The sequence below is a fragment of the Phocoena phocoena genome, chromosome 5 (assembly GCF_963924675.1).
Source record: "Phocoena phocoena chromosome 5, mPhoPho1.1, whole genome shotgun sequence".
Taxonomy (NCBI): Eukaryota; Metazoa; Chordata; class Mammalia; order Artiodactyla; family Phocoenidae; genus Phocoena; species Phocoena phocoena.
The window spans coordinates 35,896,825-35,968,913 of NC_089223.1; the positions used below are offsets into that span (position 1 = coordinate 35,896,825).

The window sequence follows — 72,089 nt, forward strand, 5'->3', positions numbered from 1 at the left end:
CTGAATAACAGTGGTGAGAGTGGACATCTTGTTCCTGATCTTAGTGGAAATGCTTTCTGTTTTTCACCATTGAGAATAATGTTTGCTGTGGGTTGGACATATGTGGTCTTTATTATGTTGCAGTAGGTTCCCTCTTTGCCCATTTTCTGGAGAGTTTTATCATAAATAGTTGTTGAATTTTGTCAAAAGCTTATTCTGCACCTATTGAGATGATCATATGGATTTATTCTTTAATTTGTTGATATGGTATATCACATTGATTTGATTTGCATATTTTGAAGAATCCTTGTATTCCTGGGACAAATACCACTTGATCATGGTGTATGATCCTTTTGATGTGTTGTTGGAGTCTGTTTGCTAATATTTTGTTGAGAATTTTGTGTCTATGTTCATCAATGATATTGGTCTGTAATTTTCTTTTTTTGTGATATCTTTGTCTCATTTTCATATCAGGGTCATGGTGGCCTCATAGAACAAATTTGGGAGTGTTCCTTCCTCTGCAATTTTTTACAAGAGTTTTAGAAGGATAGGTTTTAGCTCTTCTCTAAATTCTTGATAGACTTCGCCTGTGAAGGCATCTGGTCCTGGAATTTTGTTTTTTGGAAGATCTTTAATTACAGCTTCAATTTCATTACTTGTGATTGGTCTGTTTACATTTTCTAATTCTTCCTGGTTCACTCTTGAAAAATTGTACCTTTCCAAGAATTTGTCCTTTTCTTACAGGTTGTCCATTTTATCATCATATAGTTGCTTATAGTAGACTCTTACAATTCTTTGCATTTCTGCAGTGTCAGTTGTCATTTCTCTTTTTTCATTTCTAATTTTATTGATTTGCTTCCTCTCTGTTTTTTTCTTGATGCGTCTAGCTAAAGGTTTATCAATTTTGTTTATCTTCTCAAAGAACCAACTTTTAGGTTTATTTATCTTTATTGTTTTTCATTTCTATTTCATTTATTTCTGCTCAGATCTTTATGATTTCTTTCCTTCTACTGACTTTGGGTTTTCTTTATTCTCTTTCTATAGTTGCTTTAGGTGTAGGGTTAGATTGTTTATTTGAGATTTTTCTTGTCTCGAGGTGAGATTGAATTGCTTTAAACTTCACTCTTAGAACTGCTTTTGCTGCATCCCATAGGATTTGGGTTGCCGTGTTTTCATTGTCATATGTTTCTATGTATTTTTTTAATTTCCTCTTAGATTTCTTCAGTAATATCTTGGTTATTTAGTAGCACACTGTTTAGCCTCCATGTGTTTGTGTTTTTTATAGTTTTTTTTTTTTCCTGTAATTGATTTCTAATCTCATAGCGTTTTGGTCGGAAAAGATCCTTGATATGACTTCAATTTTCTTACATTTTCTGAGGCTTGATTTGTGACCCAAGGTGTGATCTATCCTGGAGAATGTTCTGTGTGCACTTGAGAAGAAAGTGTATTCTTCCACTTTTGGGTGGGATGTCCTATAAATATCAATTAAATCTATCTAGTCTATTTTGTCATTTAAAGCTTGTATTTTCTTATTTATTTTCTGTTTGGATGATCTGTCCATTGGTGTAAGTGGGGTGTTAGTGCCCCCTACAATTACTGTGTTACTGTTGATCTCCCCTTATATGGTTGTTAGCATTTGTGTTATGTGTTGAGGTGCTCCTATGTTAGGGGCATAAATATTTATAATTGTTATATCTTTTTCTTGCACTGATCCCTTGATCATTATGTAGTGTCCTGCCTTGTCTCTTGTAACATTCTTTATTTTAAAGTGTATTTTATCTGATATGAGAATTGCTACTCCAGCTTTCTTTTGATTTCCATTTGCATGGAATATCTTTGTCCATTCCCCCACTTTCAGTCTGTATGTGTCCCTAGGTCTGAAGTGGGTCTCTTGTAGACAGCATATATATGGGTCTTGTTTTTGAATCCATTCAGCCAGTCTTTGTCTTTCGGTTGGGACATTTAGTCCATTTACACTTAAGGTAATTATGGATAGGTATGTTCCTATTACCATTTTCTTAATTATTTTAGGTTTGTTTTTGTAGGTCCTTTACTTCTTTTGTGTTTCCTGCCTAGAGAAATTCCTTTAGCATTCATTGTAAAGCTGGTTTGGTGGTGCTGAATTCTCTTAGCTTTTACTTATCTGTAAAGCTTTTGATTTCTCTGTCGAATCTGAATGAGATCTTTGTTGGGTAAAGTAATCTTTTTTGTTTTGTTTTTGTTTTCATTTTGTTTTTTGAAGTACGCGGGCCTCTCACTGTTGTGGCCTCTCCCGTTGTGGAGCACAGGCTCTGGACGTGCAGGCTCAGTGGCCATGGCTCATGGGCCCAGCCGCTCCACGGCATGTGAGATCTTCCCGGACTGGGGCACGAACCCGTGTCCCTTGCATCAGCAGGCGGACTCTCAACCACTGCGCCACCAGGGAAGCCCAGGGTAAAGTAATCTTGGTTGTAGGTTTTTCTCTTTCATCACTTTAAGTATATCCTGCCACTCCCTTCTGACCTGCAGAGTTTCTGCTGAAAAATCAGCTGATAACCTTATGGGGATTCCCTCGTATGTTATTTTTGCTTTTCCCTTGCTGCTTTTAATTTTTTTTCTTTGAATTTAATTTTTGTTAGTTTGAGTAATATGTGTCTTGGTGTTTTTTTCCTAGGGTTTATCCTGTGTGGACTCTCTGGGCTTCCTGGACTTGGGGGGCTATTTCGTTTCCCATGGTAGGGAAGTTTTCGACTATAATCTCTTCGAATATTTTCCCAGACCCTTTTTTTTTTCTCTTCTTCTTTGGGACGCCTATAATTTGAATGTTGGTGCCTTTAGTGTTGTCCCCAAGGTCTCTGGGATTGCCTTCAATTCTTTTGATTCTTTTTTCTTTGTTCTGCTCCTCAGCATGTTTTCCCACCATTCTGTCTTCTAGCTCACTTATTCATTCTTCTGCCTCAGTTATTCTCTTATTGATTCCTTCTAGTGTATTTTTCATTTCAGTTATTGTGTTGTGTATCTCTGTTTGTTTGTTCTTTAGTTCTTCTTTGTTAAACATTTTTGTATTTTCTCGATCTGTGCTTCCATGCTATTTCCGAGATTTTGGATTGTCTTTACTATCATTACTCTGAATTCTTTTTCAGGTAGCTTGCCTATTTCCTCTTCATTTATTTGGTCTTGTAGGTTTTTACCTTGCTCCTTCATCTGTAGCTTATTTTTTTGTTGTTTCATTTTTTTTTTTTTGATGGGTAGACTGTGTTCTTGTCTTACTGGTTGTTTGGTCTGAGGCTTCCAGCATGGAGTTTGTAGGCTGTTGGATATAGCCGGGTCTTGGTGCCAAGATGAGAATCTCCAGGAGACCTCACTCTAATTAATATTCCTTGGTATCTGAGGTTATCTGTTAGTCCATTAGTTCGGACTCGGAGCTCACCACAGGAGCACGGGCCTTATGCCCTGCCTGTGAACCAAGATCCCACAACCCATGTGGGGCAGCAAAAAAAAACAAAGGAAAAAAAAAGGAGCAGAACAATAACAAACAGTAAAAATTAAAATAAGATTAGAAAACTAACAAATATGTTAGAAAAAATAAAAATATAGATGAAGTATGACCAGAAGGTAAAACAGAACCACAAGAGCAAAAATGAGGAAAAAAAAAAAAGCTGCAAAAGGACTTGGCCATGGGCGATGGGGCTTATGTGGGGGGCAGGGCTTTGGCACAGGCAGGGTGTAGGTGGTGGCCTATGCTTAGGACCTAGCCAGAAAAGACCCTGAGGGTGGGGGACGGGGCTTAGGGTCATCTGGAGGGGCCCTTGAGTGCCTCAGGCCTTGGAATGTGGATGATCAGGCCCAGGAACCCAGCAGGCTCCAGTGGGTGGGGAAAACGCCATTCATGCCTTCCCTCCCCACCATCCTCAGATCCCAGAGGGTCCCTCCCCATCTGCCCCTCCTCTGTTTTTCCCCCTCCCTCCTATGCCCCTAGGATCTCTGCAGCCAGAGGGGGCCCCAGAGGGTTGATGACACCCCCATACCCCAGCAGGCTTCCCCAAACCTGATTGGGCAGGGGAAATGCCAGCGGCATTCCCCCTGATCATCTAAACCCCCAAGGGTCCCTTCAGCTGTGGGAAGCCCTCCCTCTCCCAGCCACCCCTTAACGGCGCTGGTTCCATCTGGCCTCCACCCCTCTTTCTCACTTACTACCCACCATGTCCTACCTGGTCACTCGGGAGTTCCTCCTATCCCCTTGGGTGTCAAGATCCCCCCCCAGCATCTGGTAGGTGCCCTAGTTGTGGGGAGACACAAACTCTGCATCCTTCTACTCCGCCATCTTCTTTAGTCATACTTGTAATGTACTACCTGTATAGCCTTGGGCAGTATTCTTAAAACCTTATATATTTAATCAGCCAAAATGCATTTGTAAAATATGGAACTTTAAACAAGGATTAGGAATCCATGACATGACAGTGTTATTTATGAACATTAGATTGGAAGGTCAGAAGAGTTGGAAGACACATTTTCATTACTTTATACATTTCTTTTTATACTGTAGAGGAGGAAAAATATTTTTCCCTCTACTCTGCTAGGTTCTTGGCTGAGACACCCCTCTCCCCTTCCATAATTAAAGATTAACAGGAGAAAAAACAAAACAACTTTAAATACATATGGTCGTGTAGGAGCCCCACAAAGGAATGAGACTCAAAAGGCAGCCCGGCAACTGAGGCTTATATACCAGACTGAGAAGAGCAAAGGGATAGGGGCTGGGTTTCAAATGGGAGGAAGGCAATTCACTGGAAGGTGAGTAGAGGAAATTGTTGGTAAAGTTTGCTCTGCCATGCAAATAAGTCAGGTAGATGAGTGATCTCTGGAATTAGAGCACTTCCAGGTACAGTCTCCCTTTCTAATATAAATTTCCCTAAATTCTACTCTGTTTTCTGAGCTTCTGTGTCTACAGTTTCTCAAAATAGTCTGCTCAAAATCATCCTTATGCCAAATGGGCATATTTTGGGGTGGCATATTCTGTTATCCTTTAATTACAATATAACAAAAAAGAATTTTAATGCACTAATACCTTACAGCTCCTTCAAAACTAGATGCATGCAAACTTTCTTTGCCAAACTACTGCCATGAGCAGTTAACACCTTTTCTTCTCACTAAAGATTTAGCAGTACCAAAATTTATAGTAGCTTTTAGACTGAAATAGTGCTATCGTATATACTTTAATACAATGTTACATGATATAATAAAAATCTAGGCAGTTGAGATAGATTTCTAAGAGCTTTTTTCACTTTGAAAATGTATAAGATCTTGTGTCTAGGAGTTCCCGAGACCTAGGTACAGCTATTACTAGGGGGACTCAGAAATCTCAGGGTAAAGGATATTCAGACCTGTGATTGATTATAGTGAATGGATACAGCAAAATCAACAAAGGGAAGAGATGCATGAGATGAAGTCTCAGGAAACCAAGGCAAACTTCCAAGAATCCTCTCCCAGGGGAGTCACACAGACCCACTTAACACCTTCAGCAACAAGTTGTGACAACATGTGTGAAATGTTGTTACCAGGGAAGCTCTTTAGAGGCTTGTTGCCCCCAAATCTGGGGGGAACAGGTCATGTAGCCAGCCTCTGCCTAGAATGTATCAGATCTCCAGATTCCCAGAAGGAATACTGGTGGTTAGCATAAACCACATCATTTGTACCTACACTTTAGCACAGTGAGCCATTATCAGGGAATGGTGGTAACCCTTACAAAATCCAAGTTCCCAGACAGGACCCAAGGGCCAGCCTTTTAAGCAGGCCTTTCTAAGGACAGCAGTCTTAAGCCTGCTCTTTTAACTCTTTTTTGTACAGTGCCACTTATTGAGCATCTATTCTGGGTTAGGTACTGCATGTCATCCCCAAAGCACCATGGTGTATTCATCAGAACCCAGAAGTTCTCTGAACCCTAACATTCAGGGGGGGTTTTTTGGTGTTTTTTTTTTTAATGGAGGTTTCATTATGTTGACATGGTTTATTAAGTCATTGGTCATTGGTGATTACCTCAATCTCCAGTGCCTCTCCCCAGGAAGTCACAGATTAGGACTGAAAGTTCCAACCCTCTAATCGTACCTTGATCTTTCTGGTGACTTGCCTCCATTCTGGTGCTGTCTATGGGTCCTTGGCCATCACTCATCTCATTAGCATACAAAAGACCCTCTTAACACTAGGGAGATTTCAAGGTTGTTAAGAGTCCTGTGTCAGGAACCTGGGATAAAAACTAAATATATATTTATTAGGTACAGAAGTAACAAGAAATACAGTGTGCTTAATGGTTTAGAGTTTTACGCTACTGGGAAGTTAATAAGTTAGCCTGTTAATGTTTCATAGTTGGTGCCAGATGACACAAACTCCTAGGGTCAGAGACAGAAGACTCTTACTATTGGCACAGCCAGAAGCATGAGCATCGTGATGTGTCAGTTCCCCGTACCTCCCAAGTCCCACAGAGGTGATGTGGAGGGGCCACGTGGATGCTGTGCACACTGCGGGTTTGCAACACACTCAGAGATCCCTGAGTTTGGGGGATCCCCTTTCATAGCAAGCCTGTTTCTGGTCCCACAGGGAGACTTTAGCTCCCCTTTCAAGGATGCTTTCTGCAAACACAACCCTGAGAAATGGCCCTAATGGTATAGGTATATTAGCATAAACTGGGTACAATAAAGTTTTATAATAAAAAAGGAGACTGTCCATATTCTCAAGAAATATTAGTTTAAGTATTTAAGGGAAAACTGACATGATGTCTGTAATTTAAACTGTTCGAAATAATATATTCTACACACGTATATATTCATACACACTCTTGCCCTCACATGTAGTGAGAAATACTGGTCAGCCCAAATCTTAAAAACTGGACACTCTAAGCAAGGGAATAAGGGGGTTGACTACATTATTGTTTCAATATCGTTGTAGTGTTGAAGACTTTCAAAAGGAAAAGTTAGAGAAACCTCTGGTGGCTGGTTTATTCTGTCCTGTCATTCCTAATTTCCAGGCAGAGTTATTCTCTCAAATAGTGGCTACTCAACCATCAGTACACTATTCCTTTTCCTTCTCACATTATCAGGCACCATTTTTTAACTTTTTCTGCTGTTCACATTTCACATAAAATGATGCTTGAACATAGTAAAATTGTCATGATTTCACATTTAATGCTGGATTTGTGCTTATAACCAAGGGGAAATTACCCCATTCTGACTCATCACTTCTACGCTATCTTATTTCAGAATTATTAAAATGTGAAAAAAATATGCATCTTAGAATTAATAAAATATGGTTGTATATACTAGTCATGCATTTTATCGTCCCTCCTTGCCCATTATAATCCAGCTCACTTTAGGAGAACATTGGGCGTAGAGTCCTGAAGGAACTTAAGCCAATTGGACTGTGTATGGCCTGCCTTCCTGAATATACATGCAGGTAATCCTCTTCCACAGGTAAATCACACTCCCCACCCCACCCTAGCTAACACTTACCTTGAGTAGGAATTACTTGCCAGATATTCTGGCCACTGTTATCTGCATGTGTGTGTTTGGACAGCAGCGTTTGTATGGTGTGTGTGAATGGTAGGAAGGTGGGTTTTCAAACACAGACTGACTCACAGCTCATGTCTCCTTTTCCTCTGATCTAGCAGGGCTCAGTATTTCTGAAACCCTTCTATGTTAGTGTCTCATCTGTATCAATATTATTCCCTTTGACTAGGTGACCCTTTCCTTACTTTTCCCTGGGTTGAATTGAGACTTTGTGGAAGGAGCTTGAGTCCCCTTCTCTGGTAAGGTTTGCTGTGCGTCAGGCACTGTGGTAAGTGCCTTCCACACAGTCACTGATTCTCAATTAAACCCTCACACCAACTATGAAATTAGTGCTGGGAGAGGAATTTCAACATAGGCCTTTGAAGTCTTTTATGTATGCCAAGAATGCAGGGCCCTGACGGCCCTTCAACCAGGCCATCTAATACCAGTTCATGTATAAATATTCTCAGTTGCACCTACAATGTCCTTTATAACTTTTTCTCTATATTCCCAGAGAAATTCAGATTAGATTTGGTTGTCTCTTCTCTTTAATTTTTTGTAATTGAACAGTCTCCCCACTTCTGTCTTTTATATAACATTGACATTTTTAATATTAATGTTTTTTAGGGTTTATTCATTTTGTATTCATTATTATTATTTATTTTTTAATAAAAAGCCCTTCTTGAATATCTTCTACAGGCCAATGAGCAAGGTAGACTAAGAACCTACTTATCTTACTATTGATGGACAAAAGAGAAAATAACCAACAAACACACACATGAAGTAGACAATTTTAGATTATGATTGCATTCTATGAAAGAAAATAGAGGGGATAGCAAGAGAGTGCAGGGAGAGGAAGACAGTCAAACTATGTGAGTAGAAACTGTTTCCATGAGGAGATAGCATTTGAGAGAGGAGACCTGAAAGAAAACGCAGAGGTGTACAAAGATTCCTGTGGAGAATGCTTAACTCCATAGCAATGACCTCAGCATCGATGAAATAAAATTTATATTTTAAGGCAGGACAAGAAAATTTAAACATAAAATCCTCTTTCTGTGTTTGTTTGGGCCACCTCTCTCCCTCCCCAATGTGCAGGGTGCTTCTGCATTACACATAAACCAGAGCTCCTCAAAGATGGGACTGCCTGCTCAACCTTAAAGATCAATTGTTTTCCCGTTCATCTGACCCTAGCAACTTAACTTCTTAAAAGAATAGCATTCTTTCCCAACTCTGTAGGAGGTCATAGTGACTCGCTGCTCACTTTGGACATGCTTACCTGGACTATGTATCCTTCATGAACTTTATGTAAAGTATCAGTATGTCATTTCGATATATGATCCTTCTGTCTTGAAAATGTATATGACTTTGCTCTCCAACTTCTAACAGGTGGAACAATTCTTTCTGAGAGTCTGTCTCCCAGGTTATAATCCTCAGTTTGGCTCGAATAAAATTTCCCCTTTTTTCTTCTTAACTTGATTGTTAATTAAATTTTGTAATCACCATATTCAACCAAAAATAGTTAATTTTTGCTGCAGTGTACCAAGGAAGAAAGAAAGATAGGACTCAACCTCAAAGTGACTAGTCAGGATCAGTACTTAAGATTTTGTATATCATGTTGAGGAGTTGAGGTTTTAAAGTGCATTCAGACACTGGAAAAATTTAATCACTGGGAAGAGAGGATGTAAGTTGTCTATTCAATGGAAAATTTTGATTACTGAGTGGGAATGGATGCAAGGGAGCAAGAGTGGAAGCAGGCTGACCAGGTAGAAGGGTGGTACCATAACCAAGTGGAGAGCTGTTGGTGGCTTGGTCTAGGTTAGGCTTCTGTACTGCACTCATATATCTCACAAGGTAGCAGACTGCCCCCAAAATGTACAGAACAATAAATGAGTAGAAAAAGCAAGGAATATAGTGATTTATATCCCAGTGTACTACAAAATGAATGAAACCACTTCCATTTAAGTTAACCATTTGGATGAGCCTGCAGGTGATTTTTCTAAAACTTTAATACTTTGAAATAATGATAGATCCAAGGAACTTTTAAAGATAGTACAGAGGGGTCCCATGGGCCCACTGTCTACGTTCCCATGTTTCTTAACAATATTATATGAAAACCAAGAATTTGATATTGGTCAAATGAGTACGTATAGTTCTGTGACACTTATCACATGCAGATTCATGTAGCCACCACCAAATAGAGAACTATTCCATCTCTATGAAGTCTTATAGTCACAGCCATCACACTCCCACATCATACCAAAACCATGACACCCGCTTTTTGTAAAGTAGTATTTCAGAATAACATTCAAAGTTCATGACCCCTGATCTATAAGTATTTCATCATGTCTTTCCTAAGAATTGAATACTTTCTTATGTAGCTAAAGTGTAATTTTAGAATTCAAGAAGGTTAACTATGATACCCTTATCTAATAAATAGTGCATATTTCAGTTTTCCCCGTTGTCCCATACTATCCACTTTACAGCAGTTTTCCTGCCTATCTAGAATCAAAGCTTAAGATCATGAATTTCTCTTAGTTGTTTCTTTAGTCTCTTTTAATGTAGAACACTCCCCCATATTTTTTTCAGTGTCATTCTTGTTTATGCAGTGTTTAAGACCATTGAATGTTCCATGGTTTCAATTTTGGTGATTATTTCCCTGTGATTAGATTTGGGTAATGGTGGGGGGGCAGAACTGTTCCATATGTGCTGTTTTTCTTCCCATCGCAGGCCATCAATTTATCCATTCATTGGTCAGGAGGGGTTCTCTAGTCTCTACATTGTAAAGGCACCTATTTTGTCTCTCTACACATGAACTATAATTCTTAGAATAATATTTTGAGATTGTGTGAATGTATTATTTCCCATGAAATTTTACCTTACAGTATTTGCAGTCATTGATGATTCTTGCCTGAATTAATTATTATATTGTGATTGCCAGTCTAGGAAATTTTGAATTTAAAAGCTTTTCTCCCCCATAGGAATGATTGCTTTCTTGAACCTGTGGCTACTTACTTGTAGAAGAAACTCATTAATGTTAAATTTCGGTGGGCTAATTTGCAATAGCACTACAAGCAGTGAATCTCTCTTGCCCTTCAAGTTGAGGTAGGTGCAGGGGACTCAGAAAGACTTCTGTGGCTGTCATCAGCATGCCGGTCCAGTGCAACGTAAAGCTGGTCAATCTATGTTCTCTGGAGGAGGATATCCACTTCTCGCTGGGTCTTGAGCTTGAGCAGGCCTTGCCAGAGGGAGCATTCTTATCCACCACTTTTGTTCTCAACTCAGTGGAGTTCGTGAGAGCCCTGGTACAGGCACAAGAGGTGTCTAGCTACCCCATCTGTGTGGATAACTCGAAAGATCCAGTAACCATCAACTGTGGGCACAGCTTCTGTTGCTCATGCATCAGTATGACTTGGAAGGACCTAGGTGATACCTTCCCCTGTCCCGTCTGCCATTTTTGGTTTGGAGACAAGAACATCAGGAGCAAACCCAGCTCAGTCATTTGACTGAAGTTGCTAATTTACTCCAGATCAGAAGGAGCACGTGGAAGGGGCAGGAAGAGAATTCTGTGTGTGAGAAGCACAATCAGTTTCTGACCCTTTTTTGTGGGAAGGACCTAGAGGTTTTATGTACACAGTGCTGTTTCTCCATTCAACACCAGAAACACTACAATTGCCCCATCATGAAAGCTGCCTCTCATCACAGGAAAATTCTAGAATGTACCATTGAGCCCTTGAAGAGTGATATGGAACAAGTTGAAAAAGTGATAACTCTGCAAGCCAGCCAATCAGTTGAACGTGAGAAACCAGGTTAAATGTAGGAGAGAAGAAATAAATTTTGAATGTGAGCAATTTAGACTGTTTCTACGGAATCAGCAAGAGGATATTCTTAGGCAGATGGAAGATGAAGAGATGGACATTTTAACAAAACTCTGTGAAAACTTTGTAACATTTACAGATCATGCTTTCATACTGAAACATCTGCTGAGGGAGGTAGGGGAATCTTGCCATGACATAAGAACAACCACTCTGCAGATGTGGTTAGACTATCCTTGCAAACTTTTTTGTTCTTTTTATTCATCTATAAACTCTGGCTAATGTTTTTTGTCAACTCAGCCAATTTATAAGCATGAAAGTTACCAGTATGGGAAGACATGGCAAAACTGAGTCCTGATCATTAACTTGTAATGAAATGTTATCTAAAAGAATAATTTGGAATGAGAAATATTAATTCAGATTATTGACAGTAAGAAGAAATTTGGTGTAAAGTCACAAAGTGAAGAAAAAAATACACTCACTGTTAGCTTTCATATATATGTCTAAAAACAAATTCACTCTGAAATTCAAAAATATAAAATTCCTTTAACACACTCAAGATCATTAACTATGAGTTTCAATATATCCCTGCACTTCTGGTTCACTTAAGAAAAATCAGAAAATACAGTTTAGTAAAAGAAAAAAAAGAATATTTACTGATAGTCTCACCACACAGAAATAACCATGATAAGCATTTGTTATCATTTTTTGGGACATTTTAAATGTAGATATATAGTCATGCATTGAAAAAAATTGCATACATAAATTTGCTTTTTTTTAATTTAAAATGAACATATTGCTTGTTAATAAATATATATGTGCAACATCATTTTCAATTCTTGCATGGTATATATGTGCCACTGTTTATTCCGTTTATCCATTATTGTTGGATAATTTGTTTTTCAGGACTCTTTCAGTTGCAAGGAACACAAAACTTAAACTGCCCCAGACCAAAAGATGAAAAGTCTTAGGCAGGCTGTCCTGTGTTGGCAAGATAGCTACCAGCAGTTCTGGAATAATATCCTTTCAACTCCAAGTTCAGCAGGTAGGGGGGAAAGCCATGCTTTCAAATGTTCTAGTTCTAGAGTTCACTCTAACTAGACCAATTTGGATTCAATCACTGTATGGAGAGGAGGAGCTGGGTGTAACCCGACAAAATCAGAGCGATCTTACCAGAATGAGGGAATATGAATGCTGATGGGCAAAAACAGCATCTGTCCACTCCAGACATTTTCAGTGTTTGCAACTATTTGCCTTCATGGACTATATACCCCAGGGACTATCCTTGAACATAAATCTTTAGAAACATGATTGATTATTTCCTTGGGATATATACTTAAAAGAGAAATTACCAGATCTAAGAGCATGGTATATTTTTAATGAATTTTATACCTTTTGCCAAATTGCCTTTCAGAAAATGCTGCCAATTAACCTGTGCTTTAGAAAATAGGAAGTTCTGTGGAAATTTCTCTCTCACTTTTTTTTCTTAAAGCTTAGACATATATTTATGGCTTTAAAATATTGCCAGCTCAATTATATAGAATGAAAGTATTCTGTACATTGAAAAACAACTCAAACAAGTAAAAAGTTTCCTCATATCCTTACTATTACTGCTAGGCAAAAATTTTATCTTTTTTTACTTTGTATTTATATTAATTACTCCTAAAAAAATTTATATACATATATCTATTGGTATTTTTATTCTGTAAATTTTCTGCTAATGTCCTTAGGCATTTATCTATTAGAGTATTGTCTTATTCATTTATAAAAGTTGTCATGTATTCACCCTTAATCTTTGCCCTATATGTTGCATTTACCTCTTAACTTGGTTAGGAGCTAATAAAGTTTAGAGTATATAATATAGAGGCCTGGTTTGTTGCCCACGTTTAAAGCCTGTTTCCACCACTTTGTTTTGTGTCTTTGGGCAAGTTCTATAACCCCGCCTCTGCCTAAGTTTCCTTTTTGGGAAATGGAGATCATAAATAGTATTTATTTCACAGAATTGCTGTGAGGATTAAATGAAATAATGCATCTGAATAACTGAGGACAGTGTCTGGTATATAGTGATCAATTTTAGATATTATTTTTGTTTGTGTTGTTTTTCAGTGTATAGAAGATTTACATTTTATGTAATTGAATCTAGCAATCTTTCTTTTAAGCCTTCAATGTGTCTAAGCTTTAAAAAAAAAAAAGATAATTATCCAAAGCACAGATTAATTGGCAAGAATTTACTTTGTATAATTGCTAATCTGGGGACTTCTCTGGTGGCGCAGTGGTTAAGAATCTGCCTGCCAATGCAGGGGACACGGGTTAGATCCCTTGTCTGGGAAGGCCCCACTTGCCGTGGAGCAACTAAGCCCATGCACCACAACTACTGAGCCTGCACTCTAGAGCCCGTGAGCTGCAACTACTCAGCCTGTGTGCCACAACTACTGAGGCCCGTGCGCCTAGAGCCCACGCTCCGCAGCAAGAGAAGCCACCGCAACGAGAAGCCCATGCACCACAGCGAAGAGTAGCCCCTGCTCGCTGCAACTAGAGAAAGACCACGCACAGCAACAAAGACCCAACGCAGCCAAAAATAAATAATTTTTTTAAAATTCATTAAAAAAAATTGGTAATCTGTACAGGCTTAGAGAAAAACAATCTATCTGGTAATTAATACCACTGAATTATACACTTAAAAATAGTTAAAATAGTAAATTTTATATTATAAATACTTTTGTATAATTTTTAAAAATTAATAATGTAATATTCCAAAACCCATTGAATTGTACACCTAAGTGAGTGAATTATATGGTATGTGAATTTATATCTCAATAATGCTGCTTTCTTTAAAAGCCTAGCTGGAAAAGTAATGTCCACTTAGAATATGACAAATTTCCCTTCTCTTTCCAAATGAAGGCACTATGACAATAAGAATTGCTTTGCATTTTGATTCATTCATTTGACAAATATTTACTGAGTACCTATTTTAGGCCAAGCACTGTGCCAGCCCCTGGGGATTCATTGGAGACCAAAACAGTCATGGAGATTATTATAGTAAAGGTATGGGGGCCAGACATTAAAAAATTCACCCAAATGAATATTTAATTACAAGTCCAAGATGTGCTTCTTGGAAAACTGAAGATTACCGTATAATGGGACAATAATTTAGACTAGGGGTCAGGAAAGCCCTCTTTGAGGCAATCAAGCTAAGGCTTAAGGGAAGACTAGGACTTATGCTGGAGAATTTCCCAATGAATTCCATGAACATACTATAGTAAATAACAAACAGCCTATAGCAACATTAAATTTTAGGGGAACAGCTACAACAAAAACAAACACCCTACCAATTTTCCTAACAAGACATTTAAACCTACTCAGTTCTTACACTGATAAATGATGCTGGGATGCAGTAAATGTTCTATGCCAGCACTTCTTAGACTTTGCTGTGTCTATAAATTTTCCTGAGGATCATCTAGAATGCAGATTCTGATTCAGTAGGTCTGGGCCAGGCCCTGAGATCCAGATGTGGCCGTGCTGCCTGGCAGAGCACCACATTTAACTAAGGAAAACAGACATTGCAATTAAATAGATGCAGCAGCTTTCCTGAATTATCTTGTGAACTCTCTCTTGAACTGTTTATTTTCAGTTCAAGCAAGTTTGCTGCTGTTGGATTTCGTAAAGCTTTGACTGAAGAACTGGCTGCCTTAGAAAAAACTGGAGTCAAAACATGTCTCTGCCCTAATTTCATAAATACTGGCTTCATCAAAAACCCAAGAACCAGGTAAGTTGAGACAGAAATGGACAAAAAAAGATTGGGGATTGCTATGAATATCAACAATTCTGTGGGGTTTCCTAAGTATTTTAATCATTGAAACACCTGATATTCGAGGCCTTTACCTCATCTCAGTTTCAGCTTCTGTAGACTGGGAAAATAGGTGGAGAGACAGAGAGAGGGAGAGAATGTATATAATTATAGATATGAATGACACAGTGAAGTTGCTAATCCTTCATTTAGTTCTGGTGATTCTCAGACTTAAGTGTACATACATTTCTCCGGGAGCGCTTGGGAACCATGTAGGGGTCCCACCCCACAGAGATGTTGATTTATTCGCTTTGGTTGGGATTCAGTAGTGGTGGGGAAGGGAGCCTGGAACTCTGTATGTTTAACAAGCCTCATAGGTAATTCTGATAGAGGTGACCCAGGACCACAATGTAAAAAAAGGCCTTTCCTTTGGTAATCTAGAGATTATCCTCCAAAATAAGTAGCAGACCATAGTCTGTCCTTGGTTAAAAAATAAAATTACAAAGGATCGGTGCTGAGGTTTATTTTTAATGTTTCCTCTGGGAATAGCTTTAACATTTTTGTAAACATGATGCATACTTTTAAAAAAGAATTCCAACATACACAAAAATACAAATAAAGTTTCTTTTTAAACTTCCTTAAAACCCTCTATCCAGTGGAAACTACTTTCAACATTTTGAAGAACATTGATTTGGTCATCTCTTTATGTACAGATTAAATGTATAATTTCATATAATTAGCATATATTACATATGGGATTCTGGAAGCAGTAAGTAAACTGCTTGCTTCACTAAGCATTATGATTATAGATAACAATACTGTATTAAAAAGTTCAAAGTTGCTAAGAAGATAGATCTTTTTCTTTTTTAACATCTTTCTTGCAGTATAATTGCTTTACAAGGTTGTGTTAGTTTCTGCTGTATAACAAAGTGAATCACCTATATGTATACATATATCCCCATATCCCCTCCCTCTTGCATCTCCCTCCCACCCTCCCTCTCTCACCCCTCTAGGTGGTCACAAAGCACGGAGCTGATCTCCCTGTACTATGCGGTTGCTTCCTACTAGCTATCTATTTTACATTTGGTAGTGTATATATGTCAATGCTACTCTCTCACTTTGTCCTAGCTTACCCTTCCCCCTCCCCGTGTCCTCAAGTCCATTCTCTACGTCTTTATTCCTGTCCTGCTCCTAGGTTCATCAGAACCATTTTTTTTTTTAGAGTCCACATATATGTGTTAGCATATGTTATTTGTTTTTCTCTTTCTGACTTTACTCTGTATGACAGACTCTAGGTCCATCCACCTCACTACAAATAACTCAATTTCGTTTCTTTTTATGGCTGAGAAATATTCCATTGTATGTGTGTGCCATATCTTCTTTATCCATTCATCTGTCGATGGACACTTAGGTTGCTTCCATGTCCTGGTTATTGTAAATAGTGCTGCAATGAACACTGTGGTACCTGACTCTTTTTGAATATGGTTTTCTCAGGTATATGCCCAGTAGTGGGATTCCTGGGTCGTATGGTAGTTCTATGTTTACTTTTGTTTGTTTGTTTGTTTTTTGCAGTACGTGGGCCTCTCGCTGTTGTGGCCTCTCCCGTTGCGGAGCACAGGCTCCGGACGCACAGGCTTAGCAGCCATGGCTCACGGGCCTAGCCACTCCGTGTCATGTGGGACCTTCCCGGACGGGGGCACGAACTTGTGTCCCCCGCATCAGCAGGCGGACTCTCAACCACTGCGCCACCAGGGAAGCCCCTATGTTTAGATTTTTAAGGAACCTCCATACTGTTCTCCATAGTGGCTTTATCAATTTACATTCCCACCAATAGTACAAGAGGGTTCCCTCTTCTCCACACCTTCTCCAGCATTTATTGTTTGTTTATTTTTTAATGATGGCCATTCTGACTGGTGTGAGATGATACCTCATTGTAGTTTTGATTTGCATTTCTCTAATGATTAGTGATGTTGAGAATCCTTTCATGCGTTTGTTGGCCATCTGTATATCTTCCTTGGAGAAATGTCTGTTTAGGTCTTCTGCCCATTTTTTGATTGGGTTGTTTGTTTTTTTGAGATTGAGCTGCATGAGCTGCTTGTATATTTTGCAGATTAATCCTTTCTGAGTTGCTTCATTTGCAAATATTTTCTCCCATTCTGAGGGTTGTCCTTTCATCTTATTTATGGTTTCCTTTGCTGTGCAAAAGCTTTTAAGTTTCATTAGATCCCATTTGTTTATTTTTGTTTTTATTTCCATTTTTGTAGGAGGTGGGTCAAAAAGGATCTTGCTGTGAGTTATGTCACAGAGTATTCTGCCTATGTTTTCCTCTAAGAGTTTTATAGTGTCTGGCCCTACATTTAGGTCTTTAATCCATTTTGAGTTTATTTTTGTGTATGGTGTTAAGGAGTGTTCTAATTTCATTCCTTTGCATGTAGCTGTCCAGTTTTTCCAGCACCACTTATTGCAGAAGCTGTCTTTTCTCCATTCTATACTCTTGCCTCCTTTATCAATGGTAAGGTGACCATATGTGCATGGGTTTATCTCTGGGCTTTATATCCTGTTCCATTGATCTATATTTCTGTTTTGGTGCCAGTACCCTGCTGTCTTGATTACTGTAGCTTTGTAGTATAGTCTGAAGTCAGGGAGCCTGATTTCTCCAGCTCCGTTTTTCTTTCACAAGATTGCTTTGGCTATTTGGGGTCTTTTGTGTTTCCATACAAATTGTGAAATTTTTGTTCTAGTTCTGTGAAAAATGCCATTGGTACTTTGATAGGGATTGCATTGAATCTGTAGATTGCTTTGGGTAGTATAGTCATTTTCACAATTTTGATTCTCCCAATCCAAGAACGTGGTATATCTCTCCATCTGTTTGTATTGTCTTTAATTTCTTTCATCAGTGTCTCATAGTTTTCTGCATACAGGTCTTTTGTCTCCTTAGGTAACTTTATTCCTAGGTATTTTATTCTTTTTGTTGCAGTGGTAAATGGGAATGTTTCCTTAATTTCTCATTCAGATTTTTCATCATTAGTGAATAGGAATGCAAGAGATTACTGCATTAATTTTATATCCTGCTACTTTACCAAATTCGTTGATTAGCTCTAGTAGTTTTCTGGTAGCATCTTTAGGATTCTCTATGTATAGTATCATGTCATCTGCAAACAGTGACAGTTTTACTTCTTTTCTGATTTGGATTCCTTTTACTTCTTTTTCTTCTCTGATTGCTGTGGCTAAAACTTCCAAAACTATGTTGAATAATAGTGGTGAGAGTGGGCAACCTTGTCTTTTTCTTGATCTTAGAGGAAATGGTTTCAGTTTTTCACCATTGAGAACAATGTTGGCTGTGCATTTGTCATATATGGCCTTTATTATATTGAGGTAAGTTCCCTCTATGCCTACTTTCTGGAGAGTTTTTATCATAAATGGGTGTTGAATTTTGTCAAAAGCTTTTTCTGCATCTATTGAGATGATCATATGGTTTTTATCCTTCAATTTGTTAATATAGTGTATCGCATTGATTGATTTGCGTATATTGAAGACTGCTTGCATTCCTGGGATAAACCCCACTTAGTCATGGTGTATGATCCTTTTAATGTGCTGTTGGATTCTTTTTGCTAGTATTTTGTTGAGGATTTTTGCATCTATGTTCATCAGAGATATTCACCCATAGTGTTGTTTTTTTGTGTGTGACATCTTTGTCTGGTTTTGGTATCAGGGTGATGGTGGCCTCATAGAATGAGTTTGGGAGCGTTCCTCCCTCTGCTATATTTTGGAAGAGTTTGAGACGGATAGGTGTTAGCTCTTCTCTAAATGTTTGATAGAATTCCCCTGTGAAGCCATCTGGTCCTGGGCTTTTGTTTGTTGGAAGATTTTTAATGACAGTTTCGATTTCAGTGCTTTTGATTGGTCTGTTTATACTTTCTGTTTCTTCCTAGTTCAGTCTCGGAAGGTTGTGCTTTTCTAAGAACTTGTCCATTTCTTCCAGGTTGTCCATTTTATTGGCATATAGTTACTTGTAGTAATCTCTTATGATCGTTTGTATGTCTGCAGTGTCAGTTGTTATTTCTCCTTTTTCATTTCTAATTCTATTGATTTGAGTCTTTTCCCTTTTTTTCTTGATGAGTCTGGCTAATGATTATTCAATTTGTTTATCTTCTCAAAGAACCAGCTTTTAGTTTTATATATCTTTGCTATTGTGCCCTTCATTTTTTTTCTTTTAACAGACCCATCTCCTTTTTATTTACTTATTTATTTATAAGTTATTTATTTATTTATTTTTGACTGCGTTGGGTCTTCGTTGCCGTGCGCAGGCTTTCTCTAGTTGTAGCAAGCAGGGGCTACTCTTTGTTGTGGTATGCAGGGTTCTCATTGTGTTGGCTTTTCTTGTTGCAGAGCACGGGCTCTAGGTGCATGGGTTTTAATAGTTGTGGCACACAGGCTCAGTAGTTGTGGCTTGTAGGCTGTAGATCGCAGGCTCAGTAGTTGTGGTGCACAGGCTTAGTTACTCCACGGCATGTGGTATATTCCCAGACCAGGGCTTGAACCCATGTCCCTAGCCTTGGCAGGTGGATTATTAACCACTAGGCCACCGGGGAAGTCCTGTGTCCTTTACTTTTTCATTTATTTCTGATCTGATTTTTATGATTTCAATCCTCTGCTAACTTTGGGGTTTTTTGTTCTTCTTTCTCTAATTGCTTTAGGTATAAGGTTAGATTGTTTATTTGAGATTTTTCTTGTTTCTTGAAGTAGGATTGCATTGCTATAAACTTCCTCTTAGAACTGCTTTTGCTGCATCCCATAGGTTTTGGGTCCTCATGTTTTCATTGTCATTTGTTTCTAGGTATTTATTGATTTCCTCTTAGATTTCTTCAGTGATCTCTTGGTTATTTAGTATTGTATTGTTTAGCCTCCATGTGTTTGTATTTTTTACAGATTTGTTCCTGTAATTAATATCTAGTCTCATAGCATTGTGATTGGAAAAGATACTTGATATGATTTCAGTTTTCTTAAATTTACCAAGGCTTGATTTGTGACCCAAGATATGATCTCTCCTGGAGAATGTTCCATGAGCACTTGAAAAGAAAATGTATTCTGTTATTTTTGGATGGAACATCCTATAAATATCAATTAACTCCATCTTGTTTAATGTATCACTTAAAGCTTGTGTTTCCTTATTTATTTGCATTTTGGATGATTTGTCCATTGGTGAAAGTGGGGTGTTAAAGTCCCCTACTATGATTGTGTTACTGTCGAGGTCCCCTTTTATGGCTGTTATCATTTGTCTTATGTATTGAGGTGCTCCTATGTTGGGTGCAGTTTACAATTGTTGTATCTTCTTCTTGGATTGATTCCTTGATCATTATGTGGTGTCCTTCCTTGTCTCTTGTAACATTCTTTTAAAGTCTATTTTGTCAATATGAGAATTGCTACTCCAGCTTTCTTTTGATTTCCATTTGCATGGCATATCTTTTCATCCTCTCACTTTCAGTCTGTATGTGTTCCTAGGTCTGAAGTTGGTCTCTTGTAGGCAGCATATATAAAGGTCTTGCTTTTTATCCATTCAGCTAGTCTGTGTCTTTTGGTTGGAGCATTTAATCCATTTACATTTAAGGTAATTTTCAATATGTATGTTTCTATTACCATTTTCTTAATTGTTTTGGGTTTGTTATTGTAGGTCTTTTCCTTCTCTTGTGTTTCCTGCCTAGAAAAGTTCCTTTAGCATTTTTTGTAAAGCTTGTTTGTGGTGCTGAATTCTCTTAGCTTTTGCTTGTCTGTAAAGATTTTAATTTCTCCATCATATCTGAATGACATCCTTGCTGGGTAGAGTAATCTTGATTGTAGGTTTTTCCCTTTCATCACTTTATGCCACTTCCCTCTGGCTTGCAGAGTTTCTGCTGAAAGATCAGCTGTTAACCTTATGGGGATTCCCTTGTGTGTTATTTGTTGTTTTTCCCTTGCTGCTTTTAGTATTGTTTCTTTGTATTTAATTTTTGACAGTTTGATTAATATGTGTCTTGGCGTGTTTCTCCTTGGATTTATCCTGTATGGGACTCTCTGTTCTTCCTGGACTTGATCGACTATTTCCTTTCCCATATTAGGGAAGTTTTCAACTATAATCTCTTCAAATATTTTCTCAGTCCCTTTCTTTTTCTCTTCTTCCTCTGGGACCCCTATAATTCGAATGTTGGTGCATTGAATGTTTCCCAGAGGTCCCTAAGACTGTTCTCAATTCTTTTTCTTTAAGATGCTCTGTGGTTGTTATTTCCACTATTTTATCTTCCAGGTCACTTATCTGTTCTTCTGCCTCAGTTATTCTGCTATTGATTCCTTCTAGAGAATTTTTCATCGCATTTGTTTTGTTGTTAATCATTTTTTGTTTGCTCTTTAGTCCTTCTAGGTCCTTGTTAAATGTTTCTTGTATTTTTTCCATTCTATTTCCAAGATTTTGGATCATCTTTACTATCATTACTCTGAATTCTTTTTCAGGTAGCCTGACTATTTCCCCTTCATTTGTTTGGTCTGTTGGGTTTTAACCTTGCTCCTTCATCTGCTATGTGTTTCTCTGTCTTCCCATTTTGCTTAACTTACTGTGTTTGGGGTCTCCTTTTTGCAGGCTGCAGGTTCATAATTCCCATTTTTTTTGGTGTCTGCCCCCAGTGGCTAAGGTTGATTGGTTCAGTGGGTTGTGTAGGCTTCCTTGTGGAGGGGACTGGTGCCTGAGGCTAGATTTGTCTTTCTGGTGAGTAGGACTGTGTCTGTTGGTGTGTTTTGGGGTGTCTGTGAACTTCTTATGATTTTAGGCAGCCTCTCTGCTAATGGGTGAGGTTGTGTTCCTGTCTTGCTAGTTGTTTGACATGGGGTGTCCAGCACTGGAGCTTGCTGGTTATTGTGTGGAGCTTGGTCTTAGCGTTGAGATGGAGATCTCTGGGAGAGCTCTCACCAATTGATATTACATGGGGCCAGCAGGTCTCTGGTGGTCCAATGTCCTGAACTCAGCTCTCCCACTTTGGAGGCTCAGGCCTGTCAGCCACATGGCTCAGAAGGGAGAAAAAAAAGAAAGAAGAAAAATAAATAAATAAAATAAAGTTATTAAAATAAAAAATTTTTTAAATATTATTAAAATAAAAAAATTTAGGCGGGGTTCCCTGGTGGCGCAGTGGTTGAGAGTCCGCCTGCCGATGCAGGGAACACGGGTTCATGCCCCGGTACAGGAGGATCCCGTATGCCACAGAGCAGCTGGGCCTGTGAGCCATGGCTGCTGAGCCTGCGCGTCCGGAGCCTGTGCTCCACAACGGGAGAGGCCACAACAGTGAGAAGCCTGCGTACCACAAAAAAAAAAAAAAAAAATTTTTTAAAGTAAAAAAATAATAAAAGAGAGCAACGAAACCAATAAACAAATCCAACAATGATGACAGGTGCTAAAAACTATACTAAGATACACATAAAAATCAGAAACTAGTCAGTCGCATACAGCAAACCCCAAGTCTACAGTTGCTCCCAAAGTCTACCACCTCAATTTTGGGATGATTCATTGTTCAGGTATTCCACCGATGCAGGGTACATCAAGATGATTGTGGGTATTTAATCCACTGCTCTGGAGGCTGCACAGAGAAATTTTCCTTTTTATTGTTTGTTCGCGCAGCTCCTGGGTGTCAGCTTTAGATTTGGCCCCGCCTCTGTGTGTAGGTCACCCTCTGGCGTCTGTTCTTCACCCAGACAGGACTTGGTTAAAGGAGCGGCTGATTAGGGCGCTCTGGATCACTCAGGACGGGGCGGGGGAAGGAGGGGTACAGAATGCGGGGCAAGCCTGCGGCGGCAGAGGCCCGCGTGACACTGCAACAGCCTGAGGCGCACCATGTGTTCTCCAAGGGAAGTTCTCCCTGGATCACGGGACCCTGGCAGTGGCGGACTGCACAGGCTCCCAGGGGGGTGTGGATAGTGACCTGTGCTCGCACACAGGCTTCTTGGTGACTGCAGCAGCAGCCTTAGTGTTTCATGCCCATCTCTTGTGTTTGCCCTGATAGCCACGGCTCACGCCCTTCCCTGGAGCTTGTTTAGGTGGTGCTCTGAATCCCCTCTCCTCAGGCAACCTGAAACAATGGTCTCTTGCCTCTTAGGCAGTTCCACACTTTTTCCCCCCCCCCCCGGACTCCCTCCCTGCTAGCTGTGATGCACTAGCCCCTTCAGGCTGTGTTCACACAGCCAACCCCAGTCCTCTCCCTGGGATCTGACCTCTGAAGCCCAAGCCTGAGCTCCCAGCCCCGCCTGCCCCGGCAGGTGAACAGACAAGCCTCTCAGGCTGGTGAGTGCTGGTCGGCACCGATCCTCTGTGCGGGAATGTCTCCGCTTTGCCTTCTGCACCCCTGTTGCTGTGCTCTCCTCCGAGGCTCCGAAGCTTCCCACCCACCCACCCCCCATCTCCACCAGTGAAGGGGCTGCCTAGTGTGTGGAAACTTTTCCTCCTTCACAGCTCCCTCCCAGAGGTGCAGGTCCCATCCTTATTCTTTTCCCTCTGTTTTTTCTTTTTTCTTTTGCCCTACCCTAGGTACATGGGGAGTATCTTGACGTCTGAGGTCTTCTGCAAGCATTCAGTAGGTGTTCTGTAGGAACTGTTCCACACGTAGATGTATTTTTGATGTATTGGTGGGGAGGAAGGTGATCTCCACATCTTACTCCTCCGCCATCTTGAAGGTCCCCCAAGAAGATAGATCTTAATTGTTCCCATCACAAAACAGAAATAACCATGTAATGTGATAGAGGTGTTAGCTAATGCTAAGGTGGCAATCATATTGCAATATATAAATGTATCAAATCAACTGGTTGTACACCTTAAACTTATATCATATGATATGTCAGTTGTATCTCAATAAGTATTATTTAATTAGTTAATTAATTTTAAAAAGAGTTCACTAAAACTGAAAGATGTTATCTAAGGAGGAAGAGAGTACCATCCCCAAGGATAAAATTTGCCAATATTTAGACACTAAAATAATATATTTGAGTCAAATTTTTCACTAAGACTGTCTTGCAGCAGTTAAAAACACATTATATTGAATATGTTTTTTAATTATAATCGAATTTTTTACCCTTGCCCCCAGAAGAATCCGGCACAAAGCTAACCTTCATGTGGGCAAGGGTGCCCTCTCCTGGCAAAGCTTTACTAGTGCAATTAAAAAATCATTGGGACGCTTGCTGTGGGGGGTGGGGAGGGGAAGTATAAATAGAAGTTGGCCTGATTCTAGCCTAATCACAGGAATATAACCTGGCTAAGAACGGGTCTGGGGCTTGTCCTGCCACACGAAGCCCTTTGAAGATAAGCTGATATTAGAGTGGATGCCAAAGGTGAAGTTAGTTTTAATATAGAAACTTAGTTTTAATTAGAGAACAGAAAAATTCTTACTTTAGTTTATATTTTGGACCCTATATAAAATCTGTAATTTTCTTAAACCTCACAACAATACTTTGCTTAGAGAGATAAAGTAACTTGACTTAAATTGGCAGAACTGAGATTCAGACTAAACTTTCCTTTTACACAGAGGGATAGCCTTTGAGGAAAAAGGAAACAACCTCTAGATGACCAATTCAAAATAATTTGTATTATATTAATGTTGGAACTTAAATTCTCTTTTAAAGCACCTCAAAGATGTAGTTCATTGGTTATATTTACACATCTAACCAACTGCAAAGAAATTGGTTTACTGTGTTATAATGCAGCATAATTATATAATGAGTTTATTGGAGTTAAGTATAATCAGGTACTCCAAGTAATTTGTTTGACAGCTAAAAGTTATTTTTGTTAAATAAACTTGGATATCAAGAAATCATCTTATTAAAAGCATTTATTAAAAGCCTACTAGATACCAGGTACCCTACTAGGGTACCTAACATAAATTACCTCTAATCTTTAAAACAAGAGGTCCAGATTTGGACCCACACCATAGTTTGCCTACCCCAGCTCTAATCCTTATAACAATCTGCAAGATAAGTTTTACTATGCTCATTTTATGGAGAAAGAAACTGAAACTTGGAGAAATTAAGAAAATTGCCCAAGGTCACACAGTCCCAGAGCTGCAGACTAGAATTCTTACCTAGGTCCCTGACTCCAAAAGCCTCATTATTCCTAGCTTTATTTTATTTTAGTTAGTTAGTTAGTTAGTTAGTTATAGCTGCTTTGGGTCTTCGTTGCTGCACGTAGGCTTTCTCTAGTTGCGGCAAACGGGGGCTACTCTTCATTGCGGTGCGTGGGCTTCTCATTGCGGTGGCTTCTCTTGTTGTGGAGCATGGAGTCTGGGCGCATGGGCTTCAGTAGTTGTGGCACGCAGGTTCAGTAGTTGTGGTGCATGGGCTTAGTTGCACCGCAGCATGTGGGATCTTACTGGCCCAGGGTTCGAACCCACGTCCCCTGCATTGGCAGGTGTATTCATAACCACTGCACCACCAAGGAAGTCCCTTCTAGTTTTATTTTTTTAACATAATTTTTTAAAATAAATTTACTTTTTTATTTTTGGCAGGGTTGGGTCTTTGTTGCTGCACATGGGCTTTCTCTAGTTGTGGTGAGCGGGGGCTACTCTTCCTTGCAGTGTGTGGGCTTCTCATTGCAGTGGCTTCTCTTTGTTGTGGAGCACGGGCTCTAGGCATGTGGGCTTCAGTAGTTGTAGCACACGGGCTCAGTAGTTGTGGCTCGCAGGCTCTAGAGTGCAGGCTTAATAGTTGTGGCACACGGGCTTAGTTGCTCCGCAGCACGTGGGATCTTCCCAGACCAGGGCTCAAACCCGTGTCCCCTGCATTGGCAGGCGGATTCTTAACCACTGCACCACCAGGGAAGTCCTTAATTTCTTTTTTTAATTGAAATGTAGCTGATGAACAATATTATGTTAGTTTCAGGTGTACTATATTGTGATTTGACATTTACATACATTATGAAATGATCATCATGATAAGTCTAGTAACCATTTGTCACTATACAAAGGGTATAGGGATCATATTCCTTATGCTGTATATTACATCGGTATGTCTTATTTATTTTATAACTGGAGGTTTGTCCAGTTCACCTATTTTGTCCCCACTCCTTCCCCCTCCCCTCTGGCAACCACTTATTTGTTCTCTGTATCTATGAGTCTGTTTTCATTTTATTTAGTTTATTTGTTTGTTTTTAAGATTCCACATATAAGTGAAATAATATGGGATTTGTCTTTCTTTGTCTGACTTATTTCACTTAGCATAATACTCTCTAGATCCATTCATGCTGTTGCAAATAGCAAGATTTTTTTAAGGGCTGAGTAATATTCTGTTGTGTATATATATATATACCACATTTTCTTTATCCCCTCATCTATTGATGGACACTTAGATTACTTCCATATCTTGGCTATTGTAAATAATGCTGCAATGAACATTGGTGTGTACTGTTATTGATTTCTAATTTCATCCCACTGTGGTCGAAGAACATACTTCTTATGATTTCAATATTTTTAAATTTAATGAGATTTGTTTTGTGGCCTAATATATGGTCTGTCCTGGAGAATGTTTCTTGTGCCCTTAAGAAGAATACATATTCTACTGTTGTTGGATTAAGTGTTCTATAGATGCTCTTAGGTCCAGTTGATTTATGCTGTTGTTCAAGTTTTATATTTCCTTGCTGATCTTCTGTCTAGCTGTTCAGTCCATTGTTGAAAGTGGGATTAATGTCTCCAGCTCTTACTTTTAAACTGTCCATATTTCCCTTCAATTTGGTTATTTTTTGCTTCATCTGTTTTGGGGCTTCATTATTAGATATACCAACAATTTTTAATTAAGTGCTTTTCCCTTAAATAAGTTATTTTTTTCTTTTCTGTTAGTGTATAAATAATGTAGCATAAGCTGGATTTATTAAATAACAAAAATTGTATGTTCTGATTCATCCTCTTAAAACGCCTACTCTCCTATATGTAATATACATAACAAAATTTATTTTCTCTAAAAATTTAGCTTTTGTGTGTGTGCTACAGAAAGATATTAGTTTTCATTGGCTAGTACCGTAAAAAAAGATGTTATATAAGAAGGTGACAAGTAACATTTGTATAGTATAACTGTATAAGTATTTATATGTACATTTCCCATTTAACCATCATGTTACCCACAGAGTGCTAAAGCTGGCTTATATTCATTCAGTGACACCATGTTGGTAGCTTGAAATTGGCTATTTTGGTTGGAGTATTTATACCATAGAAACTGGAAAATGCTACAAAACTGGTAATTCTGTCCCCAGGAGAGCCAGTTGTTACACATTTACCAGCATACCACTGCATTATCTCCATTTTTCATATTAAACATAAAAACAAAAACCTGAGCTTTAAAGAGTAGAGATGTCATCCCCAAAATTATTCAGCTACTTAAGTGGTAAAATTAGATAATCAAACACAGTTCTTCTACCTGAAAGTACTCTTTCTCCCTAAGTATTCTTATGATCCTACATGGATTCTTCTTCTCAACCCCAGCAGATTGGCCTGAAGTGATTTTGTATAGTTTCTACAAAATCCGTTACCTACATTTATTTAATAGGATTTACAACTCTTGTTAAAATTAGACTATCAGGGAATAAAATATTTCCATGTACTGATATTTTAATGATTAAGATTTTAGTCTGCCAAGAAATTGAATTTTTTCTGGAAGACTTTTCTTTTGATCTTTTTAATATCGTGATATTGGACAGCCTTTAAGTTTAATGAAAATTCTTCTGACAGAGGCTAAGACCTTAGGTAAAGAGATCAAGTAACTAAGGAAAGTTCAGTAAATGCAACACCATTTGATTGGTAGGTTAGCAAGGCCACAGTGTGAATTCGAGAGAGTATGCTATACTGTTTACACAGGCGTTTGTGAGCTTTGATGGAGCTTGGGAATATTGAAGTCTGGTAGTGGTATGCTTGAAAGTGAATTTCCCTCTGAACACTTTTCAAGGCACAAGCATCCTTCAGCTTCTAGAGTCACCCTCCTCAACACCCATTACCTTCTTATCCCACAGGCTAAAGGACTGCTTAGTCTTCTTCAAGTTTCCATTGCCTTTCATTTTTGCCTCTATTGAGCCAAAAGCCATCGCTTTCATTATTATATTTCCTCTGCAGTGACATCTCCAAGCTTTTCATATGTAATACTGTTGCGTCGGGGTGCTGGGGTGAACACAGTGTTCTAATAAGTGACTGACCTATGCTGAGAATGAAAGATTATATCATGTATGTTTTAAGCTCTGCTCTCCTTCATGTATCCAATTATCATGCTCACTTTTAAGTACAATACTACACTTTCCAATTGTCCCAGTTTTACTTTACTACATGTTCTTTCTGAATGAACTATTCTGTATTTGTTCCTAAAGAATCTCATCCAATTTTTTTTGCCTTACTTCTCTCAACTAGTGGCACACATTTAAAATCTGCCTCCCCAAAATGTTAGTCACCCAGTTTGGTGACATTAGCAAATTTCATGAATAAATTTGATTATGTATCTTTTTTCTAAGTCATTAAAAAAATGTTAGGGACTTCCCTGGTGGCGCAGTGGTTGAGTCCACCTGCCAATGCAGGGGACACGGTGAGCCCTGGTCCGCAAAGATCCCACATGCCACGGAGCAGCTGAGCCCATGCGCCATGGCTGCTGAGCCTGTGCTCTAGAGTCCGCGAGCCACAACTGCTGAGGCCTGCGTGCCTGGGGCCCGTGCTCCGCAACAAAGAGTGGCCCCCACTCACCACAACTGGAGAAAGGCCCGCGTGCAGCAACAAGGACCCAACGCAGCCAAAAGTAAATAAATAAAATAAATAAATTTTTTTTAAATGTTAAAAACTCAGGACCAACTCTTGTGCAACTCCTCCTAAGTGCCCTTATTCTAACACCCAGATAACAGAGGCCACTTTTTAGGGACTACTTGCTACTCAGTAGTACATATACCAGGATGATTACACAGTAAAGATGTAACATGGAACTAAGTAAGAAAGCTGAAAATTAAATCAAGACCTAAGAAATATAAGGGTTACATACGGAGATCAAGGACTTAGAGCTAAGCATATTCCTATATTTTAATTCCTCTGATACTCTAGAAATTGTTCATTAAATAGTCTTAATAGGATAATAAAACTTGTATAATGGCATCTGACTTCTTTCCCAAGACTTCTAGAGATTTAAAAGTGAAATTTGTCAGTCCTAATCTAGCTAAATTATTTTCGAGTCCTAGTTACTCCTATAGTTCTCATATGCAAAATAGGGACTATAGTATCTCCTTCATAGGGTTGTTGGAAAACTTTAGTGAGATAACTTACGTAGATTGTTTAACACAGTGTGCAGTACATGATAAGCACTAAATGGGTTTTTTTTGTTATTTTTATATATATACTGCAATTTTATTTCAATCGCACAAACGAAGTTGGCATGTAGGAAATTTAAATGAAACAGTACGGTAAAAATAGCAGAGAACCAAAAATTCTAATAAGGAAGTACACCTAAAGCATGAGAATTCAACATTCATTAGTTTTTCATCTTCAGTTTTGATTGACACTTGATGCTTGCTAATTTTGAGACAAACTTTGAGATCATGATGAGTATTCTGAAGAGATTTCATCACCAGCACTAAGATTTGTACATTCAGTTGTTTTGCAGTTGACCTGTTAGCCATTTACATAGTGTATAGTACAGATTTGTCACAGGTCAGATCACAGTGTTGAAGGAAAGAAGTACCTTCCTGTAATTAGAAAGGATCCCTTAAACTGCACTCAGCTTAAGACAAAAGCACAAAAACCATCATAATATTGTGGCTCCAAGGAACATAGTTTTAATAAGGAAAATAACCTAAGCTTCTGTTTCCCATTTTAATTACTGAAATCTCTAACAATGACAAAACTGTCACATAGGACAGTAAATGTATACAGTACTTCAATCAAACTTCTTGGAAAGAACACATTTAGCAATCTGGGATAACGCAGAACGACAGGAAATAAAACGTGATTCAACACTGGTTCTTTTTGTCATTTTACACAGACATCATGTTAATATTAGACCAAGGCACAAAACGTTTAGGGCATAAACCAGTTTCTTTTTTAAGATCTAGCATTTTTACCGTAGTCTTTTACCTTACTTTGGAACACTTGTACCCAGTACTCTATCCTACTATAGACTGTTTAACTTAATCAACAAAATCAAAAGTGATTTCTGACCAGATTTATGGGGGACATAAACATTTGTATCATCAAAGTGTTTGCGTAACCAAAAGTACAATAATAAAGATGAAAATGCCTCCTATTTCTTTTAGAAAGTAGTACTTCATAAGCTTGCCTGCATCTTTAATGTCTTCACTATTGGATGACAATGAATAGTTGATAGAAAAAAAAGAACTGTATACTTGAATTATGATAGCTCATCCATCACAGATCTAAAAATGAAGTTTCTACGTAAACAGGAACTATTTTAACAAGGGGGAAAAAATCCCTCATTCAAACTCTTTGAGTGGTAATGGCTGCAAACTTGCAGCACTTAGAATTCTAACTACGCTATCAACAAGTTCTGTCTTATGAACTTAGATTAAGAAATCTACAAAGCAAATGAAAGTGGATTATTTCTTCAAAATTTTAGTAAAACTACTGATAAAGGTTTCAAAGCAAATATGGCACATAACAACTCAAGCATAAATCAAGATGGAGAGCCTGGAGAATTTTGATTTCCTAAAATTTCAAAAAATTCTATCATTGCAACATACAGGATTTCTCCCTTATTTTAATCTTAGAAGTTTCAAAGAAAAGAGAGTGGATAACATACACACACGTGAGTGCCCACACAAACACGCACGCACACACACACACACGGTGGTAAGTAGAGTATCTAGTTCCTTCTTCCCACCACCTAAGTCTCACTTTATTAAAAGAAAATTATGCGGGACACCCCCTTGTTGTTTTCCCTTTATCTAATGATTTCTGTGACCTTAATTGCTGTCATCATTGTTACTTTTCTAGTATTTCAACATAACAAGATTCAAAAGCAGCTTTGTAGTCAGGAACGTGTACCTGAACACCTGTATAACTGCAGGGCACCAGGGTAATAACAACTGCCAAATTCAGGGATGGAACTTTTGAGTTCCACAGTAAGATGTAACTCATGTGAAGCTCAGAATCATGTTTCAGACCATTGAACTTACTCAAGTTAAAATACAAATAGGTGAAGACATGATGTAAAAGATTAAGTACTTGGTGCTGTTAACATATTTACCAATAAAAGTCACAAAATATTCCTCATTATTATTCATGCAGGTAACTGAGAACGAAGATAGTGCAGAAATTAACTTTAAATAAAAAATTATTCCTTCCCTTCCTCCCATTCCCCTATACTCTACAAAATGTTTTCCCTGGGACTAGGCCTTGAAAAGCCCACTACATATTAGTTTGACATGCATTACTGTCTGCAATTTAAAAAGCTAATTTTGTGGTGATTGTAATTACATTATAAAAATGTCCACATGCGGGCTTCCCTGGTGGCGCAGTGGTTGAGAGTCCGTCTGCCAATGCAGGGGGACACGGGTTCATGCCCTGGTCCAGGAAGATCCCACATGCCTCGGAGCGGCTGGGCCCATGAGCCATGGCCACTGAGCCTGCGCGTCCGGAGCCTGTGCTCCGCAACGGGAGAGGCCACAACAGTGAGAGGTCCGCGTACCGAAAAAAAAAAAAAAAAAGTCCACATGCATAAATCTAAAAAAGGTTGAAAACCTACAGTAAATCTACAATATACTGTTTTACATTTGACCACTGGTTTGTGTTATGTAGGAGTCACAGATTTGGTAAAGCATTGTAACAATTTAGAAAGCCATCTAAATCTTTAAATTCTGGACAAATTTTATGTTTGAATCTACAAAATTGCATGAAGGCTAAACTCGAGAGACTTCTTATCATTCTAAAATTCCTCACTCCGAACAAATCATTTTTAGGACACTTTCTTATAAATATCACCCTTTGAAAGCACATACAATTCGATTTGTTCCACATTTTATGAACTTAACCTACATAGGGCTGAACTCAATTATTCATGGAATATCAAATATGATAGGAAGACAAACCTGAGAGAAACATTTACAATACAATAGCATAACTTGCTAAATTCCTCATCACCATTCTCTGAAAAAAACTTCTCAAGCCTTTCTCCTCTTTATTTTAGCAATGGATTGTGGGAAATGTGCGATTTTCTCTTGACATGAAAATATTTCAATGCACGGTGATCTTGCCTGACGGATTCAGTATTTTCTGCATAACCGATACAGGAACTCCTATACAGCTCTCTTCCATCGTGTTGTAAAGGTCAGAAAAAAGCAGCAAAATGGGAGGGAAATAGCTTACCGCCAGAGTAGTGATGCCTGAAGTCTTTCAAACTATGCTGGTTTTTCCCTCCTTCCAACTGTTTGTCTCCATTTTCTTCTTACAGCTCACAAAATATAAAGGTTTTGTTGTTGGTAACACAGTTGTTCTTTGTAGGGTTTTTTTTTTTCCTTTCTCCAGATTAAAGTCCTATCTCTCCTTAGTTTGATTCTCTATGCAGTATTTGACTTGCTCAGTTCCTGCCTGATTGCATCAATGAGCTCTTCTTTTAGCTTAGTTAATTCTTTTCTCATTTCATCTAAAATGTCCTGCTTCAGCCTGTCATAGTCCAGTCCCTCCATCTGGACTCCGTTGGCACTGGGCTGTGACAAGGGCACAGATTTTGGTCTGTGTAATGAATCATAGGACCTGTTGTCAAAAACAACCTGATTTTACCTTGGAGAATCCCATCTGGAAATAACAGGTGACTTGCTGCCACTCATTGTATTTGTTCTTTCCCAAGGTTTTCTTGTCGGTTCAGGTGTATTTGTTGAAGAGGTCTTAGAAGTTACAGGCTCTGAATCTTCAGTTTTGTCCTCTTTTTGTTCTGTTTCTATTTCTGATCCCTTTTTTAGCAATTCTTCTCCTCCTGGCCAGCAGGGCACTCATTTCTTCCATTAAACCACTACCCTCTAATGGAAGGGGTCCATTTCCACCACCCTTATCTGTTTTAGAGGAGGCTGAATTCACACCAGTGGTATTCCCACCACCTGGGAAGGAGGCATCCTCCATCCATGACACTTTCCTAAGTTTTGCTCCAGCAATTGCAGCTGCAAGTCCAGTTAAAGGGCCATGGTCTTCAGACATGGATCCCGAAAAAACTCCAGTTGCAGGGAGGGGAGGAGCAGGAGTGGGGGGGGGGAGAGGTACCTGATTAGGAAGAGGCGGTGGAGGAGGCGGAGGGGGGGCCCTGAGGACGGAAGTGGAGGGGGTGGAGGGGGCCCTGGGGATGGAGGGAGCGTGGCTGATGCCTGGGCAGGACCCGGTGAGAGTAGAGGAGGGGGTGGAGGTGCAGGCGGTCCCAAGACAATGCCCTGTTGGGCTGGAGATTTCACGCGGCTGAGAGGCGGCCTGCAAGCCTGGCTCAGAAGCTGAGGAGTCGTCTCCACAGAGGCAGGGGCAGCGGCATTTGCCATTCTTGGCTCTAGCTCCCATTCCAGCTGCTCCCTTTCTAGCTGCTCTTGCCGCTCTCGTTCTGGCCTTTCCCGGTCCAGCCTCTCCAGCCTCTCCCCTCCAGACGATCCTGACGTTCCCTTTCTTGTCTCTCTCTCGCTCCAGCTGCTCCTGTTCTAGTCGCTCCCTCTCCAGCCTTTCCCTTTCTAATCTCTCCCTCTCCAGTCTCTCCCTTTCCATTCTTTCTCTCTCCAGCCTTTCCTGCTCCAGCTCCTTTTGTCATTGCTGTTCTTGTAGCTGCCTTCTTTGAATTTCCAATTCTTGTGATGGGCCATTCTGAACTTGGGCAGGTAGTTGTGAATTTTGTCAAGGCAATATTGGCCCCATTTCCTGTGAATTCAACACTTCTAAGGCATGCGTCATGGCACTTGTGAAGACATTGGCATCTTCTTTGCTGCCAAAGTTGAGACCAGACACCTGTCTAGCAACCCTTTAGGAATGGCACAATTTATCACGACCTGATGGTCCTGAATCTTCCTGCCCACCACTCTGAATGTGTTGTTGCCTGTATGATGATATATATGAACTCTGCTGAACCTGACTGAACCACCAGCTGGCACCCACATTTTATTGGCATCATCATAAATCATCACAGCAGCTCTTGCCTGACAGATACTCTGTTCACGTCTCATTGTGCTTTCTTCTTTATGCCTTTAGATGTAGAAGATCCTTGTAGGTTCCAGTCTTTTTTATCGATGGTTGTTCAGATGTTATTTGTGGTTTTGGTGTGTTCATGAGAAGAAGTAAGCACAAGGTCCTTCCACTCCACCATCTTGAAAGACTCCTCCTGTTTTTGTTATTATTAATGCTAAAACGGCTTGAGCATCTGTGTTGCGCTAGATACTACAAGTCAGTTATGTTATGGTTTGTATGGTAACTTAACTTACTCACTTAGCACCAAATCAAAGCTAAAACGTCATTGAAATGTTTTGTTTCTGAAGACTACTTCTGATTTCAGTTTGGGACCCACCCTGGAACCTGAGGCAGTGGTAAACAAGCCGATAGATGGGATCCTGACTGAGCAGAAAATCATCTTTATTCCATCTTCTATAAGCTTTTTAACAGTGGTGGAAAGGTAAGCCACAGTGATGTTTGTCAGCATTATAAATAAAGGTTATCTATTACATGTTTTTACTCAGATTTAAAACCAGGCATTTGATAAAAGTACAATTAAATGTAATTGAATTAATAAAAATAATAAGCTTAAAGAATCCATCCATTTTTAAAACCACATTTGTTAATCATTCAAGCAAGATTGGTATAGCAATTGGGCAAAGGAACTGAATAATTTCCATATGTTTTTTAAGTTTTTTGTGTTTTTTTTTTGGTTTTTGGTTTTTGCGGTATGCGGGCCTCTCACTGTTGTAGCCTCTCCCGTTGCGGAGCACAGGCTCCGGACGCGCAGGCTCAGCAGCCATGGCTCACGGGCCCAGCCGCTCCGCAGCATGTGGGATCTTCGCGGACCGGGGCACGAACCCGTGTCCCCTGCAACGGCAGGCGGACTCTCAACCACTGCGCCACCAGGGAAGCCCTGTGGTTTTTTTTTTTTGAAGAAAGAAATTTGTATAATTCTGGAAGTCCTGTCTTATAAATGAATGCATATGAAGGAGGATAGTTTCTAAGCATTATTACATAATGGAATTATGTGACAATGATTTTGGAGGAGACCATAGTCAGGTTTTAGATATTCATTTAAATATACAACAGATAATCACTGAGCTCTTCCTTTGTGCAAAATTATACTGAAGCATAGGTATTGCTAAATAATCTTTTATAATTTTAGAGACCCTTGAGCCTTGCTACTTCAAATGTGGTCCATGGACCAGCAGCATCAGCATCACCTGGGAGTTTGTTGGAAATGCAGAGTCTCCTGATCTCCTGAATCAGAATTTGTATTTTAATATGACCCATAGGTGATTGTATGCATATTCAAATTTGAGAAACATTTCTTGGGAGCAGTAGCTCTCAACTTTGGTGCCCATTAGAATTCACCGGGGATTTTAAAAAATGCTAACACCTGATACCTGCTCCCAAGATCCTGATCTAAATGGTCTGATCTAAATGGTCTGTGGGCCTGGTCTCTGAGGGATACATCCTTCTAAGTGATTCTAATGTACAGCCAAGATTGGAAACTGCTGGTTTAAAGACTGTCTCATCATAGCACATTACCCCATTACTTTTCTGGGAGGAAGGCTGTGTGGCAGTGAGTCTGGTCAGGGGAAAGTGAAGAGGTACCTTTGGTCAGGAAAAGAAAAAAAGCCTCTCCTGCCTGTCCCTAAAGTCAGGCTTCCCCAACATGGATCACTTGGGAAGTCAATTTAAAAAATAGGGCTTCCCTGGTGGTACAGTGGTTGAGAGTCCGCCTACCGATGCAGGGGACGCAGGTTCGTGCCCTGGTCTGGGAGGATCCCACATGCTGCGGAGCGGCTGGGCCCGTGAGCCATGGTCACTGAACCTGTGCATCCGGAGCCTGTGCTCCGCAACGGGAGAGGCCACAGCAGTGAGAGGCCCGCATACTGCAAAAAAAAAAAAAAAAAAAAAAAAAAAAAATCTCACCTCTAGAGATTTTAATATAGGATGTTTGAATTGGGATCCAGGAATCTCTATTTTAACAAGCAACTGTCACAGGCATTTGGTTCAAAGATCGTACTTTGAGAACTACTGACGTAGAGCCTTAAAAAAAAATTCAGGAGATCAAAAGCATTAAGTGGCTTGTGTCAGGCTTTTTAGCCCCTTCTTCTAGGAACTATGGTTGAAACTACCTTAAAGGTTTAGGTAGTAAAGCTCAAGGATCTTCTTGGTGCATAAATGAATTAAAACCTGTGAAGTGTTTCACATTTGACTTGTCACATTATGTAAGCCCTCAGTGATCACAGTCCTTTAGAAGGTAACTCTCTGAGGGAAGTAATTTTGCCTGGTTTTCATCACTATATCCTCGCACTTTGTTTGGTTTTTTTGTTTTGTTTTGTTTTGTTTTGCAGTACGCGGGCCTCTCACTGTTGTGGCCTCTCCCATTGAGAAGCGCAGGCTCCAGACGCGCAGGCTCAGCAGCCATGCCTCATGGGCATAGCCGCTCCGCGGCATGTGGGATCTTACCGGACCGGGGCACGAACCCATGTCCCCTGCATCGGCAGGCAGACTGTCAACCACTGCGCCACCAGGGAAGCCCTATATCCTCGCACTTCGAAGAGTTGATGGACACATAGGAGGCACCAAAATGTTTGTTAATTAGATAAAGAGTACCTAGACCTTTAACATAGAGACTCACAGTTTGTGTTCTGGAGTTAGGTGAAGTTGTGTTTTTCTGACTTGCTCGCTACATGAACATGGATGAGTTATCTAACTTCTTTGAAGCTCAGTTTCTTCATGGAGACAACAAGTCTTTATAGGGCTGTGAGGAATAAACAAAATAATGCATTTAAAATATTCAGTGTACTATATTATGTAAGTAATATAATATATACTATATATAGTATATATGTTGTATATACTATAAAATATTATAGTATACTATAAGTAATAAATGTTATGCACTACTGTCATTGTAAGTATCACTATTATTAATATTGCCCTGATATTCCTCTGACTACGAATGTTTGGTGCTCAACTTCCAAACCTTATTTTAATGCCATCTAAGCAGATGTCTGTATATAGTTACACTGACTTACATATTCTGTTTAGTTTCTCTCAGACTCATTGGAATGTGACAAGTTCCTCAAAATTCTTAAGTATAGGGTGGGGAGAAAAAAATTAAACCTACTGTGTGTCCATCACCATTTAAGGCATTTATGTTAACACATTGATTCTTCACAAGAACACTCTGGGGTATGTGTTAACTCTTTCGTTTACATCTAAGGAATTTAAACGCTTTTGTTAATTTGTTCAGCATTATGCTCAAAACCAAGTATACTGTTTGCATTTTCTTTTAGCAATTCTGCTTCCACAGTCTCTTAGTGGAACATTTTATTAGTTTCTGGATTATAAAGTATAAAATTATTTCCTATTCTTATTTCCTTTCCAATGTCAGGTTTCTTTTTTTTAAGAGCCTTTAGTATCTGAATTATTCAGTTCTATACACCTTGTATCTTAGATCTTTTGAAGAATATTCAAGTATATTTATTTTGAAGACTAAATCTTTCAAGTCACTCCTACCCTAAAGAAGGCTAAAACTTCCTTCCTTTTCCTTTTCAAAAGGAAATGGATTTCATTGGAAAGAACATATAATAGTGACTCAGAGTAAATGTTCTTAATCTTATTTAAGATGAACATGGACAAGATATATGATAAATATAAGTATTCTTAAAGATATTTTACAAATGTACTTAATATTAATTTCCTAATGATTTTCATGTATCTTTCTTTTAGGATCCTTCCTGAGCGTTTCCTGGCAATTTTAAAATGAAAGATTGATGTTAGGTTTGATGCAGTTATTGGATATAAAATGAAAGAAAAATAAGTGCTTGGTCTTTTGAAAACTGATTTACAAAGTTTAAGCTGATTTCATCTAATATTAATCAGAATTTTAATGTTTGGACTTCTGCTTTTCCTAATTACCTTTTTTTCTTCAATACCATCTTTTGAGGTTCTGGCAAGTCCTAATGTCATATAATACACAGAAATATATGAGGAACTGATTTTGTGAAAAAATGAAGAAAAAGAGAAACAGTTTTACAATAATTCCCAAGATTCTGTGGCTCATTGAAGGCTCTGCAAGGTTTGTACTAAAAATATTTAAGATGTATTTTTATTTTTAATTACACTTAAATTTTATATAATTCACATTTCCTTTTCTATTCTACATCAAAATGGAAACTTCAAACTCGCTAAATACAATGAAGGACTATATCTAGTGGTATTTCATAATGAATCTCATGCGATATAAGAAATATTGCTCAAACATTCCAGCCTACACATTACTACTGCTTTCTGAGAAATACCTCACATTCCAATGCCAAACATTTCGGCACAAGGAAATTAGAGATGAACACGTGTTGCAAGGATGAAAGCATCTTTGGGATTTGAGGCAGAGAATTGGGAGAATGTACCCATAAGTAGCAACAATAATAAATGGACCAAACTTAAACTTTTGGTGTTTCTATCTTTTTATTTTGAACAGAACATAGCTTAACCTTCAAATGAAAGGAAAATGGATTATGTGATCAAGGTCTTTTTCTTTTTCTCTTTTAGTATCTGGAAATCTGTTTAAGGAAAGTTATACTATAGATTCTGTAACATATAAGTAAATTTCATCTGAAGGTATTTCTACAATAAATTTCTCCCTGTTTCCCATCAACTAACTTCTTCTAATACAGAGAATCAAAATTAAATGTAGAATATACATCAAAATATATATTCTACATTTACTTGATGTAAGTACATACCAGAGTCAAAAATGCCTGCTTTCCAGGGACTTTCCTGGTGGTCCAGCGGTTAAGATTCTTGCGTTTTCATTGCAGGGGGTACGGGTTTGACTAATATCCCGAATGCCACCTGGTGCAGCCAAAAAAAAAAAAAAAGGTCTGCTTTCCAAAACATCATTATATTGAATATTGTAACTTGGAGTCCTCTCCATACTTTAGTTCTACTAGAATATCTGTGAATCGCCAGCATTTATGGATTTACCTAGACCCTATTATGTTAGCAGAGAATGACACTAGAAGGTGGAGAGTCCGTTATAGTCATCTTTTAACTCATTTTGAAACGGATTGTTTGTTCTTTTGATTAAGTTACACCAGTTCCAGCTTGTCAAGTGGCAAGTTTCAACAGACTAGGAGAAAGCCTTTAGTGAAACTTCAGTAAGATAACTGAGGCCCAAAATGTACTGACAGCTTTCCTCTTTTCACAATAAACTTGCTTTGGCTCTTAACACACTTGTCTAAAATTAGCACTTGGATGAATTTTGGCATTGACCATTGTGAGAAATAAGTACTACTTCTCTTTTTTGCGAGGTACTTCCTGGATATTATGCTAGCTCTGAACCCACTTCTCAATAGTTTAATGGGAAAATCCATCTCAGCCATCAACCGTGCTACTTGTAAGGGTCACACCAAAATCAGAGAGGCTTACATTGTTTTCAGGTAAATACAGAAAGACACCCAATTGTCAACTGTCATGGTACCCTGTGGTCCTAAACTAGGACCTTGAAGACCGATGGCTCTCTCCTTTGCAGGGTACAGAAATCCTGACTGTGGCGGTGAGCCACCCTCCCTGGACACACCCTAAAGCCTTCTTCTGAGCCCTTGCTGTCACGCTGGGGCTCTGCCATGGGACTGCTGAGGCTCACCAGCCTCTCTCCTATTCCCTTTGAGAATATGTCCATGCTTGCTTCAGAAACACTATTCCCCACCCCTGCCCCCATGCCACCATTCTCACTTGCCAGAAATCTACACTTTTTAATGGAAATGAGGGTTAGAAAGAGTGGGGAATCAGACCAAAGAAAAGGGTTAAAACTGACCCTCAATACCTTCTCAACACCAACCTGGCTAGTGAGTAAACGGCCAGTAAGTATTTTACAGTGGGGAAGGGGAGCAATTAAGAGCCTCCTCTCCCAGGCTGGGTGATAGATTTACCTCCTTGGACAATTCTATGTGTGTGACATCATTATCCCCATTTCAAAGATGAGATAACTATAGACCAGGGAAGTTCACCAAACACGTAAAATCACATGGCTACTTAGAAGTCAAGCTCAGGATTTGAACCCATGTTTGCTGACCTCACTATCATACAGCCTCAGTGGAATTCTTGGAGAGTTGAACCATCACCCTATACAAGCTCTACTTTTACCCAAGCTTTCCTTTATGTTTAAACAATATTCCAAAAGCAGCCAATGAAAATCTCTGATGGCAATTGAAGCTATTCAATCTGGGATTATTTTAAAGTAGAATAAAATGCTACAATGCAGATGCCCAATTATTCCACCTAAAACAATCCAACCAGGCCTGGCCCCAAATCACCATAGTCTAAAGTTTCCTGAAATTGGGAATTCCCTGGTGGTCCAGTGTTTACAACTCTTTGCTTTCACTGCCAAGGTTGCAGGTTCAATCCCTAGTTGGGGAACTAAGGTCCCACAAGCCACATAGATAGATAGACAGAGAGATAGATGATAGATAAATAGATAGGTAAAGTTTCTTGAAATTAAAATACTGAGCCTGAAAATATTGGAATAGTCGTAATCTACACTGGACATCACATCCTTACCCCAAATAGATAGGAGTTTCCACTTGACCTGAGAGCCAATCTGACCACTTGAGTTCTTTGGTTTTGGGGGGTTTTTTCATCTAGGGATGACTAGGTCAACCTCAGAATTGGGGAGATGTGCCTTTTACTTTTATAGTCATCCCTATAATTACAGGCACCCTAGAACTGCAAAAAGAGCACTGGTCAATGTAATTCACATTGGCTCTTCTGAAATCTCAGTTTTTTCATCTATAAAAGGATCAAATTAGGTTACATAGGCTCCTAGATTATCTCCAGTTCCAGTTAAATAGATGTTTTTAAATCAACACATGGAAAACCTAGCATCTTCTGTTCCCCATCTGTGTTCCCTAACAGAATGACACTTTTAACGAGTGTCTAAGCCAGAATCCTGGAGCTATACCTGCCTCCTCTTCCCTCACCTTCATCTCTCACCTCACCAACATCCTAATCCCCAGCACACACATTCAATATCAATCATCATTCCCACATTTATACTTCCAAGCCCAAATCTTCCCTCTGAACACCAGACAGATATCCAGTGCCCTCTTGATATCTCTGCCCATATGGCCAATAGGCATTTCAAGGTAGCATTGCCGAAAGTGAGCTTTTAATGTTCTCCCAAACCTGTTCCAAACCCCATTAATTAGTTGCTCAGGCCAAAAAGATTCGTGTCATCCTCAGTTCCTCTCTCTCACTCCCATATCCATCATGAAAACAATTCTGTTTGCTCCACTTTGAAAATATATCCAGAATTCTGTTACCTTTTCATCCCCACTGCTACCCCCAATCCAAGTCTCCCTCACCTCTTGTACCCCTTTCTGCTACTCCAAACACAGCAGCCAGATTGACTCTTTGGAATATGAGCTCATGTCATGCTTCAGCTCAAAATCCTTCATTAACTTCTTATGTAAAAGCTAAAGTCCTTACCATGACCTACAAGGCCATATGTTGTCCAGTCTTCTTACCTGGTACTTTACTACCTTATTAGGATTCTCCAGAGAAACATAACCAGTAGGAGGTTTTATATACATACATACTGGCAGACAGATAGAGAGAAAGAGACAGATGTATTTCAAGGAATTGAGGAATCAGCTTATATGATTGTGGAGGCTATAAAATTTGAAATTTGTAGAGGAAACTGGCAGGCTGGAAACTCTTGGGCAGAAGTTGATACTGCAGTCTTGAGGCAGAATTTCTTCTTACTCAGGGTGTCTTAGTTCAGGCTGCTGTAACAGAATGCCAAAGACCAGGTGGCTTATGAACAACAGAAAATTATTCTTCACACTTCTGGAGGCTGGAAGTCCAAGATCAAGAAGACACCAGCAGATTCAGTGTCTGGTGAGAGCCTGCTTCCTGGTTCACAATCAGCCAGCCTATCTTCTCGGTGTGTTGTCACAGGACAGAAGGGACAGGGGAGCTCTCTGAGGTCTCTCTTTTTTTTTTAATTTATTTATTTTTGGCTACGTTGGGTCTTCGTTGCTGCGCGCAGGCTTTCTCTAGTTGCAGCAAGCGGGGGCTGCTCTTCGTTGCGGTGCACAGGCTTCTTATTGCAGTGGCTTCTCTTGTTGCAGAGCATGGGCTCCAGGCGCACGGGCTTCAGTATTTGCAACACGTGGGCTCAGTAGTTGTAGTTTGTGGGCTTAGTTGCTCCGAGGCACGTGGGATCTTCACGGACCAGGGCTCGAACCCGTGTCCCCTGCACCGGCAGGTGGATTCTTAACCACTGTGCCACCAGGGAAGTCCCGTGAGGTCTCTTTTATAAGATACTAATTTCCTTCATGTGGGCTTCCAAAGGCCCTTCCAAAGGCCCCAAGTTATAATGGCCAATGTCAACAATATTAGTTGTTTTGAAACGGCTGGTATAGAACTGCAAGTGTGTTAGAGTGATAAATTAAGTGTGTTCCTTTAAATAAGGAATCTTGGAGGCAGCATCCGCAGGAAGAGTTCATTGGAACAGGAGTAACTGATAGAGACAAGACCCCCTGGGGTATAATCATTACACCCCTCTTGCACACTCCTTGAAATGAACCCACTGAAGGCTCTTCACTAGAGGACCCGATACCCCCTGCTGAGAGCTGTTCTAGACGGACAGCTGCTGGAGGCTCTGTCAGAGTAGAGGGCGACTTCTGCTCACAACCTGCGGCAGGACCAGAGACCACTGCTTGTGCTGAGATGCCTCCTTCCCAGACTTCTCCTTGGAGTGGTTCTTAACCCCTTTCCTATTTTCCCTACTTTGACTAACCTGTGTTTTGTGCAAAAACCAAGTGATTTGTGAATTGAATATTGGCTACATTTTGTATAGCTCTAATGTCATGATTCTTTGCTGGACCCTGAGACAAACACCACACTTCCAAATACCATTACATTGGAGGTTAGATTGCAACTTGTGAACCTCGGAGGGACACAAACATTCAGTCTATAGCACAGAAAAGCTTGGTTTTGCTTTCAAAGGCTTGCAATGGATTCAGTGAAGCCCATCCACATTATCAAGAATAATTTCCTTTTATTTAAAGACTGCTGATTGTAGATGTTAACCACATCTACAAAATACCTTCACACTCAACCACTGTGCCACCAGGGAAGCCCAGTCCCTTTTTTTTTTTAATTTATTTAATTAATTTATTTTTGGCTGCATTTGGGCTTCGTTGCTGTGCGTGGACTTTCTCTAGTTGCAGTGAGTGGGGGCTACTCTTTGTTGTGGTGCTCAGGCTTCTTATTGCGGTGACTTCTCTTATTGCAGAGCACATGCAGGCTTCAGTAGTTGTGGTACATGGGCTCAGTAGTTGTGGCGCACGGGCTTAGTTATTCCCCGGCATGTAGGATCTTCCCGGACCAGGGTTCGAACCCATGTCCCCTGCATTGGCAGGCGGATTCTTAACCACTGTGCCACCAGGGAAGCCCCATACTAGTCCCTTGATGTTTCTCAACCCACCAGACATGCTCCCATTTCAAGACCTTTGTACATTACTCTTTTCTCTCCAGAACCTTTTCCTCCAGATATCCACATAACTAGCTCCCTCTTTCCTTTAAGTCTTCTTCCTTAGGTCTTTTCAGAATTTCTCACTCCATACCTAAAACTGCAACCCTGCTTACACAGCCTACATACATTTGCATTTCTCCCTCTGTTCTCTAATCTTCTCCTTGGCACTTATCATTATGGAGCATGCTACATATGTTGCTTACTTATGCTCTTTATTGTCAACATTGCCCTTAGAGTGTAAGCTTCCCAAGGGAAGAGATTTGTTTTGTTTTTAATATTCAGTTATTTATTCATTCATTCATTTGGCTGCTCTGGGTCTTAGTTATGGCATGCAGGATTTTTGTTGCCACGTATGGGAGCTTCGTTGCTGCATGCAGGATCTTTAGTTGCGGCATGGGGGATCTAGTTCCCTGACCAGGGATCAAACCCAGGCCCCCTGCATTGAGAGCTCGGAGTCTTAGCCACTGGACCACCAAGGAAGTCCAGGAGGTGATTTGTTTTTATGTATTTTGTTCACTGCTATACCCCCAATGCCTGGAACAGCCCATAAAACGTACCAAGTATTTGATATATTTTTTTAATGAATGCATATTTCTTCCATGATTCTAGCTCCTAAATATCTCCTTTGTACCACCCTCATTCAGACCACCATCATTTCTGACCTGGATTACTGAAAAACCTCCTAACTGGTCTCCCTTCATCTCTTCTTATCCTTCTTCCAATGCCATCTCCAGCTTGCAGCGTTTCTAAATCTGATGATAGCAGTCTCCCACTCAAAACCTTTTACTAGCCCTCACTGTTGTTAAGAGATTAAGCCTTTGCTGTGTCTCTATCTTCTCTCTACCTGACACTCTGTGCTCCAAGACAGAGCTTCCTATTCCTTGCATGTGCCATGATCTCTCACCTCCTGGTACCCATACACCTGGTTTCCTATGTCTGGAACATTCGTATCCCCTTCATCATCCAGCTAACTCCTTCTCACCTTATCAATTTGGCAGTACACAGAAGCCTTGATGGTGAACTAATGAACCCCTCCAGAAAGGGGGAAAAAAGTATTTATTTGAAAAGATTACATTCTTAAACTTCTACTTGGCAGATTACTGTAGTTAGACTAAACAAACTGTGGATTAAAACAATGTGCACAGATTCCATAACTTCCTCATCTTATGGCCTCCAAAGGAATAATGACTTAGTGTTGATCTTGCTTTACACCATGATATACCACCTACCCATTATCAATTACAATATCATATCAACTCTTCTGAGCTCTACAGTGTGCAAGTGACGTTCACAGAATGGCTCTGCTCAGAAGGTAAAGTCCAACTTGGATGATACCTCTGCCAATGTTCTCTCCACATTGTCCTTTTCCTTCCCTTTCTTTTGCTATGTAAATGCTATGATTAATATTACCATCATTATTATCTGTGTTCCAAATTATAAATCGCTAGTTATGCTATTCCATCTTTTTCCCTTTCTGGTTATCATTACTTGTGTAAAAATCATTACATTTCTAAAATTGACAGTCAGAGGGGTGGCTCTCAAGAGGGATATTAATTTAAAAGAGAAAAAAAAGCAGACTAAATTCAAAAAATATTTCAGTTCAATAAGAATCTAAATGTTATAGATGGTATTAGTTTAGTCAACAAAATTTTTCCAAAAGCACCTCATCCTAAAATGTAATGCAAAGAGAAATTAATGATAAACGTGATGTGCCTTCATTCATATCAGTAGGAAAAAACTGATGTAACATGTGATCAGAGTAAACTAAACGTTTTTACTTGTTACGAAAATTTGTTGAAATGAAGCCAATGATGTCATGAAGACATGCAAACAAAACTCTTCAACTCTTAAAAAAAAAAAAAAGCAAGGGGGGTAGATTCTATGTTTCTAGTATTTGTTGAGAAAGTTAAACCTGTATTTGAGGAATATGAACATTCTCACCCCAAGATAACAAAAAAAAAATAGTTTTTTTTTTTTCCAGGTGATCTCAGTCTGAACGAAATTTCTCAGCATCCAAACTATTTGAGCATAATGTGAACTAAGTAACATTAACAAAGTGATTTTCACTTTCTCAAAGTTTCTTAATTCTTGGATAATACAGATATCCCAGAAGGTAAAAGAATCTAGATTCTGCTATAAAATTTTTCATTGCCTTTTAGAAGGATATCAGTAGTATATGAATTTGCATGGTGTGAGTCCTCTGGTCTGGCCCACTCTGAGCAAGTGAAATATTGAACTTAGAGGCATTCAACCTGAAAACGGATTCCTGATGTTGCAGCCAGCATGAAGTCTGATCTAAATCACCTATGTTAACATTTAAATATTTAAATGGATCCATATAAACATCACTGCAAACCTGCATGCAGACTGATATATAGTCAAGTACTCTTTTTTTATAAATACACTCAGGGTTAAAACTTAAAGAGCCAATTATACTCTCTCCAATGCGATATAGTATAGCCTAGGTCAGGATGCCTCAACCTTGGTACAACTGACACTTGGGGCTGGATAATTCTTTCCCTCAATGCACAGGGCTGTCTGTGGATTGTAAGATGTTTAGCAGCATCCCTGGCCTTTACCCACTAGATGCCACTAGCATGCCTGAGGTGTGACAACCAACAATGTCTCCAGTCATGGCAAACTGTCTCCTTTGGGGCAAAAGTATCCTTGGTTGAGAACTATTTGGCTGGCTGGTTTTAACTTAGTTGGTCTAAGTTAAAAGTTGGGGCACTGCAATCTGACTTCCTGAATCCTAACTCAACGTCTTACTGGCTATGTGACTTTAGCAAGTTACTTCACTTTTCTTTCCATCAGTTTCTTCATCTGTACAATGCTCATTCTAATAGGACCTACCTCAAATATTTCCTGTGAGGATTAAATAAGTTGTTACCTAAAGCCCTTATATCAGTCTATGGCAAATAGTAAGCACTTAATAAATTTAAGCTATTACTATTATTATTATTTGGTTTATATAACCATTTACTACTTGAAAATCTACTTCATATACATGCTCTCTCATCTGAGTCTCATATCCCCCTTGTGTGTGGGTATGTGAGGAAGCTTGAACTTATGATGTGTTGGTAAAGGTCTGTGTTGGGTAAAAGCATTTTACCCAGAAGCATTTATTTTTATCATTATTTTCCAGATAAGAAAAGTGAGACATAGAAAAAATAAAAAGAATTGCTTGAAGTCATGCCACTTTTCGTGTGTGTGTGGTAAAATATACATAATATAATGTTTACTACTTTAACCATTTTTATTTGTATTTTATTTTATTTTATTTTTTATTTTTAAATCTTTTGGCCATGCAGCATGTCGGATCTTAGTTCCCAGACCAGGGATCCAACCTGCCCTGTGCATTGGAAGCATGGAGTCTTAACCATTGGACCGCCAGGGAAGTCCCTTAACCACTTTTAAAAGTAAAGTTTAATGGCATTAAGTATATTCATGTTGTTGTGGAACCATCACCACCATTCATCTCCATAGCTGTTTTTAAACTAAAGTATAGTTGATTTAAGATATTGTGTTAGTTTCAAGTATACAACAATGAGATCCAGTTATACATATTTTTTCAGATTACTTTCTGTTATAGCTTATTATAAGATATTGAATGTAGTTCCCTGTGCTATACAGTAAATCCTTATATTTATCTATTTTATATATAGTAGTGTGTACTATTAAACTCATACTCCTAATTTATCCTTCCCTGTCCTTTCCCTTTTGGTAACCATAAGTTTATTTTCTATATCTGTGAGTCTGTTTCTGTTTTGCAACTAAATTCATTTGTATTATTTTTTTAGATTCCACATATACATGGTATCACATAATATTTGTCTTTCTCAGTTTGACTTAATCCACTTAGTATGTTATCCTCCAGGTCCTCCATGTTGCAGCAAATGGCAACATTTCATTAGTTTTTATGGCTGAGTAATATTCCATTGTATATATTTATCATGTCTTCTGGGAATAGGCCCTTTATCTAAATTCCTTAGGCAGCTTATGGAGAAGTAAAAAAAAAGACTTCCCAAGTCTTCTGTTTCTTAAAAATAATCAGCCTAAATTAATCTTCATGCCAAGGAGACACATTTCGGGGTGGAAAATTTTGTTCCCTTATTATGCATACATCACATTTTGTTTATCCATTTATCCATTGATGAACACTTAAGTTGTTTCCACTTTTGAGGTATTGGAAGTCACACCCCCTTGTAAGTGAATACTTCTGGCTCTTGGTCTAATGCTCTTTTCCAAATTATCACAAAGGGAACTGATATAACCTATAATCTCCCCCAAACACAAGAGGTTTTCAGGGTAATGGGCATCTCATGTAAAATGATTAGCAAATTGAGACATATTGAGCTTTTATGAATAAATCAATCAAACTAAGCTTGGTGAGTCCATGCTTTAAGATTCCTTAAGATAATATCTCTACTTTCTTCTTTTCCTTCATTAAAAAACAAAACAAACTCAAAAACATTTCACAGAGAGATACCAAGCAACCATTAGCTGATGCAGTATCTCTAGGATTATTTCTAGAGGTAAAACTTCATGGTTGTGGACAAAGAATTGTTGCCTGCCATTTTGTAAACAATAAATGTTGCTCTCCATCAAGCCATCAGCCACTGCAGCTGCCCAACCATGCACCTTGAGGGGAATTCAGGATAGAGAAAGACAGGATACTGGCCCAAAATAGTTAAGATGCATATCAAAGGAATAATGTCAAGAAGCCCAGATTCTTGCATCTTCCCATACATAGAAAAGCACTAAAATTATTAACTTGAGATGTCTGTTTTGTGTGATTAGCAATAAACTTTGATGTTTGACTACATTTTTTTTCCCAGCAAAAACTACTATATATCCTGGCTCTGAAACCACAGAAATGCATCTCGGCGGCAGGGGGCTCAGAGGAGCTCTGGTTCTTTTTGTCTCAGCATAAAAAGAATTCAGCAAAAGGCAAAGTGATAGTTAAGAAGTGATTTATTAGAATAGGATACTTGTGAGGCTTACAAACAGGCAGGCAAGCAGGCGTTAGTGGGTTACATTTTTATAATCAAAGGAAGAGCAGGATTGGGGGGGGAGACCATCTTCTTCCTCCTTCTTCGAGTCTTCCATCAACTCCTCCTAACTGTTGGGTGGGGGAGTTTTTGGCACTATGTGGCCCATCCGGGACTGTCATGGTGCTATGGAAAAATTATTTCAGGTCTCAGTATAATGACGGTCTTTCACTTTGAAGTGTCACCTTTCCCAAATTACTGCTTTTTATGTGTGAAGAGAGCATGTCCTAGGGGGTCATTAACTTGTTGACATTCACTGGGCGGGATGTAGGACTGGGCGGGATGTAGGCCTTATTTTTCCACTATTGTTTTATTGTCTTCAGGCATGACTCATGCCTCCATTGCATGGTTTTGTTGCTAAGCAAGCCTGTCTGGCTTTGCTGCTAAGCGATTTGCTGTTTCACAAGTCAAGCAAGCCCACAAAGTTTCAATATTTTCCCATTGCTTTCTTGAGTGATCGTTGACTTACTGTGGTTTCCCAAAGCCCCCTAAAGTTCCCTTTCTATCTACAGTCCCCTAGTGGGACTTCTAATTTTTTTTTTTGGCTGCACCATGCAGCATGCAGGATCTTAGTTCCCCGACCAGGGACTGAACCTGCGCCCTTGGCAGTGAAAGCACAGAATCCTAACCACTGGACTGCCAGGGAATTCCCTAAACTAACTATTTGATTACCCTACTCTATCCCTATCAGCTCCTCCTTTACCTCTTTGGAGCAGTACGCTGTCTGAGAGGGTATAACATCAGGCTATAGTCCTCAGGCCACCAAATAAAGCATAATTCTCATTTTTTAGATTGTGCATCTTTTTTTCAGTTGCCATGGTGAAACATAGAACAGAACTGCTTCTCAGAAATTAAGTCCATATTATGCCAGAGAGCTGCTTAAGAATGATAAAGGAAAGGTGCTAATGTTTCTCCTGAATTTAAAAAAGTGAGTTTTTTTATTAGCAGAATAAAAAGAATTGGTCCTAATTAACTTTGGGCAAATAAATCAGAGTATTGATTTCACTACAGTAATAAATATTGATTTTTTTAAATAAATTTATTTTACTTTATTTTTGGCTGCGTTGGGTCTTTGTTGCTGCATGTGGGTTTTTCTCTTGTTGCGGAGAGCAGGGGCTACTCTTCGTTGCGGTGTGCAGTCCTCTCATTGCGGTGGTTTCTATTGTCGCGGAGCACTGGCTCTAGGTGTGCGGGCTTCAGTAGTTGTGGCACACGGGCTTAGTTGCTCTGCAGCATGTGGGATCTTCCCAAACCAGGGCTCGAACCCGTGTCCCCTGCATTGGCAGGCGGATTCTTAACCACTGTGCCACCAGGGAAGCCCCAATATTGATCATTTTTCTTCAGAAACTGAACTGCAAGAAAAGTGTGCCTCCTGAAAGTAGAGGAAGTTTAAAACTATGCCTTTACTGTGGAATATAATAGCAATTAGCACATGGGAATAGGCATGGATGATGGAGGTACAAATGTAGAGAAATGGAATGATAATACAATAGGGCACCATTTCATTGAACTGTTAGCTACCATAAATCCCATGACCGGATTTCATTCCAATGATAAATGGTTTACCTTTAAATAACTTATGCCCTATACTATGCTTGCATTCATTTTAAACTTAATTGAGTATGAGCCGAATACAAAATAAAATATCAACTTTTAAATCAAGGTATATAGATGTCAAATCAGTGCTTGAAAACTAATAAAATATAGTATTAAACAACAACAACCAAAAAGAAAATCCAGAGGGGACTTTCTCTTGAGTTCCCTTGTCCCCGTGCCAAGTTTTTACTAGCAATTGATACCACTTCAAAAGCTCAAAGTGCATCTAACGCATTAGAACACATGGACAAAGCCTGCCTGCAAATCTAGCTTACCTCTGCCAGTCCCATCAACACCTGGAACACAGCTCTTCCCTGGAGCTCTCTGAAGAGGGTGGCTCTTTGCTGGGACTAGACAGGGACTGAACCAGAGGAGAAGAGTACAGAGCAGAGCCATGAATATTATCTTGGATCTCCTCCTGCTTCTGATCATCATCATCTACTCCTACTTAGAATCCTTGGTGAAGGTTTTCATTCCCCGGAGGAGAAAATCTGTGGCTGGAGAGATTGTTCTCATTACAGGAGCTGGGCATGGAATAGGAAGGCATACTGCTTATGAATTTGCAAAACGGAAGAGCAGACTGGTTCTGTGGGATATTAATAAGGTACTGGATTCATTTACCCACCTTTTAAAGTTACAAGTGAGACAGGTGTTTAAAAACTTATTTGACTTGGGGCTTCCCTGGTGGCGCAGTGGTTGAGAGTCCACCTGCCGATGCAGGAGACACGGGTTCGTGCCCCAGTCCAGGAAGATCCCACATTCCGCGGAGCCTGCGCGTCCGGGGGCTGTGCTCGGCAACGGGAGAAGCCACAACAGTGAGAGGCCCGAACTTATTTGACTTAACATTTGCTTATATTTGTATTTGTCTTTCTCGAAGTTTGGTAACTAAATTCCCTGGAGCCTTACTCTACATATGCATCAGGATGGGTTTTTTGTAGTTTTTGTTGTTGTTTAAAGTAGAAGTGCCATATTACCCATCATATCTAGTTGCAGAGAGCGAGTTAGAAGAGGACTATGGTCATGGCACCCAATAGCTTTTTTTTTTTTAAGATTTATTATTTATTTATTTATTTATTTTTGGCTGTCCCAGGTCTTAGTTGTGGCATGGGATCTTCATTGAAGCATGTGGGACCTTTCATTCCTGCGTGAGGGCTTTTCTCTAGTTGTGGCATGCAGGTTTTCTCTCTCTAGTTGTGGTGCGCAGGCTCCAGCGCTCATGGGCTCTATAGTTGTGGCGCATGGGTTCCAGGGCACGTGGACTCTGTAGTTTGCATGCAGGTTCTCTAGTAAAGGAGCACGAGCTCACTAGTTGTAGCGCAAGAGCTCAGTTGCCCCTCGGCATGTGGGATCCTAGTTCCCTGACCAGGGATCGAACCCGCGTCCCCTGCATTGGAAGGCAGATTCTTTACCACTGGACCACCAGGGAAGTCCCCACCAGGATGGTTTGATGAAGGGAACATAACTGAGACCTAAGCAGTGATTTTTATGCCATGATATGCAAGTTTGATAACATAGACTCAGGAGCCAGGGTACTTCCAAACTGTTTAAATTGAGCAGACAATTTCTCTCAGCCTCAGTTTCCTTATCTGAAATGGGGATAATATTGGGTTGGCCAAAAAGTTCGTTTGGGTTTTTCTGTACGATGTTCTGTAACAGAAAGAACATCTTACAGAAAAACTGAACAGAACATCTTACAGAAAAACCCGAACAAACTTTTTGGCCAACCCAATACCTCACGGATACACAAGAACAGGGGTTAGCAAACTACAGCCAATGAACCAAACCTGGCCCTAGAGCAGACTGTTGAGCTAGGAATGTATTTTTTAAAGGTCTGGCAAGACAAAAACCAAATAAAAAAACAAAGAAGAATATGTGACAGAATTTCTTCGTGCCTTCTCTCACATGCACACAATCCTAAAATTTTTACAATCTGCTAGGTGCTTTACTGCCTATTACATAGTTGGTGCTCAACAAACATATGTTAAGTATATTGTTGAGTAATCTTCTCCATACTCAAACATCTCCTTTCATGACACCACAAAGAGCAACATCTTTCAAGCATGTTCTTTAAGCTATGAGAATGTAGCAAAACAAGTGAAAACACGTGAGACTAACATGAGCCTTCCCTGGCAGAAAAGCCAGGTATAATCTCTGCGAGTTAGGCAAGCGGTGCCTCTCAGGAAATTTGCTTACAAACAAGTGGGACATTTTGGACGTGAATTTTAATCTTAAAAAAATTTCTTCTCCAATGCTTTCTCCCTCACTCTTGTCCCCTCACTGACTTACATCTTTTGGAATTTGTTTTTTACAATTACAGCATGGCGTTGAGGAAACTGCAGCTGAATGCAGAAAACTAGGGGCCATTACACATGTGTTTGTGGTAGACTGCAGTAACAGAGAAGAGATTTATGACTCTGTAAACCAGGTGAGACTTCAGAATACAAATTTCTTCCCATAATTTTGTGTCCCCTTACATGGAATATGAAAAGGTTCTTTGTGACTGCCTAATTTAAATTAGATTTGGTTTTTTTTTAGCCTCTGCTAACTGAGGTAGTTGTGTGAACAAGGAAGGACATAGACCTTTTCCTTCCATATAATCCACTCAACTCTGCCTATTTATTAATTAATTAATCAATTAATTAATCGATTTCATTCTGGTCAGAAGTTTGAGCAGCTGCACAGAGTGACAGAGAAAAGATTTATCACCAGGGAAAAGGATACCTTTCTATTTTCATTTTAGTCCTGTTACTTTTGCAGTAATTCCTTTATTTTTTCCTTTAAATATTTCCTCTTTGAGATTTTATTTATGTTGGTGCCAATCTAATCTTCTATAGAAAATATAATATTAATAATTATTATAACAATTTTTAAGGGTAAATATCAAATACAATGGACCAAGCACTCTGAAAACGGTTGTACCCTTTGATTTAATCCCTACAATAACCCTCTTAACCTCACTTGACAGGTGAGCAAACAGATTCAGAGGGTTTAAGCCAGACCAGGTCATGTAGCTAGTAGGTGGCAGAGCCAGGATTACTCAATTAGTACTTTAAAAATATTTGGTAAGAACTGATATGTCAGACCAAGGTCATGTAGCTAGTAGGTAGTGAAAACAGGATTACTCAATTAGCACTTTTAAAATATTTGGTTAGAACAGATATATCAATCAACACAAATATTAATTTCATTTTATTGGTAAGTTTCAAAAAATATCTATGATGTACTGGGTACTGAAATTTAGCTGTTAAAAAAAACAGTTTACCCCAGCTTTATGACAGTGTCTGCTTGGCAACCACTCTTTGGACTAAAGCTCTTTCCTGCCTGAACTCTGAGACATCTCATCAAACAGAATAAAGAATCTAATCCCTGGATGATATCAGCCCCAAAACTTTAAGTTTCGATACTACACCCAATGAATGTGTTCTTTCTATTTCAACAGGTAAAGAAAGAGGTGGGTGATGTAACTATCGTGGTGAATAATGCTGGGACAATATATCCAGCTGACCTTCTTAGCACAAAGGATGAAGAGATTACCAAAACTTTTGAGGTCAACATCCTAGGACATTTTTGGGTGAGCATGAGTCATAAATATTCCTAGTTTGTGTATGTCTGACAATTCCTCTTAAGGTACATGAAGTTCATAATTGAGTTCACCTCCTTCTGGACAGGAAACTCCATATCTTTGACTTAATACAACAATTATCCAATATTCGTGTCTCTGACAGAAGGGCACAGATTTCAAGGGGACACGACTCACCAGCATGTAGGCTAGTTAGTCTGCCTTATCCACCAGTACCTAACACAAAGCCTGGCATGTACTGGGCGCTCAAAAAATATTCATGGAGCTTTCCTAAGGATTGTCAGTGTACACCTTTTCAGTGCTTTAGAGAAAATACATACAGTGTACATTCACTTGTGACCTCATGTCATGGAATTTTAGAACAGAAAGGACAAAGAACTCACTACTTGGGTTATGTAGGGGTTGGGAGTTCTTCTGGCTGGAACTCTGAACAAAGCTCTAGGTCAGGCTGGAGCTTAGAGTTAAGGCTCTACGGACCTCTTATAATTGTTTGGTTTTGTGAGAGACTGAAATATGTCTTTGTAGAGAGCATTTATATGAATTAATCTTCCAGTGCCTCAATATTAGTGTAGAACATAGGACAGATCTGGATTCTGGAAGAGAGAAGAAAAAAAGGGATGTGTTCCCCCATTTTCCCAAGCCCCTCACACATGCTAATGAGAATTAATTATTATGCCCACCAAACTACTTAGAGACCCCATGTATTCGTTGTCTACAGCTGCATAACAATTATATCAAAACTTAGTGGATTAAAGCCAGAATAAATGTTCATATTCCTCTCATGGTTTCTGTGGGTCAGGAGTTTGGGGGTGGCTTGGTTTGGCAATTCTGGCTCTATGAATTTGCACAGGGTCCATAGGGGGGTTTGTAAAATTCTCATAAAATAGTATTGATATTTCTCACCAAACAGTAAAGCTTTTTGGAGGTAAAGAAAGACTTTTTGTTTCCTGTAACATCAACATATAATGCACAGTATTATAAATAGGGAGATACTAAATCTAATCATGGTACATAATGACCGTGGGTCAGTACAGGACTCAGCTTTTTCTGCTCAACTTGATATAGGTACACAAGATTTTAACTCTTCTCATTAGCAAGATAAAGCCCCAAACAAACAAACAAAAAATTACATGATACCAGATTACCATGCGGAATTTTCTCAGCTCTGAAAACTCTGAATTTTTCCCTTAATAATATTGTTTAGATGATGGATCCATAAAAGAGATTTTTGATTCCCTCTGAAGGGAAGAAGAGGGATATTAAGATGAGTTCTTGGCATGTGGTATGCAGTGCACAGCACTCAATGCCAGCTCAAACCAATTGTTTTAATCTTTTTTTCATTTCTGTCATCGGTGGAGAAGTAATCATGGAATCTTGGCACGTATTTCATTTCATCAAAAAAGTTGTCTTAAATGACATTTTGTCTTAAAACTACCGGGCTTCCCTGGTGGTGCAGTGGTTGAGAGTCCGCCTGCTGATGCAGGGGACACAGGTTCGTGCCCCGGTCCGGGAAGATCCCACATTCCGCGGAGCGGCTGGGCTCGTGAGCCATGGCCGCTGAGCCTGCGCATCCGGAGCCTGTCCTCCGCAACGGGAGAGGCCACAACAGTGAGAGGCCCGCGTACCGCAAAAATAAAATAAAATAAAACTACCTAATTTGGAAACTTAACACCTGTGTCATTGTTTCTTTTGGTGCTGCAATGATCCTGAAGATCACAAAGGCACTTCTTCCAGCGATGATGCAGAGAAACCATGGCCACATTGTCACAGTGGCTTCAGTATGCGGCCACGGAGTGATTCCTTATATTATTCCATATTGGTAAGTATTACTTTCTAGCAGTGCTATATATTTTTACACTTTTAAGGTTTTATTAGACCTCAGATTCCAGTCCTCATAACAGGTAATTTGTTTTATTTTTCTTTATTTTATTTATTTATTTCTGGAGAGCTAGAATTGTGTTTTCTTCATTTTTGAATCTTCTTAGAACAAAAAGTCAAATGCCTTGCAAAAAATAAAAGCTATAAAAAGTCTCATAGCAGATAATTTGGATTTACAGAATGTATACAGTAGTTTAGAATAAACTCTTAAAAATGACTTCTCCTAAAACAAGGAAACTGATTTTAAATGAAAAATCATTTAAAATATTTTTAGATTTTTGAAAACTCCTCCACAGAGCAATGAAAGAAAACAGTAATGCCAAGCATGTTTCCATTGTATCCTGGAATGAGTAGATTCTCATAAAGGAAATAAGGAACTAAAAAACAAAACAAAAAAAAAAGAAAGAAAAGAAAAGAAAAAGAAGGAACTCACAGACTAAGAAACAAAATATAAGGAAGTCCAAATAAACACAAATCTATGCCATGGCCTGCATGCCCAAGATAAGCTAAACAGAGTGGCTCCTGGATCAAAACATTTTTCAGTGTACTTGTGCCATGAAAGATTGTGTGTGTGTGTGTGTGTGTGTGTGTGACAGAGAGAGAGAGAGAGAGAGAGAGAGAGGGATTGAGAGAAAGCCTTTACCGTATTAAAAGATGCAGATAGCATATTCCATGCTCTACCAAGGACATAAAGAGATGAAAGTGGGAACTCCCTAAAGACACACTATTTGCAAAATATCTTTTCTTCATACACTCCTTCAATGGCATCTCATTTCCTTATTCTGGTCTTATATCAACCTCATAGAAAAATTTAATTTGTTAACATTTTGGCCAATTCTTTTTGTAACAGCCAATACATGTGTATCAGTGGGTGGGGATGGGGGTGGGTAGTTAGTTGGTTTATTACTTACCTACACATCCATGTTCAAGGTTGAATTTGGTCACGGACCAAATTATTTCTGACACCAAGTGTAGTCACAGATGTAGTTAATTTTCGCTGTATGTTAAGGTATCCTTGCACATACATATGGTTGTTTCAAGCTGCCTCTAGCATCTTAAAACACAAATCAGAATTTCACAGATTAAACATTTAATATTGTTTTAATGTTTAGAAATGTGGAAACCCAATGTAACAATTGTTTTCCTTTTTTCTTTTCCTTTAAGAGAGCAGCCAGCCTTTAACTTTATGGTTCTTGTCATCTGAGTCAAAAATACAATTAACATTACATAGCTCCTTATAGGTAGTAAAGTTATTATGCATATGCTATTTGATTTAATCCTCAAGATGGCTCTATATTTTATTACCAGCATCTTTTTATAAATGAATTTTATTTTGTTTTTTGGCTGCACTGTGCGGCGTGTGGGATCTTAGTTCCCCAACTCAGGATCAAACCTGCACCCCCTCATTGGAAGCGCAGAGTCTTAACCACTGGACCACCAGGGAAGTCCCTATCACCAGCATTTTAAAGATCAGAAAATCAAAGGAAGAAGACAAAGTAATATGCTGAAGGTTGCACACACTAACGCACCCACATCACCTGAAGTCTTTTTACGCCAGATCTTCACAATGAAATTAAGAAGCCAAAGTGAACTCCACATTTCAAAGGAGAAACTATCAAGAGAGAGGAGAAATGTGTAGAGTCCCACAGAAGTTCGTTAATACAGATATTAGTTACATAGTTTTTCTAAACATGATTTTCCTGATTCACATTTTTCAAAATAAAAACAGCAGTAAAAACTGATTAGAAAACAGTTTAAAGATTGAATGGAAAAACCTTCTAGGTAGAATGAGCCGTAAGCAAGTCAATCAAAGTTATTAAAATTTGTTCTATTGTTTATCACTGCTAATAAAAAAAATCGGTAAATTCAGAATTCAGTGAAATCAGGTAAGAAAATGTAAATGGAAATAGATGACCAAGTGGAAGATTTGGGGGTTTGGCTTTTATTCTCAAACAAAATCAACATTTTCCTCTCACAGAAAGCTGAGGAATGTTTCACTTTCCCTTAGCTAACAGGGGTGGATAATTCTCTTACAGTTCCAGCAAATTTGCTGCTGTTGGCTTCCACCGAGCTCTGACATCAGAATTTGAAGCCTTGGGAAAAACTGGTATCAAAACCTCGTGTGTCTGCCCAGTTTTTGTGAATACTGGGTTCACCAAAAACCCAAGCACAAGGTAAGGTCAAAATCAAGTTAAGATGGAAATATGGCATGAGAAATTGGTATGAAACCGACATGAGAAATTTTTAGGTGGGTCAACTGAGAAAATAGAAAACAAAAAAAGGAAAAACATTTTTTCTTATTAATGTTATTGTATTGCCTTTATGTTTTCACTTTGAAATTAGATGAACAAAGGGGAAAAATGCATTAGGGGCTAGTAGAAGTGATCAGCTGCCAATGAATCAGGCATTGGGTATTTATTCGTGTCCAGGTGAAAGACTCAACACACACGCAGGTGTTAAGAGGGAGTGAGAATGCGGGTGGGTCGGATGGAGAGGTGTGCTTCGGGGGTGATGGCAAGAGTGTCCCCTCCTGGAAACCACACCCCCAAAACGAATGTTACCTCACCTCCCCCCTCCCGCTTGCGGTTCATCCTCCTCAATAGAGCATGGAAAGGCACAGGTATATGCCCCGTTTCCATATTCGACAGCACTGGCCACAGAGCTAGCACAAAGTACTCCAACATCTTCCAAACTTGCCTGATCCTAAGCATCATCACTGTGCTTACATAAAAAATACATGTTCTTAGGCTCTTCCTTAGAGATTCTGATTCAGTAGAGTGAAACGAGCTCCAAGAATGTTTTGATTTGTTTTGCTTTGTTTACAAGGAAACCAGGTAACTTTGGAGGCAGGTTTGGAAAACACTGACATAGTAAATATAACCACATGCATTTGATCATGGCTACCACCCTGTCCTCCTCTAAAAAACAAACGTTCCGGGATTCCCTGGTGGCGCAGGGGTTGAGAGTCCACCTGCCAATGCAGGGGACACGGGTTCGTGCCCCGGTCCGGGAAGATCCCACATGCCACGGAGTGGCTGGGCCCGTGAGCCATGGCCACTGAGCCTGCGCGTCCGGAGTCTGTGCTCCGCAACGGGAGAGGCCACAACAGTGAGAGGCCCGTGTACCGCAAAAAAAAAACGTTCCTAGAAGCGGCAATAAGCTGAGTCTTTAACCCCTCAGTCAAGGTGAATTTCTTTTTTTTTTTTTTTCTAAACTGAGAACTTTTTTTTTTTAAGTTTATTTATTTATTTTTGGCTGCATTGGGTCTTCCGTTGCTGCGCGCGGGCTTTCTCTAGTTGCGGGGAGCGGGGGCTACTCTTGCTTGTGGTGCGCGGGCTTCTCATTGCAGTGGCTTCTCTTGTTGCGGAGCACGGGTTCTAGGCACACGGGCTTCAGTAATTGTGGCACGAGGGCTCAGTAGTTGTGGCGCACTGGCTTAGCTGCTCCACAGCATGTGGGATCTTCGCGGACCAGGGCTCGAACCTGTGTCCGCTGCATTGGCAGGCAGATTCTTAACCACTGCACCACCGGGGAAGTCCAAGGTGAATTTCTTGACCAAGTACTTTGTTTCTGGTAAAGGAGGATTTGAGACGATAAGAGAGGAGAAATTGGCCCTGAAAAGAGGAATAAAGCGGAAAGGTGAGGATAAGGACCCTAAAATTAATACACCTGCTTCACAATTTGCCTCGATTCTAATAAACATTCTGCTACAGGTTAACAAAATATACTGAGCTTGCTAATCTGAAGCCAATTTATTATTGGAAAGGAATTAGTCCTAAATATAGTCATTCAAAGGAGTTAACAAATTCCCTTTTAAGCTCAGCCTCGTTTGAAGCTACTGACTCTGAAACTCTGAATTAGCTGCGTCATCTCCAGAGCTGTAGCCACTCCCTGGCAGTTGAGTCCTTAACTATGTTAGAACACAAGTACTTAACAAGTACACGGTACTGTACGTAAGTAAATACAGTGATATAATTGGGACTCTGGGCTCAGTTTTCTTAAATAGGAAACTGGGCCCAATACAAATCCTCTTGGTAAGCATTCAGGCTTAGTGTGAGCCCAGAGTACCAGTTCTTCCAGAGGGGAAGGCAAAATAGATGACAAGAGTAAGGCTAATATGACCTCGGGTGTGTGGGTTCCTGGGGGTGACCCTGGGGACTGACCCAGGCAATGCTGAAAATTTGGAATTGGTATCACCCAGACTATCTGATTCTGAACTTCCTTGGCAAAGGCTAACATGTCCATATACTAATGTGAGGCTTGGCTCAGAGACAGGGTTGATAGACCCAGGTAGGGGAAATCAGGGAGGGAAGAGGTAGTACCCAATAATTTAGAAAACTATTGATTTGCATTACTCTCTGCTGGCTTGCCACTCAGTCATGGAAACCTCAATCACATAATAATCTGAAGTAAATCACATGATATCTCAGGGAAGGAAGTTATAACAGTCGCTACTTACTTAACTCCTCCTCACAACCTTTGTATTCACTAAGCCATTCAGCCTATGCCTAGACAACTTAACTTTGGTGCAATACTTTCAATCCATTTACATTTTAATTTCCTGTCATCATCTTGCATTAATGGGCATTCTATACTGGCCTGTGGTTATGAATACTTCTCAAGAACCCATGTATACAGTCTTCAGTATAATCAAGGTCACACCTCTAGTTGTAATGTAATACTCCCTATGCATGTCTTGAACTCTCATTAAACTTCAGCATAGGCAAGTCAGCAGTGAATCTCAAGTACTAAATGCCCTCAAAACAATCCAGCTTTGTGGGATACCTCCACAAGAAAGCAAGTGTACTTAGCTATAGATTTCTCTTCTCATATCTAACAAGCCCTGAAGAAAGATGCCGCATGTTTCCTTTCTGTCCTTTGATCAGTCCTACGCACTACTCTTCCTTGCCTGGCTCCTCTTCTCTTCTAATATCTAATTCCTCACCACCATTTTGATGTTTTGACTGAGTGAGCCATGAAACACACCTACTGGATGTGAAAGTAGTAGATTGTGATAACAAAACATCAATGTGGCATGGGAGAGGGAAGGCAGGTGGCATTTGTGCAGTGAATCCTGGAAGCTTTTTTTTTATTATTTTTTAAAATAAATTTATTTATTTAATTTATTCTTTATTTTTGGCTCCATTGGGTCTTCGTTGCTGCGTGGGGGCTTCCTCTAGTTGCGGCGAGCGGGGGCTACTCTTCGTTGTGGTGCACGGCCTTCTCATTGTGGTGGTTTCTCTTGTGGCAGAGTACAGGCTCTAGGCTTGTGGGCCTCAATAGTTGTGGTGCACAGGCTCAGTAGTTGTGGCTCGTGGGCTCTAGAGTGCAGACTCAGTAGTTGTGGTGCACGGGCTTAGTTGCCCCATGGCATGTGAGATCTTCCTGGACCAGAGCTCGAACCCGTGTCCCCTGCATTGGCAGGCAGATTCTTAACCACTGCACCACCAGGGAAGCCCCTGGAAGCTTTTAAATCCTAATTAGTGAAAAGATAATTTTCCTGCTTTTGCTAATTACAAAAAACAACAAAAAAGGACCAAACTTTTCTTTTTTAATCACAGACTATTCCCTGTATTGGAGACAAATGAAGTTGCAAGAAGCTTGATAGATGGAATACTTACCAATAAGAAAATGATTTTTGTTCCATCATATCTCAATATCTTCCTAACACTAGAGAAGTAAGTACAGCACAAAACACCTAAAATACTACAACACTGATAGAACTATCATTATGGAGAGTTTTTCAGTTGTGAAATTTGCCGTGGAAATTCTCCATGCCTGGGGAGAAGAGTTAAGTTTCCTCTACTATTACCTTACTCAATCTATAAAAAGAGAATGATTCATTTTCTCTACTCCATCTATTACCTCTGGCCAGTCTTTGCCAGAGACTATTCTAACTGAAGGAAAGACAGTTTAAAGAGAGAATGCAATATGGTGAACTAGCTAAAAATAAAGGGTCTATAAAGAAGCCTGCTGGGGGTTTGATTAAGACTGCATTGAATCTATAGATCAATTGGGAGAGAGCAGACATATTAACAATATTGAGTCTTCAAATCCAAGAGCACAAAGAACACAAGGTATCTTTTTATTTTTTCATCTTTCTCAGTATGTCTACACAGTATTTTGTAGTTTTCAGTGTACAAATCTTACACACCTTTTGTCAGGTTTATCCCAAAGTATTTCATGGTTTTTATGCTATTGCAAATGGCATTTTTTTTTAATTTTCTATTTCCCATTGTTTGTTGCTAGCATATATTTGATTTTTGCACTTTGATCTATATTTAGCAACCTTGCTAAACTCACTTCTAGTAGCTTTCTTGTAGATTCTAACAGACATTTTTACACAGATGATCATATTTCCTGCAAATAAAGATACTTTTACTTCTTTTTTTCCAATCTATATGTTTTTTATTTCTTGCCTTATCACACTGGCTAGAACCTCCTATGCAATGTCAGAGAGGATTGGTGAAAACACACATCCAAGTGTTGTTTCTGATCCTCAGAGGAAAGTAGTCAGTCTTTCACAATTAAGAATGATATCAGCTGTAGATTTTTTTCATTTTCTCTTTATCAGGTTGAAGAAGTTCCCTTCTATTACTACTTTGATGAGCATATTCATCAAGAGTAGATACAGATTTTGTCAAATGCTTTTACTGAATATGTTAAGGTATTATGGTCTTTCTATTTTAGTTTGTTCATATGGTGCATTACACTGACTCGTTTTAAAGATTAAACCAACCCTGCATTGTAATGTCATTGTCTGATTTTTGTGTCAGGATAACACTTACCTCATAAACTGAGTTGGAAAGTATTCCCTCCTCTTCTCTTTTCTGGAATAACTTGTGTTGAATGGGTATTATTTCCTTCTTAAACATTTTGTAGAATTCAACAGTGAAACCATCTGAGCCTGTTGTTTAGCCTCTTAGCTAAACAATAAGCTCCTCAAAGGGAGTAGCCATTTTTTTGTTTGTTTGTTTGCTTTGTTTGTTTGTTTGTTTTTGCGGTACTTGGGCCTCTCACTATTGTGGCCTCTCCCATTGCGGAGCACAGGCTCCGGATGCACAGGCTCAGCGGCCATGGCTCATGGGCCCAGCCACTCTGCGGCATGTGGGATCTTCCCGAACTGGGGCACTAACCCGTGTCCCCTGCATCGGCAGGCGGACTCTCAACCACTGCGCCACCAGGGAAGCCCGGGAGTAGCTGTTTTTAAAGTACTTTAGTCTACCTTATTATAGAGGGCATAATATCAATAGATATTCAGTGAAAACTCAAGGAGAGGTGGAGAGGCAGATGGAATGGATTCTGGTGGTGTTGCTCTGTGAACTCTTAGCATCAGGATTCATTGACAGTTACAGCAATAAGCCTAGATCTTCAGTTTTAGGTCTTTACTCACATAAGATTTCATATAATAGTTTACTAATATGAGAAGATGAGAAGAGTTGTATATATCAGTGCTTTCTTTTTTTTTTTTTTTTTTTTTTTTTTTGCGTTACGCGGGCCTCTCACTGCTGTGGCCTCTCCCGCTGCGGAGCACAGGCTCCGGACGCGCAGGCCCAGCGGCCATGGCTCACGGGCCCAGCCGCTCCGCGGCACGTGGGATCCTCCCCGACCTGGGCACGAACCAGCGTCCCCCGCACCGGCAGGCGGACTCCCAACCACTGCGCCACCAGGGAAGCCCTCAGTGCTTTCTTTATATTTGCATAATATTTGAACTGTGAGTATTAAAAGATACACACAAAAAAAGAGAGAGGTAGATGTGAAGAAAGAACAGAAGAAAACTAAATGCAAACCAGATAACTCTCAGGGTATTTTTAACTGACAACAAAAAAGAGCTCTGGTGTCAAAGATTTTAAATTGAAATTTTTTCATCTTTTTTTCATACAGATTTCTTCCTGAACGTGCCTTGGCAGCCATAAATCATGTACAGGATATTCAATTTGAAGCAGTGGTTGGCCACAAAACCAAAATGAAATGAATAAATGTGCTCCAGGCTGAGACGTATGCACCTTAATGATGTGGAACTAAGTTTAGGGTCAATGCTTCAAAGCTCTATTTCACATTTTTCAATGCCATTAATAGTAAAAACATTGGTTTGACATTAGCAGTGGTCAAATGAACAAGACTAATCACCTGTCTTTCTATTTCTCGAGATTATTTCTGTAGTTTTAATAGTCAGATCCATTTTTTATTCCATGCCTCTTAAAAACTTCTATGCTTACATAAACACACTTAAAAGGGTCATTTTTCTTTAAGAGATTTCATTTCTTTTCTTTCCGTTTAAAGGTGGACAAAGCTACCTCCCTGACCGTAAATACAAAAAGATCTTATTTACAGAGGGAAGTTTTAAGACTGTTCTTAAAGTAGTCTTCCAAACTGTACCCAGGCCACAGAATGTCAGCAAGTACACAGTGTGAGTGAGCAGTTAGAGATCAAGTTAAGCAGGCAGCTGTGCTCCAAAAGGCAGAAAGATTACTCCTACGAAACTCAATGTTTGGGAGCTTTCTCTAGCTTCTCCATTTTTCATCAGCCCCAAACAGAGCTTTCTCACCTGATTCTGTCCCTTATATAGCTCTTATATCCACCAAGAGTGGACCCTCCACACTTTCTGCCCTTTTCATAATCTCTTAAAATACTATGACATTATAAAAGGTGACTCTCTCTTGAATCTCAGAGTATCTAAAATTTTAACCCCATGGTAACCTCTTCTTTGTAGTTTATGCTTTCACATATCATTGGTACCAGAGATGTTTAGACAGTTTTGAGCTTCAAAAATGAAAGCTAACACAGGGAAAGGAACTAGGCTGGCTACCTAATAGTGCACCACAGATCTGAGAGATGGAGGGGAAAAGAGAGTGGTCTTTTTTTTTTTCTTAATAGAAAGAAAAATCTGATTCCAACTACACCAAGAATAATCTTGTTTTCTGTGTTTTTCACACATGTTATAGGCTGCTTTTACATCGACTATCCTATTTTATCCTCATTAAAAACAAATCATTAATAAAAACAATTTCTTAAAAACAAATGATAAATGTGTTGTTGTGCTTTTAAAAAATGACCTCTTGTAGTTATAAAATTAAGAGTTTTGATTTCTAATCTCTCAGTCTCTGTGAGCCTCCTTCAGGAAGCAAGGATCTGTGTGGTAGCAGAGAGATCTTGCAGATGTTGAGGGGAACAAGGGGTTCTCCCAACTCCAGCTTCTTTGACAGTTAGGAGTGTTGGTGTATGTGCTGAAACTTACTGAGTCCTTTGTATGTGAGGCACTGAGCAGAGTACTATTGTTTTATGATTTTTTTCCTTGTTACTTTGGCAATAATTTTGTTCATGATATTCTTTTAATTGTTTGCCTTAAAACTAAGAATTTATGAGAGAAACCTTAAAATGTATTATTTTTAAAGTATGATTACAAAACTTCAAAAGAGGACTATGTATAGTAAAAAATATAAACCAACCCCGCACAATCCCAGTCCCTAAATGTACTATTAATGTACAATCTTCCTATCTTTTTCTAATGCATGCACAAGCACATATATGAGAAATACATTACATTCTTTTACTGCATGTGTTACACAAATTGTTTCAAGACACGCATTATATTCTGTAACTTGCTTTTTTAACTGACCAACATATGCCCAAAGCCTTTTCTTTCAGTATATAGAGTTTAACCTCATCCTTTTTCATGGGCACACAGTACTAAATGGTACTATATTTGATCATTCCTTTGTAATATAACATTTAGGATGTTTCCAATTTTTCTCAATTTATTTACTCTTTATTTACTTAACAAATACTTATTGAGTGTCAGCCACAGTTCTAGACCCCAGGAAACATGAGTGAATAAAGCAAACTTCTTGCCTTAATGGAGCTCACATTCTAGCAGGACAAACAACAGACTGCAGATATCATGAGAGAGAGTTTCTAAAATAATAAGAGTTGGGACTTCCTAGTGGTACAGTGGTTAAGACTCCAAGCACCCAATGCAGGGGACCTGGGTTCGATCCTGGGTCAGGGAATTAGATCCCACATGCCGCAGCTAAAGATCTGGCGTGCCTCAACTAAGACCCAGCTCAGCCAAATAAATAAATAAATAATAAAATAGTAGAGTCAAGGAAGAACTCTCTGAGAACTAACATTTTTGGGTAGAAATATGTGTGAAGTGAAAGCATGGCCTATGCAAATATCTAGGGAAATGAAAGTGCAAATTCTGATGAAGGAACAAACTTCTCTGAAGAACTGTATGAGGGCCACTGAGACCATAGTGGACGAGCAAGTGGGCAGTGTTGTAGGTGACGTGCCAAAAGAGATACCAGACTGTTGGAGACCACACAGGCCACAGTAAGAAGTTTTGATTTTTCTGAGTGTGAGAGAAAGGATCTGAGGATTTGAGTTAGGAACTGACCCATATAAATAAAATCCCAACGTTAGATGCAAAGAAAAACTTTCCCTTTTTAATCCAATTTTTGGCTTTAAGCCTTTGTGAATGAAACTCAGAGAAATACCTAGAAGCACAAGTATCGAGCTCTCTTTGCCTATTTTTCCTGTATACTTTGACTATTGACTTCTTCCTTGTCAGTTCCAGGTATGTCTCTAAATGTTTTACTCTGACAGTCTCCATCTCAGAAATCTCCTCAAGGGTACTCACTAACACCAAAATCCCAGTTCCAGGGCTAACTCTAGGGTGTGCAGGGCCCTGGGCAAATGTTTCCTGTGGGTTCCTGTCTATATAAATAAGTCGATTAAAAATGTATTACAGGGACTTCCCTGCCAGTCCAGTGGTTAAGACTCCACACTTCCACTGCAGGTGGCACAGGTTCGATCCCCAGATGGGGAACTAAGATCCTGCAAGCCGCATGGTGTGGCCCAGAAAAAAGAAAAAGTATTATATAATTCATAGGTCCATTGAGGTATAGGGATATATTGATGAAGATTTAGAATAATAACAAAATTATTTATTGTCCACTCGATGCAAGTAAAGATTCTTCTTGGTATCCAGGTGCTATTTCTTCTTGTTTGGTTCAAGAGTCATTTCTTTTTTTTCCTTATTATCAAATGAGCCATTTCTTGCCAATTTCATATCTTTCAGCATAAGAAACGATAGTAATGCTATTATTTCTCATAACACCATGGTGCTTGTAACATGTTTGTATTAAAATAATATGAATCTTCTAGCCTCTACAACACTCTACTACCATCTGTATCATGTTAGTCACATCATTACTCTTGATTTTGCACCATCCATTGTGCTACTTGTAAATACTAGCTTCCAATCACTCGAAGATTGTTATGGCACTTCTTTGATAATAACCACAAATTCAAGCCTGACCCAGAGTATGCAGGAAACGTGAATAATTTGTTTTCTGGTCATGTTAAATTTATCATTTAGAATGTTATAACATAACATGGAACAACACATATTCTATGTCTTGCCTTGAACTCTTTAGGCCATAATTATTGCATTCCTAGAATGTGAACTTTTTCAACACTGACTGCACCTTGTCTCTCATACCACCAGCAGGAAGGGGATTTTAGGCATAACAAAATAAATAGTCAAATTCATGCAAGGAATGTCTGTTTCTCATCTGGGAGAGGTTAACACACTAACCAGGGAGAAGAGAGCATCACCACATCCATCAGAAGGGTCCATTGTTGTGGTGAAGAACGTCTAGAAAGCCCTCAGAAGTGATAGATGCAGCCACTCCCAAAGGACTCCTTGACCCATGGTGTAGAACCTACAAAGGGAATGGGGCAACTGCCCTAAATGCCAGTGGCAAGGAGTGTAAGGACACCTGATGCCACCCCTGGAGCCCTTGGGTGTTATACAGCAGAAGTGGCAGCATGGTTAGCACATAGACAGTGAAAGTGGATGCCTGGGCCCACACATGTGGCCTGAGCAGTGGACCTTAGATAGCCTAGAGCCCTAAATTAGACCTATATCCGAAATAAGTGTGAATCACCCCAAATCAGCATGTCAGCATCACTTCAACAGCCCAATTTCACATGATCCTGCAAAGGAAATACCTTGCCAACCAGCAGCAGCAGCAATCTGCTCACCAGGCACCTCTCCTAGAACTGGGGTCTGAAAACAGCCCCAGGATGACACCATACATACAAGAGCTCCAGGACATATGGTCAATTCCATGTGCACAGAGAGACAGACAGCTCTCCAAAGGGAGAAACAGGGCCAGCACCAAAAGAGGACTTAGAACATTTCAAAGAAGTCACTTCAAAGAGGAAGACTCTCTGAGGCAAGGTGTCTGTGTGCCCAGGTCTAAGAGTAGCAGTGCCCAGCTCCTTCAGATTTGTGCACAGCTTAAAGGGACGCCGAAGCAAATGTATGGCTGAAGAGAAATTTTTCAGTTAGTCTCGGATCTAAATCTTATATTATACATATGATAATGTTTTTAAGGATGAGATAACATCTAACATTCAAGTTCCCCATTTATTGAGGGCATGATACTCAAAAGACTCATCACAGTATTGCTCTATTCCCTTGCACCATGGCCATCACATGAGAGCGTGTTGGAAATGCAAACTCTTGGGTCCCACCCCAGACTTACATAATCAGAGTCTGTACTTTTTTAAAGGACCCTTGGGGATTGATATGTACGTTAAAGTTTGAGAAGCATTGCTTTTTATGACATTAACTTTGAATTTAGTGCAGCTCCGTGTCAGAACTTGGCTGTCCTAAATATATGATAATTACAACAAATCCAACAGTTACCTCTGTGCTTATTTCTTCACAAATTATATGAGAAACCATAGGGAGGAAATTCCAACCCCTGTCCTAAGTGTCCTTTCACACTTTCTTTTTGCTTTCTCTTGTATCTAAGATTATTAGATAGCATAACTTTTTCAATTTACTTCTTCAAATATGCTAGGTGTTTTGTTGAAAACCCCTTCTTTATTGGATTGGTTACACTACATCTGATCAAATTTGCCTGTCAGCTGCTTGCAACAAGAATGGGATTGTAAGAAAGTTAAGTGACATGTATTTCATGAGAACTGTCTTAATCTGTTCAGACTGCTATAACAAAATACCATAAACTTGGTGGCTTATAAACAACAGAAATTTATATCTCACAGTTCTAGAGACTGGGAAATCCGAGATCAAGATGCTGGCAAATTCAATGTCTGGTGAAGGTTTTTCCCTGTGTATTCACATGGCAGAAGGGGGTGGGGGGGGGGGTGAGAGATTCCTCTGGGGAATATTATTCCTCTTTAATAAGGGCACTAATCCCATTCATGAGGTTTCTGCCCTCATGACCTAATCATTTCCCAAAGGCCCCACCTCTAAATACCATCACACTGGGGATTAACTTTCCACATACGAATTTTGGAGGAACACAAAGTTTCAGTCTACAAAAGGAATCTTTTATAGTAACAGTAATCACATTCTGACTTGCCTAGGATGCAATCACTTCCCAGTCAAACTAGCTTTACAAACTCAGTGTGCAGTTAAAGAACGGTTATAAATTCACATCAAAATACTTATGAAAAGCAAAATCATTTACCTATTGGACTCTAAAATGAGCCATTATTTCAATAGAGATTTTGTTACTTTTAAATATGAGGCTAACCTGTGTAAATTAAGATAACAATTTCAGGGCTTCCCTGGTGGCTCAGTGGTTGAGAATCCACCTGCCGATGCAGGGGACACGGGTTCGTGCCCCGGTCCAGGAAGATCCCACATGCCGGAGAGCAGCTAGGCCCGTGAGCCATGGCCGCTGAGCCTGCGTGTCTGGAGTCTGTGTTCCGCATCGGGAGAGGCCACAACAGTGAGAGGTCCACGTACCGCAAAAAAAAAAAAAAAAAAAAGATAACAATTTCAGAACAATAACTCAAAACCGAAATTGCCTATTCCAATATCTAATTCAAATAGCTAGAATTTTTTTCTTTTGGTTTCTCAATACCTTTTTCATTCCAATGGCTCTTTATTCATTAGTTCATACTTTGTTGAATTATTTTGGTGCATTTAGTCCTCACTTTCTCCTTCATTATATTCATTCTCTTTTCAGCCTCCCCTTTCTGAGCTCTTACCCACACTCTGATCTGCTCTGAAAACGTACCCTATTTTTCAATCACCAAAATTATACTATCTATGTAGGAGGAAAAGAAGACCACTCAATGTTGAATTCAATTTGGAATGATATAACTTAAATACTTCAAACAATATTGTAGTTCTAGCCTACCTGGTTATCTAATAATATTGCAAATTTGAGTGCTCCTTTTTATCTTAGGGAATTCAGCATACAGAATATCCAAAATAAACAGACTGCACCAACTCACAGACTATTTTCAAACCAAACAGGTCTTTTTCTTTTTTTTATTTTATTTTATTTTTTTTTTTATTTTTTATTTTTTTAACATCTTTATTGGGGTATAATTGCTTTACAATGGTGTGTTAGTTTCTGATTTATAACAAAGTGAATCAGCTATACATATACATGTGCTCCCATGTGTCTTCCCTCTTGCGTCTCCCTCCCTCCCACTCTCCCCCTCCCACCCCTCCAGGCTGTCCCAAAGCCCCGAGCTTATATCCCTGTGCCTTGCGGCTGCTTCCCCCTAGCTATCTACCTAACTACGTTTGTTAGTGTGTATATGTCCATGACTCTCTCTCGCCCTGTCAAAACTCACCCTTCCCCCCCCCATATCCTCAAGTCCGTTCTCCAGTAGGTCTGCGCCTCTATTCCTGTCTTATCCCTAGGTTCTTCATGACATTTTTTCCCCTTAAATTCCATATATATGTGTTAGCATACGGTATTTGTCTTTGTCTTTCTGACTTACTTCACTCTGTATGACAGACTCTAGGTCTATCCATCTCATTACAAATAGCTCAATTTCATTTCTTTTTAAGGCTGAGTAATATTCCATTGTGTATATGTGCCACATCTTCTTTATCCATTCATCCGATGATGGGCGCTTAGGTTGTTTCCATCTCCGGGCTATTGTAAATAGAGCTGCAATGAACATTTTGGTACATGACTCTTTTTGAATTTTGGTTTTCTCAGGGTATATGCCCAGTAGTGGGATTGCTGGGTCATATGGTAATTCTATTTGTAGTTTTTTAAGGAACCTCCATACTGTTCTCCATAGTGGCTGAACCAATTCACATTCCCACCAGCAGTGCAAGAGTGTCCCCTTTTCTCCACACCCTCTCCAGCATTTATTGTTTCTAGATTTTATGATGATGGCCATTCTGACTGGTGTGAGATGATATCTCATTGTAGTTTTGATTTGCATTTCTCTAATGATTAATGATGTTGAGCATTCTTTCATGTGTTTGTTGGCATTCTGTATATCTTCTTTGGAGAAATGTCTGTTTAGGTCTTCTGCCCATTTTTGGATGGGGTTGTTTGTTTTTTTGTTATTGAGCTGCATGAGCTGCTTGTAAATTTTGGAGATTAATCCTTTGTCAGTTGCTTCATTTGCAAATGTTTTCTCCCATTCTGAGGGTTGTCTTTTGGTCTTGATTATGGTTTCCTTTGCTGTGCAAAAGCTTTGAAGTTTCATTAGGTCCCATTTCAAACAGGTCTTTTTCTATAGTTCATGCAAGAAAAGATATTATTCAGCATGAATTTCATTTAAAAAGTGTTGATAGGAAACAGATGATACTAGGCTATAGAAAAATCAGAGATTACTGTGTGATTCTTGCTTTAAAGATTACAACAGAGCAGGGCACCAAGTACATTATAAATAACTGTTCACCCAAAGAAAAGTGAAATTAATGCCAGTGAAAATTGCTAACAAAGTGCTTTAATCCGGCCTTAGGTGGTTATTTTCCCTTGGTGAAGATGTGTGTTAATAATTTCAAAGTTGAATTCAATTTTTTTAAAGTCCTTCAAAATTTTCCTTAATGAAGAAATGACTGGCTGCAAAGAGTTGTTTGAATTGAATATATAATCTAAAGCAGTGGTTCTCAACCCATTTAAGTCACAGCAGCCTTTGAAAGCTTGGTGAAAGCTTTGGCTTCCCTACAGGGGAAAAAAAGCCTATGTATAAACACATAGTTTTGCGTATACAGTGTGTAATAGCTAATTTATGTGCTATTTTGAAAGACTTTCTTGATAAACAAGGAAGAAGTCATTTTCTACATGGTGTCAGTATAGGTTCTTTTTCTCTGAGCAAAGTCAGTAACAAACTGACATTAAAAAATATTATTTGTTTAAAATTCTGGAGTAAAAGGGAATTCCCTTT

At 39.3% G+C, this 72,089-nt stretch overlaps 2 protein-coding genes and 1 pseudogene across 3 annotated transcripts; 2 read left to right on the forward strand and 1 right to left on the reverse strand.

The window, feature by feature from the left end:
- Positions 1 to 10,639: 10,639 nt before the first annotated feature.
- Positions 10,640 to 22,936, forward strand: LOC136123145 (tripartite motif-containing protein 60-like). Its single transcript, XM_065877211.1, is given in 5 exon segments — positions 10,640 to 10,979; positions 10,982 to 11,295; positions 11,297 to 11,529; positions 14,937 to 15,071; positions 22,732 to 22,936. Coding segments are annotated over 5 exon segments (1,227 nt in total).
- Positions 22,937 to 32,616: 9,680 nt separating this feature from the next.
- LOC136123454 (protein enabled homolog) lies at positions 32,617 to 34,233 on the reverse strand (annotated as a pseudogene).
- Positions 34,234 to 50,834: 16,601 nt separating this feature from the next.
- LOC136123653 (17-beta-hydroxysteroid dehydrogenase 13) lies at positions 50,835 to 63,873 on the forward strand. Of its 2 annotated transcripts, XM_065877983.1 has the most exons (7): positions 50,835 to 51,044; positions 52,758 to 52,865; positions 53,880 to 54,011; positions 55,733 to 55,839; positions 57,935 to 58,072; positions 61,460 to 61,576; positions 63,783 to 63,873. In XM_065877983.1, the coding sequence occupies exons 1-7, from the start codon at positions 50,835 to 50,837 to the stop codon at positions 63,871 to 63,873; spliced, it is 903 nt and encodes a 300-aa protein (XP_065734055.1). The 2 variants fall into 2 exon arrangements, with proteins under 2 accessions (XP_065734055.1, XP_065734056.1); XM_065877984.1 differs by lacking the exon at positions 52,758 to 52,865.
- The last annotated feature ends 8,216 nt before the right edge of the window (positions 63,874 to 72,089 follow it).

Coding starts and splice junctions, on each gene's coding strand:
- LOC136123653 (XM_065877983.1), top strand. CDS start 50,835: ATGAATATTATCTTGGATCTCCTCCTGCTTCTGATCATCATCATCTAC. Junction 54,012..55,732: donor ACATCCTAGGACATTTTTGG/GTGAGCATGAGT, acceptor ATGATCCTGAAG/ATCACAAAGGCACTTCTTCC. Junction 61,577..63,782: donor ATCTTCCTAACACTAGAGAA/GTAAGTACAGCA, acceptor TTTTTCATACAG/ATTTCTTCCTGAACGTGCCT.